Source organism: Colletotrichum chrysophilum (assembly GCF_026319265.1).
Source record: "Colletotrichum chrysophilum strain AFK26 chromosome Unknown scaffold_200, whole genome shotgun sequence".
Taxonomy (NCBI): domain Eukaryota; kingdom Fungi; phylum Ascomycota; class Sordariomycetes; order Glomerellales; family Glomerellaceae; genus Colletotrichum; species Colletotrichum chrysophilum.
This window is the reverse complement of record NW_026517487.1, coordinates 1-67,924: the sequence shown is the minus strand read 5'-3', so window position 1 is coordinate 67,924 and position 67,924 is coordinate 1. Positions and strand designations below refer to the sequence as shown.

The 67,924-nt window shown below is 54.8% G+C and overlaps 15 protein-coding genes and 1 non-coding gene across 16 annotated transcripts; 9 read left to right on the top strand and 7 right to left on the bottom strand.

The window, feature by feature from the left end:
- Positions 1-66: 66 nt before the first annotated feature.
- COL26b_013011 (uncharacterized protein) lies at positions 67-1,186 on the top strand (the record flags this gene model as incomplete). Its single annotated transcript, XM_053185638.1, has 5 exons — positions 67-72; positions 141-298; positions 351-577; positions 910-961; positions 1,006-1,186. The coding sequence occupies 5 exons, from the start codon at positions 67-69 to the stop codon at positions 1,184-1,186; spliced, it is 624 nt and encodes a 207-aa protein (XP_053030431.1).
- Positions 1,187-3,184: 1,998 nt separating this feature from the next.
- Positions 3,185-4,305, top strand: COL26b_013010 (uncharacterized protein; the record flags this gene model as incomplete). Its single annotated transcript, XM_053185637.1, has 3 exons — positions 3,185-3,277; positions 3,360-3,884; positions 3,952-4,305. 3 exons carry the CDS (start codon positions 3,185-3,187, stop codon positions 4,303-4,305), a joined length of 972 nt encoding a protein of 323 aa, XP_053030430.1.
- A 917-nt stretch (positions 4,306-5,222) lies between these two features.
- On the top strand, positions 5,223-5,296 carry COL26b_013009. The gene has a single exon. It is a non-coding gene; the product is annotated as a tRNA-Val (tRNA).
- Positions 5,297-5,968: 672 nt separating this feature from the next.
- Positions 5,969-8,044, bottom strand: TOM70 (TOM (translocase of outer membrane) complex component; the record flags this gene model as incomplete). The annotated part of the gene is made up of 3 exons (XM_053185636.1): positions 5,969-6,204; positions 6,255-7,713; positions 7,853-8,044. The coding sequence occupies 3 exons, from the start codon at positions 8,042-8,044 to the stop codon at positions 5,969-5,971; spliced, it is 1,887 nt and encodes a 628-aa protein (XP_053030429.1).
- A 1,955-nt stretch (positions 8,045-9,999) lies between these two features.
- On the top strand, positions 10,000-10,882 carry COL26b_013007 (uncharacterized protein; the record flags this gene model as incomplete). Its single annotated transcript, XM_053185635.1, has 2 exons — positions 10,000-10,709; positions 10,765-10,882. The coding sequence occupies 2 exons, from the start codon at positions 10,000-10,002 to the stop codon at positions 10,880-10,882; spliced, it is 828 nt and encodes a 275-aa protein (XP_053030428.1).
- A 1,393-nt stretch (positions 10,883-12,275) lies between these two features.
- Positions 12,276-13,779, top strand: COL26b_013006 (uncharacterized protein; the record flags this gene model as incomplete). Its single annotated transcript, XM_053185634.1, has 3 exons — positions 12,276-12,671; positions 12,726-13,595; positions 13,654-13,779. 3 exons carry the CDS (start codon positions 12,276-12,278, stop codon positions 13,777-13,779), a joined length of 1,392 nt encoding a protein of 463 aa, XP_053030427.1.
- A 3,056-nt stretch (positions 13,780-16,835) lies between these two features.
- COL26b_013005 (uncharacterized protein) lies at positions 16,836-19,016 on the top strand (the record flags this gene model as incomplete). Its single annotated transcript, XM_053185633.1, has 2 exons — positions 16,836-17,458; positions 17,522-19,016. 2 exons carry the CDS (start codon positions 16,836-16,838, stop codon positions 19,014-19,016), a joined length of 2,118 nt encoding a protein of 705 aa, XP_053030426.1.
- Positions 19,017-22,722: 3,706 nt separating this feature from the next.
- Positions 22,723-25,238, bottom strand: COL26b_013004 (uncharacterized protein; the record flags this gene model as incomplete). Its single annotated transcript, XM_053185632.1, has 2 exons — positions 22,723-25,134; positions 25,194-25,238. 2 exons carry the CDS (start codon positions 25,236-25,238, stop codon positions 22,723-22,725), a joined length of 2,457 nt encoding a protein of 818 aa, XP_053030425.1.
- A 671-nt stretch (positions 25,239-25,909) lies between these two features.
- On the bottom strand, positions 25,910-27,177 carry COL26b_013003 (uncharacterized protein; the record flags this gene model as incomplete). The annotated part of the gene is made up of 3 exons (XM_053185631.1): positions 25,910-26,373; positions 26,429-27,004; positions 27,093-27,177. 3 exons carry the CDS (start codon positions 27,175-27,177, stop codon positions 25,910-25,912), a joined length of 1,125 nt encoding a protein of 374 aa, XP_053030424.1.
- A 906-nt stretch (positions 27,178-28,083) lies between these two features.
- On the bottom strand, positions 28,084-30,780 carry COL26b_013002 (uncharacterized protein; the record flags this gene model as incomplete). Its single annotated transcript, XM_053185630.1, has 2 exons — positions 28,084-30,483; positions 30,658-30,780. The coding sequence occupies 2 exons, from the start codon at positions 30,778-30,780 to the stop codon at positions 28,084-28,086; spliced, it is 2,523 nt and encodes an 840-aa protein (XP_053030423.1).
- Positions 30,781-36,663: 5,883 nt separating this feature from the next.
- On the bottom strand, positions 36,664-37,922 carry COL26b_013001 (uncharacterized protein; the record flags this gene model as incomplete). The annotated part of the gene is made up of 2 exons (XM_053185629.1): positions 36,664-37,724; positions 37,877-37,922. The coding sequence occupies 2 exons, from the start codon at positions 37,920-37,922 to the stop codon at positions 36,664-36,666; spliced, it is 1,107 nt and encodes a 368-aa protein (XP_053030422.1).
- Positions 37,923-40,139: 2,217 nt separating this feature from the next.
- COL26b_013000 (uncharacterized protein) lies at positions 40,140-42,697 on the top strand (the record flags this gene model as incomplete). Its single annotated transcript, XM_053185628.1, has 6 exons — positions 40,140-40,262; positions 40,320-40,457; positions 40,509-40,619; positions 40,671-40,817; positions 40,874-41,247; positions 41,299-42,697. The coding sequence occupies 6 exons, from the start codon at positions 40,140-40,142 to the stop codon at positions 42,695-42,697; spliced, it is 2,292 nt and encodes a 763-aa protein (XP_053030421.1).
- Positions 42,698-43,023: 326 nt separating this feature from the next.
- COL26b_012999 (uncharacterized protein) lies at positions 43,024-44,186 on the bottom strand (the record flags this gene model as incomplete). Its single annotated transcript, XM_053185627.1, has 4 exons — positions 43,024-43,440; positions 43,497-43,992; positions 44,044-44,065; positions 44,165-44,186. 4 exons carry the CDS (start codon positions 44,184-44,186, stop codon positions 43,024-43,026), a joined length of 957 nt encoding a protein of 318 aa, XP_053030420.1.
- Positions 44,187-50,173: 5,987 nt separating this feature from the next.
- COL26b_012998 (uncharacterized protein) lies at positions 50,174-52,615 on the bottom strand (the record flags this gene model as incomplete). The annotated part of the gene is made up of 3 exons (XM_053185626.1): positions 50,174-52,237; positions 52,291-52,514; positions 52,582-52,615. The coding sequence occupies 3 exons, from the start codon at positions 52,613-52,615 to the stop codon at positions 50,174-50,176; spliced, it is 2,322 nt and encodes a 773-aa protein (XP_053030419.1).
- Positions 52,616-55,524: 2,909 nt separating this feature from the next.
- COL26b_012997 (uncharacterized protein) lies at positions 55,525-56,937 on the top strand (the record flags this gene model as incomplete). The annotated part of the gene is made up of 1 exon (XM_053185625.1): positions 55,525-56,937. The coding sequence occupies one exon, from the start codon at positions 55,525-55,527 to the stop codon at positions 56,935-56,937; it is 1,413 nt and encodes a 470-aa protein (XP_053030418.1).
- Positions 56,938-60,717: 3,780 nt separating this feature from the next.
- On the top strand, positions 60,718-66,304 carry COL26b_012996 (uncharacterized protein; the record flags this gene model as incomplete). The annotated part of the gene is made up of 3 exons (XM_053185624.1): positions 60,718-64,551; positions 64,601-66,209; positions 66,261-66,304. The coding sequence occupies 3 exons, from the start codon at positions 60,718-60,720 to the stop codon at positions 66,302-66,304; spliced, it is 5,487 nt and encodes a 1,828-aa protein (XP_053030417.1).
- Between the last annotated feature and the right edge of the window lie 1,620 nt (positions 66,305-67,924).

Here is a 67,924-nt window from a genome sequence, read left to right as displayed (position 1 = left end):
AACGTCCAGAGGATCAAGTGAAAGCCAAACTCATCATTCTCTACAACATCGAAGGGAACAGCAACAATGATTGTAAGTGTTAAATACAACTAAAACTTGACGCCAGTATAATGATAGAATATACACTAACACAAATACAGCGAAAACAAGCGCGCCAAAGGCGCGACTACCTGTATCGCCGAGCGTTGATGCTGAAGGACGCAGAGACCAACGAGAAGAAGGCCGCTCTGAAGTCTGCTCTTGCTTCAGGCAAGCCATTGGATCCATCCATTGCGAAAGACAAGAGCCTGAGAAAAGAGTGAGATTAGCTTGGAAGTCGAATGAGACGCAGTTGTGTTGACCTCGAGCAGCTACCAGTATGATGAGTCGCGTCCCGATCTCACGGTCAACGAGGAGTTGGACCTCGACGATGAGTACTCTCAACTGAGCGGTATTCAAGATCCTCGAATTCTGGTCACCACCAGTAGAGATCCCTCGAGCCGTCTGGCCGCCTTCAGCAAGGAGATTAGACTTTTACTCCCCACGTCCGTCCGTCTCAACCGTGGAAACCTTATTCTCGACGACCTTGTGCAGTCCTGTAAATCAAATTCCCTAAGCGACGTCGTGTTACTTCACGAGCATCGAGGCGTACCGACTGCCATCACTATTTCTCACCTTCCTCACGGCCCAACGCTCTCTTGTTCCCTGCATTCCGTGGTCCTGAGACATGACATTCCGGGATCTATCAGGGGATCTGTCTCTGAAGCATATCCCCACCTGATTTTTGAAGGTTTTAAGAGGTGTGTGGCGGCGATCCGCTTGTTGTATGCTTTAGCTAACCTCACAACAGCCGCCTCGGACAGCGTATAGTCAAGATCCTCAAGCATCTTTTCCCTCCACGGGAACCGATTACGAATAAAACCAAGATAGGTAACAGAGTCGTGACCTTCGTCAACAATGAAGACACCATAGAAGTGCGACAGTAAGTTGATCTTTGACTGGTTACGGTTGACCGCTGCTCACCAGACTTGATAGCCATGTTTTTGTCCGTACTTCCTACGACTCAGTTGAGCTTGCCGAGGTTGGACCGCGCATGACCATGCGGCCATTCGAGATTCGCGCCGGGACTCTCGAAAACAAGGAGGGAGACGTGGAATGGCACCTCTCGCAGTACACTCGCACCGGAAGGAAGAAGGAGTACTTGTAAGACAGTGTCGTCGACTGAGAAGCAAGGACAGAGCTGGATTAGTAGCAGGCTGTAAAGTCAACAGCACTTCACTTCTTGAGGCTTCCAGACGAAGCGCGGGATTGTGAAATCATTGGGCTAATTTTGAGATTTGGGCGTTGAAGGCATCAAAAAGGCTGCATGGGGTAGACATCACATTATCACGGCTAGAGCCACAAACAATGATACTGAGAACCAAGCAACTATATCTCTTGTTCAGAGGCCAATTACAAGTTAGCTTGGTATAAAACTGATTGCTGACAAAATATATCCATCGTCAATCCAGATGTGTGAGGAAACACCTTTGATGACGCCAAAGTCAGACTGGTTGGATCGTGATAAACCCATCGAGGCGACAGAAACGGGTCCAGCCAGCGACGTCCTTGCAACAGCCATCACGAGCCAATCAGGGGCAACTTGAGCCGTCATCCGGTGGTCTCGCTGCCGAGCTCTCCATCGGAAAGGTTTAAGCATGGGACAAACGAACTGGCCCTTGTCGGGCTGGGTTGATTGCGAATCAATTTCTCAGGGGCCCCCGCCACTACATACGCGCAACACGGATACGGAGCCTAAAGCGGGCTTTTTGAAATCGCCGTTGCCTGTCAGTCAGGCTGCGCACACCGCAAACACGCGGCTGATGGCGGGTAAAAAAGGACGAACCGCGGGAAGGGAGGGTGGCTTAGAACTCTTGGGATGGGCAAAAACGGCGGCTCGCACAGCCACTAGCTCAATGGTGGTGACGCCTCCAGCAACCTGCGGTCGAGCCGGGACGCTCAGCAGCGAAAGTACCGAAGGCTGCGGATCTTAACAGTCTCTGCAACGGCTGCAGGTGAAGATAGTCGGCGATTTGGTTCGTCGATTGACACGAGCTGCAATTGACCGGCAGCATTATTCGACCTTTCACGTCAGACCAGTCAGCTATTTTTGGGAACGACTAGATGGTGTCGCCGCCGCTCAGCCCATTTCGATTGCAGTTGCCGTTCCCACCCAATCGTCACCTCATTCATTCATGGGCTGGACATTAGACAAGCTGGGTGGCAGGTCGGTCCCATGTGTGCTAGAAGAGCCAAGACTGCGGGAAGACACAGGGAGGGGCAACAACAGCAGCCCAGCCTCCTGTTCTGCCTGCCGTTGACGGGCCCTTTCTGCACACCACCGCCGGACGGTCTGGGTGCGTGTGAGACACTGAAGGACGTACGACCCAGGCACAAGTACCGTCCAGAGAGTCCTGCTCAGTCCTTAGGTACCTACGGTACCTACATTCCCTGGGCTGTAGGACGGGCAGCGAAACCCGTGGACGTCTTCGCAGAAAACATGCCCGCGTCCCGTGTACAATAATAAGCTTCGCCCCGCCCGCTGGCCGCAACATGCTCTGATGTCACTGACCTTGGGCTGCTCCAGCTTGTCTTTCCGGACCCGACGAATCCTCTTTTTGCTTAGGTTGTCAGCATCGAGAATCGCTCACGGTTCCCGTTCCAGGCGTGTCGTATAACCTCAAAAGTACCATCCATCCCAAAACCACAAGAGGGGCTGCGACTGTTTATTTGTTTCTAGCGCCCGTCGGGCTCCTCTGCGAAGAAGAAAAAAGACTTGAAAAAAACAGGACCCCGGAAATCTGATCGGCCAATCCTGCCCACTTGCGCCCCATCCCACCCAACCACAGACACTGCCCGGGGTATCCGCTCTGACAGGTCCCGGCTCCTGATTGGGTCCGCACACACTGTCATTTCAGTGCCTTTCCAGCACTTCCCAGTTCCTGTCAGCGGCCGGAGGTCCAACCTGGACGTCATTTAACGACTGGACATCAGCCGAAATATCCTCAGCGCTTGGTACTCAGTGCTCACACCTGCTACCACCCGATCCATCTCACGAGAGCAACGCCGGACATTCTCACTCCGCCAATTCTCTCCGGCTTCACGCGATCAACCTCCTCTCCAACGCTCTGTCTGTAATCGCGTCGACAGCAGCATATCCGTCAACATGTCTTACGGACAGTATAACAACAACCCTTACGCTCAGGGCTCCGACCAGGAAGGCGGCTACGGTTACGCCAACAACAACAATAACAACCAGGTCCGTCACCAATCCATTCAATCGCTTCCTCCTACGTCGCGGAATCTCGTCGCATCGCATCGCAGCTAACAATCGCAAGCAGTATGGCCAAGGTCAATATGAGATGCAGCCTTACGGCCAAGAGCCGAACCAGTACGCCAACCAGCCGCCGCCGCCTACCACTTTGACCCAGCAAGAGTTCCTCCAGCGCGTGCAATACCTGCGCTCCGAGATTCAGGGCCTCACATCCGACATTGAAGGCATTGCTGCGCTGCACCAGCGTTCCCTCGCTTCCACCGACTCCAACGCCAGCTATCAGCTTGAGCAGGCCGTCTCCGCGACGCAGCTCCGCAACACCGCGGTCAAGGACGGCATCAAGGCCCTCGAGAAGGACCTCGCAAAGACCCAGGACGGCTCCCGCGCCACCAAGAGCGCCCAGCTCAACTCGCTCCGCAACACGTTCAAGGGCGAGCTCGAAAAGTACCAGCAGATTGAGAGCGACTACCAGAGGCGCTACCGCGACCAGATCGCCCGCCAGTACCGCATCGTCAACCCGGAAGCGACGGAAGACGAGGTCAAGCAGGCGACGGAACTCGATTGGGGTAATGAGGGTGTTTTCCAAACAGCTGTAAGTTTTCAAAGCTTTCTATCGCCAATTTGACCCAAAGCACGGATATTGACGTTGTCGCCTATAGCTTAAGTCAAACCGGACAGGCCAGGCCAACTCGGTGCTGGGCAACGTTAGAGCCCGCCACAACGAACTGCAGCGCATTGAAAAGACACTCGTGGAGCTCGCTACGTTGTACCAGGAGATGGCCACTCTTGTCGAGGCACAAGAACCCGTCGTCGACGCCGCCGAGCAGAACGCCCAGCAGACCGTCGACAACATCGCCAAGGGTAATGAGGAGGTCGCCGTCGCCAACAAGCACGCCCGCAACCGCAGAAAGCTCAAGTGGTGGTGCCTTCTCGTCGTTGTCATCATCATTGCTCTCGCGGTCGGCTTGGGTGTCGGTCTCTACTGCACGAACAACAAGTGCGGCAGCAAGTAAATCACGACTGCAAACTACGAGAGAGCACATTGTACGACACGGAAGTAAGAGAATGCTTTGACGGGGCAGGCATGGCGATGAGCCCACATGACGAAGGCAAAGGACAGCACTTTAAAAAGAGAGGGCACAACGACTGTTTTAGATTTCATGACCATGGCTCGAACGGAGGAAAGGTTTTAATCAGGGCAGGGCACTGGTGTTGTATCCCGCCGCATCCGACCGACTCCCCCTCCAACGAGGCCACGAACTTTTTATTTAAACCGCCGAGCATTTCACACCCACGTCGGGCTCCTGATTCCCCAAACCACCAGGTTTTATACTCATTGTACGCATACCCTTCATACAACCACAAACGGGAGATTGGGGGAGGTCCGGAGTCTTTTTATTTCCTCTTTCTTATTTTTGTATGTATTGAACGTCTCTTGCCTCCTCACCCTCCTGCCACCCATTGGATCATGAGAACGTGGGATAGTGGCAATCGGAGCGCAGGGGGCAACGGCACATTTTTCTCCTTGTACGTATCGCACAAACAATGGCGAGGGTTTAACGACTTGAATGGGCTCCCATGTTCCTCCGGGGACACCACACCAAATACCGCTGTGTTACTGAATGAAATTTTGCTCGTGAAAACGCCCTCCTCTGCCCGGCAACCGACGCAGACCGGCATGCCACGCGGGAACCTGGTCGGGCCAACCACCCCCGGCCCAGCAAATGTCTCGGAGCCCTGGGCCTGGGATGGGTGTTGTTATTGTTAGCTACGTGCCCTCATCTCCCCCGTCCCGCACCTACGCCCGCTGGCCCGCATCCCACGCGCGGGCTCGATATCCCGCCGCAGCCCTACGGCACAGCGGGGGCGGCACGATTCAAGTTGACGGAAATCGCCGACCATTCCAACAACTCCGATAAGGAGTTCCGCCGGTTTCGTGGTGTAGTTGGTTATCACGTCAGTCTAACACACTGAAGGTCTCCGGTTCAAGTCCGGGCGAAATCATTCTTTTGCCATTGTTTTTTGATTGTGTTGGCGATTTCTGCCCAAGGATATTTTTGCTGTCGGCAAATTGGGCAGCTAGATAACACCAGCCAGCCAGTCAAGTAGTCTTCGCTATCAACCCCGTCCAAAGTGATGCTTCTCTCGCCTACAGCAACTGTTCTCAAGACACATCTCGAAAGTCACTCAAAAACTCCGTCGAGACCGCTGTTCAACCGCTCGTAGCTAAACTGGTCCGAGATTGACAAATATGGATACAGATGACAATGGACTAGTTCTACAATGCTCTCACCAAATGTACGCAAAGTGAGGGAAGTCGGATTATGTACAAACGTGTTAAAGGGTTCGACCCATGCCTCCCAAGCCGTGTGCGTTAAGCCCTGGTTTCACCGCCGCCAAAACCCGAAGCTCCCCGCCGCCGGCCAACAAAAAAAGACATGAACATAACAGCAAACGGGCTTTTTTTTTGGTTCTTAACATCGTCCCGTCCTGATATTTTGATTCGTCCCCCATTACTCGCCCCGGAACCCATTTCCCGGGGCTGTTACCTGCTCCCCCATTTTTTCCGTCACAGGAGCTTAAACTACTACTCTTCTTCTTCTTACACGGCGCCAGTTGGTGAGTTGTGTGGGTGTGATTACTTCAATTCAGTCGGAAAAGTGTAAATCCTCTCCTTTACCTGGGCATACCCGGGCTGATACCCTGCAACTTCGCTGCCAGCTTGGGGTACTTCTCTTGCACTTGGAGCTGCGTGCGTGTCGCTTCGGCGTACGACAGAGCGTTGACGATCTCACCTTCCGTGCGGGCGAGCTCGGCAGCGCGCTCGAAGTACTTGAGAGCCTCGGTGACCTTGCCCTGCTGAAGGAGCAGCTGGGCCATGGTTGCAACCGCGATGTCGCACTCGGGGTCGACTGTATGTGATTAGTCTCGCGATTTGAGAATAAAGACGGGGTGTGCATACTGATGAGAGCCTTTTGGCAAAGCTTCTCGGCTTCGCCAAAGTCCTGCTTCCACTGGAAGAGGGTCAGGGCCTTGTTGATAAGGGGAAGAACGTTCATGGCCATCGGCTTCGTCTTCGACTCCATGTCAATCGCGGCGTCGAACTTCTCGATAGCCTCCTGGAAGTTGCCCTGGTCGAGGAGCAGCTCTCCGTAGTAGTTGTAGACGTCGGGGACGTCCTTGAAGTTCTTGATGCAGCGGCGGAAGGTCGACATGGACGAGGCGATGGAGCCCATCTTGTACTGAGTGACACCGAGCTGGATGTGAGAGAAGATGAAGTCACGGTCGAGGTCGATGGACTTCTGGTAGTCCTTGGCGGCGTCGGAGAACTCGCCCTTGATGAAGTGCAGCTGGGCACGGTGGTAGTAGATGTCGGGATCCTCGGCGTTCTGCTCCATGGCCTTGTCGAAGTCGTCGGCAGCCTTCTCGGGGGCACCAAGCTCCAGATTCATGCTAGCACGCTTGATGTAGCTCTGGGTCATGGAGGGGTCGAGCTCAATGCTCTTGGACAGGTCGCTCATGGCGTCGTCATGCTTTCCGAGCAAGCAGCTGAAAGTACCGCGGAGGTTGTATGCGAGAGCCTCGAACTCCTCGAGCTCACCCAGTTCCAGGGCCTTCTCGAAGGCCGCCCTCGCCTCCTCGTAGCCGTCACCAGTCTTCTTCTCCAAAGCCGCAAGGCCGAGCTGCAGCTGACCCTTGCCAGTCTCCTCGTCCAGCGCAATAGAGTCCTCGAGACCGGCCGGGCGGGGCTTGACGCGGAAGCTCTGCAGGTAGTTACCGACGAAAGTGTGGCTGGGCAGCTTGTTGGGGCGATTGGCCATCATCTCCTGGGCCTTCTGCTCGGCAAACTTCTTCAGCAGGCGCTCGACGGCCTGTGCGCTGTTCTCGTTCTTGAAGCTATCGATGATGCAGGAGGCGGTGAAATCGAGGAGAGCCTCGCCGTACATCTTGAGGTGCTCGTAGGCGTTGGCACGGCGGTTCAGGGCCTTCACGTATTCGGGATCGAGGTTGATGGCGGCGGTGGTGTCCTCGACAACCTTGTCCCAGTCGCCAAGGGCATTGTAGCAAGCGGCACGGTTCGAGTAGAAGATGGGGTTGGCCTTGCAGAGGATGGCCTTGGAGTAGAGCTCGATGGCTTGGTTGTAGTCCTTACCGCCATAGGATTTGTTACCGGCGTCCTTCAACTTGGCGGCGTACTTCTCTCGCTCTTCTTGGGTGAAGCTCTGGACGGACGTCTCGTCGATCTCGGGAAGCTCTTCGGGGTTCTCGGCGGCGGCCGTCGGTTGCGCAGCAGCCTCCTTCTGTGCGGGCGCGGCCTTCTCTGCCTCGGCGGCCTTGCGTTCGGCCTCCCTTCTTTTCCTCCGCTCCTTCTTGCTCAGCTTTGGTGTATCATCCTTCTTCTTGAATCGCACTAAGGTCAGCTTTTGATTCCGTGCAGTTGAACCTGGCAGGGCTGGCGGAGATGGCCAAGATCCCAGTCGTAGCGGCCGTGTGGAAAATCGGATCGCATGACGACAGCCAGGTGCCAGGAGCAGGCAAGACACAAGAGTAAAAACGTACGGAGTCGCTGTTGAGGAAGTAGATGACGCCAGCACCGGTAGCGACGACGGCAACACCTGCAGCGGTATAAACGACGGCCTTGTTTTCTGAAGCCCAAGAGGTGATGCGGTCCCAAAGTCCGGAGGAGGAATCAACCGGGATAACGGTCGGAGTCTTTGCCAGAGGAGGCACGGAGGGGAGGGGATTGGACATATTTGTGGTGGCTCGAGGCAATTGATAAAAAGAGGAGCAAAGGTATCAAGGGTGGTACAGGAAGAAAAGTCGTAAAGTCGACAAGGACTTGAAGTGTGTGAATGGACTGACCAGTGCGAGGGCGGTCTGGTTCGATGATGTAGGTAGGTTGCAGGTGCAGGTGCAATTGCAGGAGCTGGCTGCTGTGATGCTGATGCTGCTTGCTGGCCGTCTGGTGGTGGTGGTGGTGGTGGTGGTCTCTGTCTGGTCTGTTTGCTATGCGCTGGACTGGGGCCCAGGAGCTTCCGGCACAGCGCGCAAAAAATTGTTGCGCGACGGGGCAAGCTCGTGAGGAGTTTTTCCGGCCTAGCACCACAGTCTTCTGGGTCGAGCAACTGTCATTGACCAAATCAGCTTGGCCTCAGGCGATTTAAGAGTGGGGTTGGCAAGGGAGGGCCGCCTATGAGCCTGCAAACTACGTAACCAGTGAGGGCCCTGGCGCTCCAGGTCGCAAGGATATGTTGGTCAGCCAGCAGGGTGCCTTTCGCTTTCGTGGTCTGGGCTGACGATTTTTGTTGTTTACTGTCTTCATTAATAAGCTGCTGTTTTTTGCTGAAGCTTGCGAAATTTTGATGTGCACCCGTATTGCGCCCTCAAACCGAATCAATTGAAGACTTGTGGAATCGTTGGGCATTTACACAGTAGGAACGATCTCCCAGACAAATGCGAGAGCTTCAATCGCCAGGGATCTGGCTGGAATACCATGTCGTCATATTCTCCTGTATTCTCATTTTGGGTTTCACTCGCCTGGCGTCCTTCAGAAAAGCATTCGATGGAAGTCTTCATTGCTAGAAAAACTTTGTACACTGCTTCTGTGCTCCTTAAAAACTTATGGTATGTACAAATCTTCTGAAGATGGATTGGCTACGCATCGTGCAAATTACACGAGTAAGAGACTCGCAGCTACATACGGCTAGTTGGATATGACTTCTTTCCTCAGCGACAATCAGCCAGTTCGGCATGACCTATCGTCAAGAGACATGGAGGGGTCGTTTCCAGCTCGAGAGACTTTGAATTTGTCTTACTTGTACTGGCGCAGAATGGTCTTCGGAGTGTTTCATTGAGAAGATGTCTATAGACATTGGTTCTGAAGAGATGCTTGCTTCTTCTGGGTAATGTGTGGTTGTCCAGAATGAAAAAGGCTTGAAATAAGGTACTCATCATGTGGCAGAGCCGTGACATCCAGCGCGTATTCCTTGAAGAGCATCTCCAGAAATACCTCGGCGCGAGCCCTCGCTCCAGTCGTTTATCAGCGCCCTCCGAATTACTGTGCTAATCAAAGCGTTTTTTGAAAAAATTCATGTTGATCATCACATCAAACTAGGAGATTCTCCAGACCATTGGGTTCCGCACATTGTTCATATACAATTGGGACTACAGGCATTCAGTGATAAGGAGGTTAGTAGCTGGGCTGATGAAATTTGAAGTCTCGGGTGGCCAAGATAAGAGTTGACCTTAATAATCTATCTCAAGCTGCTAACGGGAAATATGCATTAAACATATGTCTTGAACGATGAAGTTGTGTTCATCCCCATGAGTATCAACAAATTGATTAGATGGGTAGTTGAAAGTGACCAGTGGAGACAGAAGGCAGTGAGAAAGTGTCGGGTGCTTATGTAACGCACACTGCAACTCACAAAATTGTTAGTGCCGTCTTATGAGCGACTTCCGTGCTGCAAGCGAGAAGACTCAGAGTGCTTCTGGCTGACCTTGACCACCGTCGCCGTCTAAAGTCAAAGCCCGGTCACAGCACTTGTTGCATCGGCAAACTTACCTGGATCAATAAGAGTGGCTCTTTTACTTCTGCGTCTCTCTTTCAAATCTGCCTTCTCGTCAAGATCGCAGATCTGACAATCATCGACCATCCTACATCGCACCGCACACCTTGAGTCAACAGTTTACAGACAGTCGCAAATATGGCCAATCAATTTGAGCTCTTCACGTCGCTCCGTTTCGACCCCGGATTGCTGGGCGTCCCAAAGAGGCGTTTGGCCAATGCGGGGTGGAACGCCAAGATGACCTCCCCGTACTACATGCTCGACCTCCACCGGGATCGGATGCTTAGAGCCGCAACACATTGGAACTGGACTCCTGCCGTTGAGGCTATCGCCGGCGAGACCGGTCTGCAGAATCTCGCAGACGCCGTCGAGACCTTCTTGGCTCAGCATGGCAAGGAAACCCCACTGAGAGTCAAGGTCCTGCTTACCTCGGACGGGAAGCTTAGCTGTGAAGCATCACCAGTGCCCCCGGTGCCGTTGCAAAACCTCTTTCCCGAGAGACTCCCACCACCTGGAAGCTCGAAGGAGACCAGCGATCCTTCTGAGGAACCTCTTATGGAGGTCGTAGTAGATGACACCGAGACATCTCAATCGGAGTACACCCACTTCAAGACTACCAAGAGGGCCATGTACGACACTGCTCGGGATCGTGCGAGCATTGCGCCGACGGACCGAAAGGAAGTCCTGCTGGTCAACTCCAGAGATGGCACGATCATGGAGGGCAGCTTGACTACTCCCTGGTTTTGGAGGAACGGTAGGTGGGTGACACCTCCGGTATCTGCCAAATTCAATCCCGATGGCGGGAGCGGTGGTCAAGATGGAACCACTCGCAGATGGGCTCTTGAAAGGTGAATATCCTGACATATCACGTCATTCGCGCCTGCCTGCTGACTACGTGCTCAGGAACCTGGGTGCTGAAGAAGAGGTCAAGGCCGACAGTCTTGTCCACGGTGAGTCTTGCTGGATCAGCAATGGTGTTCGCGGCTTCACTTTTGGCAAGGTACGGCTCAGTGCCGCATAACAAGCTTGCGTTCTAAGCTCTTGTCGATTTATGAGTCCAGGAGGCGCATGATATCATGATATGATCAGAGCAGCCTACTATGGGCGGTTCATCGAACCAATCATGCGAACTTCGGCCTTGATAGCAACCACTGCCATGTTGAATCGCCATCTTCTGATTCGAGATGAACGCCTATCTTTGGGGCATATGTGTATTGCCGAGATGTTATATCCGGATGGAACATCGAGCATGGATCCAGAAAAAGAACCCTGACGACATCACAATGCCAAGTTCAGGTCCAGCGATTGCAGAACAATCAGGAGGCCTCGTCTCCTTGCATCGTGCTTGGCAGGGTATCCAGGAATCTGGAGTCGATCGGCGCCAAGACGGGACATGGCCCGCTAAGCTAATCCCTGCCCCGGAACCACCGTGCGGCGTCCGTTACATCATTCTGTAGGCGGGGAAGACCTCATCTCCCGGCCGATTTGTTCATCAGACCAAGCTGGTCGTCAAGCAGTAACAGTTTTGGCTCACGAGCCGTCTCTGATTTGCATGTGCCAATCCCCTTCTGAATCACGGCAGCTGGTTTGACCGGCGCGTATTGAGGTAGGCTGCTTGAAAGTTCAGGTGGCCGAAGCTCCCGCGGGGCATCTCCAAAGTAGAGCGACTGTGACAAGTCCAAATCGCTCAGGTGTTTCCATAACGTTTCCCCCTCTTTCTCGTTCATTTTGAACCACTTGTTCATCGACGACTCAGTCCAGTCTCCACCGGGCCATTTTGTACCCTAACCAACTGCCTCATCGGGCTGGACCGAGGGCCAGACTTCTTCCCTTTCCCCCCTATCCCCATGAGAGCTCAGAGCACGAGCGAAAGGTCCGAATGCGCGTTGTCACGAAAGCTCCGTTTCAAGCCTGCGGTTGCACCGCCCCACCTCCCGTGCCTTGCTCTGAACTGTCACACTTCAATGCCGGCATGAGCTCTCTCTCTCATGACAGAATACACCCAACCCGTCACTTCAGCTGAGCAGTCGTCAGCGAAACGTCAGCCCTGCCGTTTTATAAGTCCCTGACAGGCCGCCGCATGATTGCTGCGCCAACACCCCTTGGTGATATTTATCTTCCTTAACTACCGACAGATCACATCTAGAGCAAAGCAGGTTTTCCACCTACGCGCCCGTAACCCCCTCTCACGACTCACTTCAGCCCGACCAGGTTCTGAAGGTGCCGACATTCCGATCAGTGATCGCGGTACTTGCTTCTTACCCAAACGGGCAGGTATTTAAACGCCAGCTCAACCCAAAGAGCGAGCTTGTTTCGCAAACAACCTTCAAACTCAACTCAATTCATCCTACTGTCCACCGATTCAACTAGTGCAACCAGCTCCTTCCTTGACCACAGCTCCATACATAACCACGATGGAGGCATTCCTGCAAACCCAGGCAAAGTTCAAGCTGGACAAGGGTCTCGCCAAGATCCCCGCCGCCTTGAACAAGAACTACCAGCGCCATGGCACAAAGTCGTACGTTCACTTGCTCAACAAATACAAGTTCGAGCCCACCAAAGCCGGCCCCTATGTCCAGACCAAGAGGATGGCGCAAAGGGGTCTTGCTGCCCCGGGCTTCAATGCCCCTCTCGGCGGTCGCGTCTCTATGAAGAACGTTTTGGTGAAGAAGACCGACTCTGGGGAACAGAGCGGAGAGGTCACGGCGGAGGACCAGCAGTACGACTCCATGTACCTCTGCGAGGTGTCCATCGGCACGCCGCCGCAGAAGTTCAAGCTGGACTTCGACACCGGCTCCTCTGACCTTTGGGTATCCTTCCCGAATACATACTGCCGCTGTAGCAATCACTAACACAGCCAATAGGTCTTCTCAACTGAGCTCAGCAGCTCCCTCCAATCCAACCACAACATCTTCGACGCCTCCAAGTCCTCCACGTTCAAGAAACTCGACGACCTCTCGTGGAAGATCTCGTACGGCGACGGCAGCTCCGCCTCGGGCGACTGCGGCACCGACAACCTCGTCCTCGGCGGGCTGACGGTCGAGAACCAGGTCGTCGAGCTCGCGCAGCAGCTCGCGCCGCAGTTCTCCCAGGGCACCGGCGACGGCCTGCTCGGGCTGGCCTTCAGCTCCATCAACACGGTGCAGCGCGACGGCAACATCCGCGACCCGCAGAAGACGCCCGTCGACAACATGATTGCGCAGAAGGATATCCCCTCGGGCGCGGAGCTCTTCACCTCAGCCTTCTACAGCGAGCGCGACGAGGGTAACCCGAAGTCGTTCTACACGTTCGGTTGGATTGATACGGACCTCGTCTCGGCGTCCGGGGAGGAGATCCACTGGACCGAGATTGACAGCTCACAGGGGTTCTGGATGTTCGAGTCCGGCAGCGCGAGCGTGAACGGGAAGGCCGTCGGCAAGAGCGGGAACAAGGCCATTGCTGACACCGGCACGACGCTCGCGCTGGTCGCGGACGACGTGTGCGAGGCGCTGTACGCCGCGATCCCCGGGTCCAAGTACGACGACCAGCAGCAGGGGTACGTCTTCCCGACGAGCACCAAGGCGGACGACCTGCCCGAGTTCAAGGTCGCCGTGGGGGACAAGGAGTTTGTGATTCAGAAGGAGGACTTGGCGTTTGCGCCTGCTGAGGACGGATGGTGGTATGGCGGTGTGCAGTCGAGAGGGTCAAACGATTTTGACATCCTTGGTGACGCATTCTTGAAGTCCATCTATGCTGTGAGTTGCTTCTGCTTACGAACCATGTGATGAGGTGGTGGTGCTGACTTTGCTGCAGATCTGGGACCAGGGAAACACTCGGTTTGGATGTGTTCCGAAGATTGAGAAGACGCAGAACCTGACTCCGCCATCGGGCTCGGCGACCGGGTCCAGCAAGATTGAGACGATCAACAGAAGATGGTAAACAAACACGGCGTTTACGTTGCGATGGATGAAACATATGGCGGAATATGACTTATGAATAAAGCAGCAATAAACGATCCAAATTAACACATCAGCTTTCGACACTATCTTGCTATGTCTTGTCCGTGATCTCTGTCTGCTTACTTACCTGTCAAAGTACACGACCACCCAACAGCTACATAATTGGCCAAGCCCATTCATCATCCACATACAAGAAACCAGGTACGAGGATGAAAGAAGACGATGTACATGAAAGGGGTAACTGACAAATGCCTGAAAGATGTTTCCTTGGGACATAGCTTTGCCCACAAGGTCCTCAAGGCATGAAATGCGAAAAAAAAGGGGGGGTTTGGTGATATTTTACCCTCTCACCGAGGCTCGAACGTATAGCATTTCGAGCTAGGGCTTTCTGGGATCACCAGGCGTAGACCACTCGACCTTAGAGTCTTCGCTATGACGAGTGGCTACGGAAAGAACAGAACTGTTTCTGCCTATAGACCTCGTACGCTTGGTCAGCGTGTGCCGCAGAGGTGGAAGGCTGCCGCTTGAAGCAGATTTGGTCCATCAGGGTTGCGTTGGATAGAGTTGAAGTTATTCAAGTCACGAACACAAGATTGACAGGCACTTTGGGACCGCAAGACGTGATAGGCTGTTTTCTTGTCCAGGAAAGGCACCGTCGACGAGGGAAGAGACGGTAAGTTTCGACAAAGACATGGCAGGAAACCAGAGCTTCCTGGGCGTCATGGGGCTTCGAATGCGTGACCGGTCGTTTCTTTCCACCTCTGGTCTTGGCCAAGTATCATCTGGTCTAACATCAGCCAACTGTGCTCCTTCATAGTACAAATTCGGAGTCTTCGGAGTTGAACATACTGAGAGTGAAATCCAAGTTTGAAGACTCTGAGACCAGGGTCGACCAACTATTGACAGTGGTACTTCAAGAGGGAGCGATCACTCGCCATCAAGATGACGGAGAGAATACGGAGCCGATATGTAAAGACCGGCTCGGACAGCAAGCTTGTCGTCCAACCGGCGTCCGTGGTTGGTTCCTGTATCGCATAGAGGCTGACCGTTCATGAAGATAAGCTGAACTGAACCACTCAGCCAGACTCCCTCGCTCTTGGCGGGGGTCTAAGTTTGCCCTGTTCCGGGCCACCAGTTGTCATCCCATCCTGGGTTTCGAGGGGGCACATGGTTGGCAGGGCCAGTAAGGTTCGATGCGAGCGCAGGCAGATCCGGGGCTGTCCCAGCGTCGAGGGACTTGAAACGGTGAGCCGGCACATCGCCCTGGGCGGGTGCGGAGTGTCAGACGAGTTGTGAAGCACAGTCTGGGTCTATGATTCCATTGACCCAGAGCACTGGGATTTCTGGGCTCTTGCGAAATTCCACCATGACCTTTTTTCACATGTTGCGTGTAGGCGCTGTACACATGTTAACGAAAATGGCCCACGGGTAACGTGATCAGGACGGTGCATGTAAGGATGGAAACATGCCAGTTGAAGAGGTTACGTCCGGACCGGAGACGAGACTCTGGACTCTTCGAAATAAAAAAGCAAAAGCGGGTCCTGTTCAGCTCCGTGACGGTCGTGGATTGGTGGAGAGGTTATTCTTGGAGACGAAGTGGCATGGCTGGTTTGACAAGGCCCCGAGCTTGGGTGATGAGGTGGGATTTCGGTGAGGTGGGCGAAGAAGCTCCAGAAAACCAGCAGCAAGAGAGGGACTCTGGGAGTCACAGCCCAGGCTGGGCCAGGCCCCAAGGTCGGGCCCAAAACAGCGTGGCACTTCCGGCACGCCGGTCCCAAGGGAAGCATCCTACTGGCTGAGGGGCATGACAGCGAATGGGGGTTTGGGGGAACACGAGTGACGAGTGTGCAGTTGCCGGCCAGCCAGCCAAACGGCCAGCCGGCTTACGGAAGCACAGCCAACGCAACATGAGCAGCTGCAGCAGCAGCGTGCCTCCCCTCAGTTCCATTGCTGCTGGTTGCTGAGGGACTGATACGCAAAGGTGTGTTCCAAGAACACCCGGACCAGACAGGCCAGCCGAGGATGGATGACAGCACCTAAATAAAAATAAAGACCAACGTTGAAGGTGCATGTTCCTGTTAGCTGTGTCCGTCCACCATCCACCGTCTAACATAGCGCACCGTTTAGCTGAAGTGAACTGGAGACTGGGGGACGGGAACCTGCCCGGACCACACCCGTACCCGTACCTTAGTCCGTCCACATTTTCCACGGGCACCCATCGCACCGATTCCCTCAGGTGGGTAGGCAGGCAGGTACCTCTGGGCCCCATTACCCTAGCAGAGGTCCAGCTACACTACCGCACCGTACCTTACCTGCCTAGCAGAGTACAGCACAGCCAGTTGAGGCCCCTCAAGTTTGCGTTGCTTTGGCCCTGCTGCTGGCCTCTGCCTGTCTGTCCAGCCCGTCTTGCCTGCTCTGCTTCTTGTCGTCGTCTCTGGCCGAATTTCCTCTCTCCCTTCTATCATCACCACCAACTACACCCCTGCGATTCCTCCTCGCACTCAAACCCTTCTCCTCCTCTCCTCCTTTTAGACTTCCACCCTTCGTCTGCTCTTTCATTAGAAGCAGAGAGGTTCGAGGAGACCATTCGGGTAGAGCTCCGCCCCTGCTGCACTGCATTGCGGTTTTTTTATACACTCTGCCGCAACCCTGCTCTGCTCTGCTTTGCTCTGCTCTTTGGTTGCAGAGAAATCTGTCCGACAAGAAGCTGTGTGTTGCTGTTGCTTCTGCTTCTCCCGAAGCCGACGCCGCCGCACTGCCCAACGCCCGCCCGCTGTTGTATTTTATTTTTAATACGCCCTCTTGGCCGTCTGTTTGCCCATCGCCCGAATTCTTCGCCAACCGCAGGGCGGTACTTGCTTTTCCCCCGTCTTCCATTCATCAACCGTTATCTGGCAAGCATCGCATGATTCCCTCGACATCTTTCCGCCGCTTCCTCCGCTCCTCGAGCCTGTCCTGCTCGTCAACCTGAGCATCAACCTACCGCCGAGTCAACATCCGAAAGGTCCAGATAGCTCTACGAGAGCTACCGAAAACATGGCGGCCCCCCGACGCAGAAAGATTGGTCATCGACGACGCATCGAGGATGAGGAAGATGGAGAAGGTGGTCCTGATCAGCTCGACCTCGATGACGACTCCATGACCGAGGGTTCCATCATTAGTGACGACCACGATCACGGCAACGATAGCGATACTAGCAACATCGACGAGGCCTCCCCCATCACCCCGAACGCAAGGAAGTCTGCTGGAAATGGAGCCGCGAAGCATGCTGCCCGGGACCCCTCGGCGCCCGCCAACAACAAATCTGTATCCGATGCCGATGCCATGCTTCAGGGCCTTTCCGTCAGCGACCGTCCCGAGCCTGTGCAAGAGCTCCAGCTCGACGACCCCGCTGTATCGCCGCCCAAGTCTTCCGCTCCTCTTGTCGTGAGCTCCAACTCGTCCCGCCCCGCGGAGCCCGTCGGCGAGCGTCGTCGTCGGGAGCACGAGGAATACAAGAAGAAAAGGGACGAAGACCCCGCCTTCGTTCCCAACAGGGGGGCCTTCTTCATGCACGATCATCGCCATGCCGGTCCTTCTGCTAATGGCTTCCGGCCTTTTGGCAGAGGTCGTGGACGTGGCCGTGGTGGAGGCATCGGAGGCCCCTACGCTCCCATGAAGTATGCTTCCCAGAAAGAGTCATCTCGTCATCTCTCGGCTAACCCGCTCAGTCAATTGCACAGTCCGACCGATCCTCTGACCAGTGGTCAATGGGCACATGATATGCATGAGACCGTCGCCGACCCGCTGCCCTCGAGACAACCAAGGCATCTGCCCGAGGAAGAGGGACCGGCCAACGGCAACGGCTTCATCCCGACATGCCCGTCCAACCCGACCCCCATCAACAGGACTCTGTCCACCGAGCGACACATCGGCAACGTGCAGGTGAGGGTGTCCCTTCCCGTCACCGGGAAAGGTCCTGCTGCGTTTAGCATGCCAGTCAAACAATACACCAAACTTCCAGACCACCGCCCGCCCCTGCGTCGCGACAAGCCAGTCCGCATCTCCCTGCCAGACAACCCGCCCAAGTACATCTTCCCCGCCGTCGACCGATCCTTCATCTTCATTCCCCGTGCCATGCGGCCGAACCAGCAGCGGACCCGGGGCAAGCCTCGCTCCGGCCTTGGTTCGATGGGAGGGTTTTCTAGACGGACCAGCGTTTTTGGCGGAAGCTACTACGGCAGCGCCTATTCTCCGAGCATTGCTCTCAGCCGTCGCTCCTCGTTGGCACCTGATGGTCGTGAATACCTCTTCTCGCCCACAGGCTCTGTCATGTCGAGAGCTCCTGTGCCAGTCGAAAATTCCAGACCTGTTGTCAGGCTGCCGCCCGCGAGCCACCCTCATCAACCCTTCGTTCCTAATCAGCCGTTTGTTGGGCAGGATGGCATGCCCATGCAGCCAATGCACGCTATGCACCCGAATGAGACGTCCATCAACGATTTGCCGCAGCCACAAACCCACCCGTTGCCTCAGAAGCCTGCATTCCAGGAGAACCGGCCAAGCCAGATTCCTATGCATCAGCCTCGCCCGCAAAAGGCAGTATCGGTCACAAACATTGAATCGCCGACCCTCAACCAAGGCCCGCAAGCTTTCCAGCAGGCTTTCCACCAGCAGGTTCCTGTACAGGTGTCTAACGGCCTACCTCAGGAAGCTCACTCACGACAACCGTCGTACCCCACGCAGCACTCAACTGGCACGCCTTTGTCTCAGATCCCCGAGAGGGCGATCCACGCTGCTCCTTTCCAGCCCAACTACCCGCCTCCGCAACAGAACTTCTACAACCAGCCTTACCCCATGATGCAGCATCAACAACCGTACTTTTATCCCGGACAGTACAATGGTAACAGCATGGGACCGGCAGCTGCGGCGCCGTCTTTTGCACCCCCCGGACAGCCGCCCCAGGGCCCTGGCTTCCCTCAACAAGGCCAGGTCGATCCCGCGGGCGCTCAAGCAAACGGACAGGCCCCGGGAGGACCCAACTTGGTCGCCCAGGAGGTCAACGGTATGGTTTACTATTACGATGCGGCTCAGCTTCCGCCCATGAACACCTATCAGGGCTACCAGCAGCCTCCCCCGCAATTCGGACCCGGTGTTGGTGGCATGGGCGGAATCACGCCAAGCCCGGACGGTTTCTACTACCAGCAACCCGCACCCGGAATGGTGTACTACTCGCAATAGGATTATGGGCAACTATCTACCACTTTGGTTCCTTCGTTCCCCGTAACGCCTTCTCCATAATCCTTGTAATTCTCAATGTCGGCTTTTCTGGTCGCGCTATACCCTCTTCTCGTCGGACGGCTGGACGGGGGCACAGGGGCTGGAGGAATTTCAAAAAGCGATGAGCGCTAATGAACTCGATATGCTTATGGTATTGCTAGGACTCGGGCGCTATTGATCCGCGTTGAGGTGCACTTTGTTTGGGAGGGACTCTGTTACCGAGGTTTTCGCCACAACCCCCCTTTTTCTTGTTCCAACACGCTCGCAAGCATCTGATAGCAGGAGAGGAAAGGACGGTCTGGCGGATCATGAGTTAGGAGGGGGAGACAGCGCAAGGTTCCTTGGTTCTACAACCTCTACACCTTTTTCTCGAATTCAAGAAGTTCCTCCCATTGCCCACGTCGAAGCCCCTGCCACTTCCCCCTCTCTTGGGTTTCCTATCAGCTACCATTACTTCTCCAAGCGTCTGGCGTTTTCACGGGTAATTTCAGTTGTTTCCTTCGTGCTTAACCCCGACAGATGGGGCGTTGGTGAATCGGAGGTCCAATCTCGCACAGTTTTTTTAGGTTCTCTTTCGGTTTTGGTTTTGGATTTTCGGTTGGAGCGTCTATACATTTCATGGGTACTAGTTTTTTCCTTCCAGCTTATGACCCCATTACGTTGATTTCTGGTCCAAGTTTACCTAGACATTCCTTCAGAGGGAAAGGGCGATTGACCCTTCCCCCGATTTTCTGTTTCTTTTTCCTTTCTACCTCATCATGACCACACGATATGCCTAGACTAGTTCTCGCCGTTTGACTTTTCCTTTGCTTTGCTTCTTCTTCAGTATCTCGTGAGAGGGCTTTTCCGGTCTAGGTATGCATGTTTAGGGGGATATTCTTCTGACGACCAAAAAAAAGTTTCTTTGTTTAAGTGGAAGGGGGGGGAGCGGGGGCTTGAAAACTCTTTTCCTGCTTGCTCATGATGATTTCGCGTATTTATTTACCACGCGAGAGGGAAGAGAATGGTGTTGGCAGAAGAGTTGACGGATAGGAGGGCGGAGATGGGGAGAGGTAGATGTATGTGATGCTTAGTGTGTGTACATGGTAGTTCTGAGGTGTTGGAGGCCTTTAGGGTGTTGCGCTGTCGATGTATACAATGGTTGGCTGGATTCTCGTGGACCTCTTTGCTCGGGTGCCTGATGTTGTGATTGCAAGGTACAATCACTTGACAACAAGGTCTGGAACGAAACTACGGCCTGAGACTCTCCTCGGTTTTGACTTCATGTTGCCGTTGTCACTTCTGCTGTCCTTGTTGTCGTCCTTTGGTCGTCCTTCGTCGTCCTCGTCGTATGAGGATCTCGTTTGGTATGTATTAGACTTCGCTTAACCTGAAGCACCGGAGATAATTCGAGCATTCAAATGTGGCAACATCACTGGGGATATTTCCAGGTCTTCATTCTGCTACAATTTGACGGTATCAAAATACGAAGTCGTACGAGTACAGCTGCTTACAGAGGCACCAACCCTCCTCTCTGCTCGTATTCCTCTACTGTGCTCACGAATACTCTCCGGACGACAACGACATGGACTGGCCATCGACGCACCCGTTGCGGGCTTACCGACCCGAAGAGATCACCGCCCAAGAGTTCAAATCTGCCTTGGAGATCAGTCTTCGTAACTATTACGATGCTGAACACACACAGCACTATAATAGAGTGATTGTGCTCACATTCTGCTGGGATATCGACTATATCCGCCGCGCGAGAGTTGGACACTGGACCAGCCAACTTGGCGATACTTTCCAGCACTTATACGGTTACGAAGTCTTGCATACTTCAGTACCGGCGTTCGCGCCCAACCCGCACGGCATCGTCTCGCAAGTCGTGAGGGATACACTATACGGAACGTCAAACCTGGCCCGGCTCGGGAGAGAAACCCTCGTGATCATCTACTACGTTGGGCATGGCAGTGTGATGCAAGCAGCACCCAACGATGAACCGAGCCTCCTTCTACACCCAAGTTGGCCACCCACAGTCTTCGACCAACCACCTCAACCTATCGGTTCCTACCATTCCCAAGATGTCCCTCGAGTATACTTCACGAATATCCGCAGAGAGTTGATCGATAGCGCCGAGCCAGATGTGCTAATGCTCCTTGACTGCCCTTATGCTGACCACGCGGGCGCGATCGGGCCCGGCAAAGAGATCATCGCAGCTTCAGTCCCCGATCACCTCGCCTGCGCCGACGGCTGGCGATCGTTCTCTGCTTGTCTCGTCTACCACCTCAGGCTCGCAGCGACTAACAAGCATATCCTGACGGTGCCGCAGCTCTACTCGAGACTGGCCACCAAATGCTTCACATTCGATGTGCACGGCGAGGCCGAGTTGGCTTCCATGCCCGTCCATATCCAACAACACTGCAACACACCCCGCGTCCCCATCTACCTAGGACCGATCTTGCCGGCATTCTGTTGGTATTCTGGACGAGTCGGCCTGTATATGTCCCAGCCAGCTATAGTCGTGCTAAGCGTGCGCCTGCGAGACGCAGAAAGCATCATCCTATCTGACTTGACGTCGTGGTCGGCACTATCGGGCGTTGACTTTGGTGATAGAGTGCATTTCGAGCGCGCGTACCCCACCGTCTCAGGGACGGAAATCCTCTTCAAGGCTACACTTGATGTTTGGTGCGGATTGAGAGGCTGTCCAGCAGTGAATTTCATCACTATCATGGTTAACGACGAGTTTGCGCGTAATATTGGGCCTAATCCTGTCTCTCATATGTAACGTAGACGACGACAGCGACGACGACGACGGCGACGAAGGGAAACGACGAAGGATAATGACGACAGAGTTGACGAAAGAGGCGACAACAAGGAACGGTAGTATACCGCCTGAACGGAGGAGAGCCACCTCGGACTTTCAATCTCATCCCAGACGCACCAACTCACTCGGCGATCTTGTCCTCCTCGGGATCACCAGAAGCAAGCCTGCGCGAACTGTCGATGCTGGCGTCGCTGCGGCGCTGGCCCCGCAAGACTTGGGGGAGTAGACTGGGGGCAGCGCGGGCTTTCCGGACAGAATCTGGATTCTTCTGTGATAGGCAACAAGGACGACGACAGCAAGGACGACGACAGCAAGGATGACGTCAAGGAGCCGCCCCAAGAGTTTGGTTTGGTCCCAGGCCTGTTTTCGAGTACCTGCCTTAATCACGTCGCCAGGCGGTCAGGTTCATCGTAATGCCCTGGTTGTCTGGTGCGTGTCTGCACCATGTTGTGCTCGCCACCACGACAGTAACTCCTCGTGCGAGTCGCAAACAGATAAGTATCTCGAACAGGCCAAGAAAGAACTATAGGCCCGAGATTTCCCCGGATGCTCGACACCTATCGTAAGATAAGATGGTTGCGATAGGCTCAAGTGTTTGGGCTGTCCCAAGGGCAACGATGAAGGTGCTTCATCACACTTTGGAACTAGTTTCAGCTCATTTCTTCCATTTCATACCTTTCTTGCCTTTTATACGTAGCCAAAAACAAATTACCTGAAACAAAGAGATCTGTCTGCACAGGGATATATACAATCGTCAATTTTTGTCTTCACTTTTCGCCATTGTATCAACATGATGGAAAACCAATAACCCAATAAAACAAGAACAACCGACCCCGTTTTCCCCTGATGAAACACACCGTTCGTCTAAGCCTGGTTGCGCTTAGCGAGCATGCTCAACGCGCTGCCCGCGAGGATGAAGCCGGCCTGGTCCTTGGTGACGGCGTGCAGCGTGGGGACGAGCACCTCGGAGCCGTCCTTCTTCTTGATGAGCAGCTGGACCTTGCCCTTGCCGCCGTTCTGGAGCATCTCGTAGAGGCCGACGGTGCTGACCTCGTCGCAGGCGGCGATCTTGTCGTAGTCGGCCTCGTTCTCAAACGTCAGGGGCACGACGCCCTGCTTCTTGAGGTTGGTCTCGTGGATGCGGGCGAACGACTTGGTGAGGACGACGCGGGCGCCGAGGTAGCGGGGCTGCAGAGCGGCGTGCTCGCGCGCGCTGCCCTCGCCGTAGTTGTGCTCGGCGACGACGAGCCACTCCTGGCCGCGCTCCTTCCAGCGCTGGGCGAGCTCGGGAATGGTGTGCTTGGAGCCGTCGACGTCGTAGGCGGCGTTGACCTCGCCCGTTTCCTTGTTGACGGCGGTGTTGAGGGTGTTTGTGCTGATGTTGGGCAGGTGGCCCTTGTACTTGAGCCAGGGGCCAGCGGCGGAGATCGTGTCCGTGGTGCACTTTCCGGTGACCTTGACGAGGACCTTGAGGCCGGTGATGTCGCCCTCGGGGAAGGGGGGGAAGGGCTCGAGGAAGGCGAGACGCTCAGAGGTCGGGGAGATGGCGACCTTAATCTCTGGGTTGGGCTTCTCGGGTGAGATGGCCTGGAGGGAGGCGACGCCGGACTCGAAGGGGGACTTGGGGTTCTCGAGACCGCGGGGAGGGTTGAATTGGAACTCCTTGCCGTCGGTCGTCTGGAGCTTGTCGGTCATGGGGTTGAAGGTGGTTGATCCGGCGTAGGCCATGGCGGTGACGATCTCAGGGGAGGCGAGGAAGTTCATGGTGCCAGGGTTGCCGTCGTTACGGCCGCGGAAGTTGCGGTTGTAGGACGTCAGGATGGCGTTGAGCTCGCCCTTGGGGATGTCGTCTTGACGCTTCCACTGGCCGATGCAGGGGCCGCAGGCGTTGGAAAGAACGATACCACCAGCGCCCTCCAGAGTCTGGAGGGTGCCGTCACGCTCGAGGGTGGCGCGGATCTGCTCGCTGCCAGGCGTGATGTAGAAAGGGGCCTTGGGCTTCAAGCCGGCGGCTTCGGCCTGCTTGACCATGCTCTCGACCTTGGTCATGTCCTCGTAGGAGCTGTTGGTGCAGCTGCCAATGAGACCGGCAGACAGGACCTCGGGCCATTGCTCTTGCTGAATGGTGCTCTTGAACTGGGACAGGGGGGTGGCCAAATCGGGGGTGAAGGGACCGTTAATGTGGGGCTCCAGCTCCGACAGGTTGATCTCGATGACTTGGTCGTACTCGGCGCCCTCGTCGGCTCTGAAGTTGAAGCTTCCCCAGTTCTTGTAGCCCTCAAGAGCGCGGTGCTGGGCTTCTCTGCGGGTTTGGAGCAGGTAGCGTTCCGAGGCCTTGGTGTAGGGGAAGATGGACGTCGTAGCGCCGACTTCGGCGCCCATGTTGCAAATAGTCGCCATGCCGGTAGCGCTGAGAGTCTCGACACCCTCGCCGAAGTACTCAACAATGAAACCAGTTCCACCACGTACGGTAAGCTTGCCGGCGAGGTTGAGAATGACGTCCTTGGGAGAGACCCAGTCGTTAAGCTTGCCAGTCAGCTTAACACCCAGCACGCGGGGGGCCTTCAGTTCCCAAGGAGCGCCGACCAAAGCCTCAACAGCATCAGCACCGCCGACACCAATGGTGATGGTAGACAGACCGCCAGCGTTAGGGCTGTGAGAGTCCGTACCCAGCATCATGATGCCCGGCAGAGCGTAGACCTCAAGCACCGTCTGGTGGATAATACCCGCACCAGGAGGCCAGAAGTCCATGCCATACTTGCGTCCGGCCGACTCGAGAAAGTCGAAAACCTCCTTGTTTACTTGGATACCGTCGACAAGATCGCTGTCAGCGCCCTTGGAGCCCACAATCAAGTGGTCGCAGTGGATACTGGCAGGAATGGCGGGCTGGGCAAGGTTGCAGGACATGAATTGCAGCAGGGCCATCTGCGCAGAGGCGTCCTGCATGTTGACTCGGTCCGGGTTGAGCTTCAGGTTGGCGCTACCGCGGATGTTGCGTCCATTTTCGGTGTTGGTGAGGAGCGACTCCTCGGCGTTGTCGAGATGGCTGTAGAGGATCTTCTCGGCGAGGGTAAGGCGCTGCTGTCCTCCGAGGACGTGGCGGACCTTGAGGAGGTTGTCGTGGAGCCTTCGGTAGGTGTCGGGCTTGATCGACTTGGGCAGGAGCTTGCGCATCTCGGCGTCAAGCTGGTCAACGTCTTGTGCCGTCGCAAAGGTCCTCCGGACTGGCAGACATGAGGACGCGGAGAGGCATGGTCGCGTGCGCGCCAGGAGCCGCTGTTGCGGTGTTAGTAACCTCATTGTAGGCTGGAAAAAAGTTTTGAGTATGGCTATACCCTCGCGGCGCCTCCAGTTCGACTGGCAAGCTGGATTGGTGCCATTGTCGCTGCGCACCTCGCTCCCAAGACTATGTGTGAGTCGTAATGGCGGGGTGTGGAATTTTTTGGATTGCAAATTGGCGATGTCGGATTGGAAAGTCTGGGGGAGTTTTACACCATTTGTGGGGCAACCCCAAAGAAACCTTGCACTGCCGGCACCGGCGACGACCCTACGCCGAGGCAAATCCCTGCACTGAGTTGGTATCGTTAAGAACTGATCACTTACACCAGAGACAGTGAGACGAGGCAGCTTGTCGATTCTCCTATTGAGTTTCTTTGATATCGCTTACATCATCTTTCCTGCGTATACACCATAATAATCAAGGAAGGCTACAGAGACAAAAAGAGCAGAACCGGACGAAGACGACGACGGACGACGACAACGGCAATAGAGAGGACAACAACGGCAGAGATAACAAAAACCTACATAAAATTGAGTCGCCAAGGCACTGTAAAAAAGTGATCTCTTTTCTTTTTGTCAACTTATCCGACAGTATGCTTGATGCCAAGAAACAGTCTCCCCTGTCCCAATTGCACCAACATCTTCTCAGCTAGCCTTGAGTTGAAGCATGGCTCAGAAGATGGGACTTCTTGTGCACTCTATATACAACCCGTAAACTCCGAAATCCCACAGTAGTCCCCCTTGCGCTATCAAATGCTCCTCTACTAATCGTCTACTGGTCATACTGATTCTTCGTGCCAATAAAACCCTCGTTCCTCTCTCTTCTCTTGCCCCTCACCTCCTTGAACCACTCAGTGAGGGTGTAGCCCCAGTGGCCGGCGACGAGCACGCCACTAACAACGTTGACAATTTTCATCAGGAACTGCAAGAAGCCGTCCCTAGACTCCTCCACGGACAGCAGAATCGGCTCGATGTCGTACTTGAAGAAGATGCCGGGCACGTTGTGGTCGTCGACCTCCTTGCTCTGCTCGGTAACGGCGTACTGGTTCGTGAAGATGGTGTTAGAGGTGGACGCCGACTTGCCGACGGTGTAGACGGTGGGCACAACAGAGAGGTAGTACTGGAACTTGTGGAAGTTGATCCTGGCGGCGTTGACGGTTCGGTCCAGAGGGTTGACAAGCGAGGGGTAGAAGGGGCCGAACGACATCTCGGAGATGATGTGCGAGAAGTTGAAAGCTGCAAGATGATTAGTACGACTCGACCCACGGCGCATGAGTTACAGCCAACTTACCAGCATGGTCAAGGTGCTCCCCAAACTCCATGTATCCGTGACCTCTCGCGGTGATGTGGAAATCGCCCTGCACCCTGTTCACGTCCAAGTTGCCGTAGATGCGGCAGCTGTCGCCCTCGCCCCAAAGCTTCGGTGTCTTGGCCCACTTGGCCCTCTTCTTTCCAATGGCAACAATGTCGTGGACGTGCTCCTCGCCGAAGCCCTCCTCCTCCTGCCACCCCTCGCCCGTCACGATCCTGCCCTTGGTGTCTCTGCCCAGGCGGTGGATACCTTTGTTGTCGACCCACTGCGACCAGTTCGTCTTGTCGCGCTTGAGCTTGCTGGCCGCAAGGATGCGGTCGCCGGCGGCGTCCTGCACGTTGATGTGGAGGTCGTCGCAGTGCATGCGCACCACGATGTCCAAGTTGATCTGCATCTCGTGTCCAACTCCCTTCTCAACGGCGAAGGTGTGCGTTTCAGAACCGCGCCACCAGCGACCGACCTCGGTCCAGAAGAGGAAGAGTGATATCACTGCCATGGTGACAGTCCACTTGCCGCCGCCCGACGTCCGCGTTACATATTGGGGTTTCGCCTTGGCTGCGAGAACCGTGTCAGCTCATTGCTTCACGCCGGTTTGTTGAAGAGCGTTGCGCGAAGGTGCGCGACAGTCTGTCGTGTGACTTACGGAAAGCATCGAAAGCGCTGACAATATTCCCCTTCGCCCCGAAGGCGTCGTCATCCATGCCGTGCTTCTCGTCCCAGCCGTTCATCATGGCTGTCTGAAGTCAATTCGATAACCTCGTTTACCAATGCCGCCAGTGATCAGCGCAATTGAGATGTGGTCGCAAGTCGCTTCGCTGTGTGTGTGTTGATCACTAGGCTGTCGCAATTCGTCGATGTGTCCCTTTTCGGCTTGTTGCAAATGCCTGCCGTCAAAACCTTGTCTCGTTACCGCATGCCTCGTTTTCGGTGCCTGTTCGCAAAAATGAAAGACTTTTGAAGCTGCCAGGGATTGTGTCGTCGAAATTCGCCTCCTGGAAAGCTGGTCAGACTACTCGGCGCAACTCTCGTGAAGTGGGAGGTGTCGTAGAAGACTGTCTTAAGGACACTTTATCCAAAAGTTATCTGCAGTTCGGGCCCCCTGTCCAGGGGTCCAGAAATGGTTGGTGCCGCATGTTAGTGCAGATGTACTAAGTGGGGCATGCGCATTGGAGCTTCCAACAGGGGTGTGTGCGGGAACGTCTCCATCCCACATGCATCGTCGCCACTATACACTTGTTCACAGCTCGACACCTTGATTGTCGCCAAAACAATTCACTTTCACATTTAACTGCATGTGTTTTTCCGAACAGTTTGGATAGCCACGTTTCATTGCTGCCTAAACCTACAAGTACCAATCTGTAATCTGTCATGAGAGCGTCATGAAACGAGCGTCACCTCGGACAACCTGAGAGACGAGTGATCGGTCCTACACTAACATGTGCGCTGAGTGGCCACCGTCGCGTGCCACTACCAACTACCGCTTCACTACTGTCGAGACAGGTCTCAAACGAAAAACAAATACCCTGATAACCCTATGAAATGAGACATGTGAGGAGAGCCAGACACCCTGAACAGACCACCGGTCACTCCGTATCCAGTGGGAAAGAAAATCACGAGAACGGCCTGAGGATGGTCTACTTCCTCAGCCGCCTCTGCTGCTCCTCAAGGAACTCTTCGTCGGAAGCGTCCAGAATGTCGTACTCCTCATCGGTCATGAAGCCGTCATCGGAAGCGTCCCACTCCTCATCCTCACCGCAGTCCTCAAACTCCTCTGCCTCAGAGCTAGTGGCAGGGGCAGCCTCAGACTTGATCTCCTCGTGGATGCTAGAAATCGGTGATTCCTTCTCCAACTTGGGGAAAATCATGTTGCTGCTCTGCATCTCGACAGGGACGCCCTTGGGCTCTTCAACGACGGGCTTGGGAGCCTGAACGCTAACATCGCACCAAAGTCTGTGGCCAAACTTGAGACCGTCCTTGGTGGTCAGACGCCAGTAAGAGATGATCTTACCCTCGCGCGCAGGAGTGCGGAGGAGAACGTTGAAAGCAAATTCCTGACCCGGTGCAAGAGGTGCGTAGCAGACAGTAGACTCAGAGGCAGAAACGAGCTCGGAGATACCGGCAGGGTGGTTAGAGTCGACGTGGCCCATGTAGTCTCCGCCAACAAACTTGACAGAGCATCCGGCAGGCCAGGCAACCTCGCCGTCGTTGCGAAGGACCCAAGTCTGCTCGAAAACATGATTAGGCGGCAGGATGGTGCCATCAGCGACGGTGTCGCGAACGAAGACAGCCGCGAGATCTTGCTCGGTGATAGGCTTCTCAGCAACGGCGGCCACCGGCTTCTCCTCGATGACTTCCTTCTTGACCTCAGGCTCCTTCTTTACTTCTACCACGGGCTCGGGCGTCTTCTCGACGACCTCCTCCTTGACGGTAGGCTCCGTAGGCTTCACATCAACAACAGTCTGGACAGTGTTAATGGATGCGTTGGCAGTAGTCTCGGTGGAGCGGGAGCTGGTGCGGCGGATGTTACGGTCGCCCATCTGATGCATACGCTGACCATCTCCGCGCTCGCCAGTGGTAGTAACAGTGACATGGCGGACAGGCGTCTTAAACTTGACCAGAGGGTGAGTCTTGTTGTGGGTGTTAGCCGGGCTAGCCTCGCAGTTAGCACAGAAGTCGGTGTCGTGGCACACGGTGCACTTGTAGCGAACACCGGTGATATAGGTGGGCGCGTTGTGAGCGCGAGCGCACAGGGGACCGTCACAGCAGATGCCGAAGTGGACAGAGCGGCTGACAGCGCGGCTACGAACCTCCTCAAGAGGCTCGTAGATGGGAACGAAGCGGTGGTTGGGGTGAACGAATTTGGAGTTCACGATGCAGTCAGCGCAATAGTCCCAATCAGGGCAGTCGAGGCACTTGTGACGGACACCAGCAATGTACTTGTCGCAGCCGTCGCAAATAGCGTTGTGGCTCTGGTTGCGGCCAGGAGACAACTTGATCTGGATGTGGCTGGGGACGTGGGCGCCCTCGACAGCAGGCACGAAGGGGTGCTTCGGGTTGTGGCCGTGAGAATCCTTCTCGAAGCAAGCGTGGCACAGGTCGAAGTCCTCGCAAGAGGTGCAGTGGAGGAAGCTGGCCTCAGGAAGCTCGGTCACGCAGCAGTTGCAAGTGCGCATGTTATACATGGCGTTGCTGAAGACGGGGAGAATTCTCTCGGGCAGCAGCTGCTGGACTGAAACCTTGATGGGTTCCTTGACTTCCTTGGTAGCATCCTTGGCCTTGCTCTTTATCTTGGGAGCGATGGTCTCCGTTGTGCTGTTGATAATCTGGCCGTTCTTCACGATACGCTTGATGAGCCAGTGGTCGGCACCGTAGCAGGTGATGCCCTGGTCAACGCAGTCTTGGCAAAGGTCAAAGTCGCCGTCGTCGCATGTTGAGCAGTGGTAGTGAGCATCAGGAACTGTCTGGTCGCAGCTGTTGCAGCAGACTGCGAAGTTGGTGTTGGGGTGCGTGAGAGCAGGGCAGCGTCCCCACGATGATCTAGCGGGCGTGGTCTCGGCGCCAGAAGCGTTTGCAAACCACTGATCGCGGGCGGTGATGCCCTCAGAAACGGGGATATCCGGGGTTGCTGGTGCCTCCTCGTCGTTGATCTTGGCGTGTCTCCTCAACAATGAGGCGAGAATAGAGGCCTCAAAGTCAAGGCCGGTATCGCTAGTGGGCAGCTCCTTCTTGGGCTCAACATCAGACTGCTGCAAGTCGACGAGTGACTGAACTGGGGGCTGCTCCTCAACCTTGGGTGGGACGATCGGGGTGCTGGACTCGGGAACATCCTCAACGGACACTGGCCTAGGGGCCATCTTCTCCTCAACGAGCTTGGTGACACGGAGCTTGAGCTTTTGCTTGGCCTTGGCGGCGCGGTAGAGTTGCTTGTAGACTGAGACGTTTGACTTGTCGAGGGTGATGTACGAACCAGCCGAGTCAGAGTATCTCTCGAGAACTACATTATCGTCCTGGGTGACAGCCAGAAGAGCGCGAACCTATGTGAGGCCGTGTTAGCAAGGTGTTTCCACCACAAAAGCCCCAAAACTCTAATAATGGCGGTGAAGAGTGTAACTCTGCGACGTGGCGAGACGTCGCAAAGAGACTCAGAACGTGGCCATGAGAATACAGGCAGGTTGGCAGGCAGCGGAAGCAGCGGGTGAATGACGTACTCTCTCTTCGAGGGTGCTGGGTCCCATATCTCGCAGAGGCAGCTTGTGGCGGCGGGTCATTCCCTCGAAGTTGATCTTCAGGGTGACCTGAGTGTCTGGCGATGTTGTGTTGTTGGAAGCCATGTTGAAGGGATGGAAAGGGAGTGCTGGGTATCGATGATGTGTGTCGCGGTCGGCCGGCGGGGAGGGGATGACGGCTCTTGCGGGTGTTTCACGAGCTGAGCGGGTAAGCACGGTGCACGAGGCTCGCTCGGTCGGGGTTGGAGGGAAGTTCTCCTTTTCCAGACGACGGGTAGCGTGGTGGTATATGTATTGGGGTGGTCGACAATGGATGTGAAAGAAAAAAGAAGATGAAGAAACGGGACAAAGAGTAGATCAAGTGGTGGAAGACGAAAAGCTGGACAAGCGGGTGAGGGATGGGGTGGGAGAGATAGTGACTTAAAGGATGATGGGGGTCAGTCGTCAGGTGGAGAAAGAAGGTGAGCAGGCGAGGAAGTACAAGCCGGAGAGAGACTGGACAGGTTGGCTCACACTTGGGGTGGTCTTGCACCGACACTGACCAGGGCGTGGTCTGGAGTGGAGGTGGAGGTGCCGGGTGGGGACACTGTGGGAGACTAGGCGGATGATGCGTAGCTGTCTCTGGAAGGTGTCAAGGACGCAGGACTCAAGGTGCCGAACTCGACGGGGACTGGACGAGACCTTCCTGCGTTGAGATGCGGAACGGTGCGGTACTGGGTGAGAGCTCCTGCAGGTGACTTGAAGCTTGTACTTGGGGAAAGGGGACTGGAGGACACTTATGTACGACCAGCGAGTAGGGCGAGGCCGAAACCGTGGTGGCCAGAGGCAGAAGGCATACAGACAGAGCCGGGACACATGGACACACCATACACACTCACACGCGCGCTGCACACACCACGCAATCCAATGGCAATGGGCGATGGCCACTGCCAGGCAGGAGAGCGGCAGCGTCACTCGCACCCGCTGGAGCTGGGATTAGCACGTCGGTGTCGGGTATCTCGCGGTGATGGAGGTGAATGCGCACTGGCACTGTCCCGAACCCGGTGTGGATTTGGGAGGTGGTATTCGTACATGCCTTCCATACCTTACAGCGTAAGGTACCTACCTGCCTGGTAGTGTAATAAGGTCCCTTGGTAGGTAGGTAGGTAGGCAGGCGGGTGCAGTTCCATTGGTGGTGACTCTTGGATTTGGAGACGACCTACGGGCTGGCTTTCCCCAGGCAGGACACTAAGGTACCTAGGAAAAGAGAGGGGCGAGAGATGCGCTAGTGCAATGTGGTTGGCTGGGATGGCACCGAGGGGCTCATGTCTGAAGTGAATGGAAGTGCTGCGGTGACCACCTCACTGTCCATTGACCATCGTACAGAGTGAGTACAGGCGGGCAGTCACTGCCTAGCCAGAATGGAACTGCGAACTGCTCCGGCGCAACCTTGCCTCGGCGGGGACGGCTGGGTTGCAGTACGCTTGCGGAGATAGCCTTCGCCGCGAGCCAGCCGAGACATCACTAACCGCGACCATGTCCAAGTGTCAGGTCTACGTAGCGCATCTCGGGTCGCACGCCGTCTCTGCTTAGCACTTCTTCGCCATCCATGCCCGCCCCCTTCGGGAACCACAAACTGCTCACATGTCACCAATCTAGGGCCCGTACCTGGACTGGACTGGACTGGACTGCGAGACAGACAGGCAGAGAGGCACCCGTAGCGACAACTCAGCTCAGCTCCGCGTTTGACACGAGGATTATTCAATCACCATGGAACGACTTGGAAAGAGGCGGTCAGCCAGATATCTGGCCGAGCGCTCTATCACACGTCCTCTACCTTGCCTTGGTAGCTGCCCATGGAAGCTGCCACAATATTGTTTCGCCTCTTGCCCAGGCACCTTGACTCACCCAGCCAAGGTGTAGCTTACTGTTTGGCTGATGCACGGCAACATTGCCTCGCAAATCGAATCCCCCCGATGTCGCCTCTTGTCGTCGCCCCGTTCAGGCAGGCAGTCAGACGACGACACAAACAGCTGCAACAAGGCCACCCGGAACCTCGAATCCTTCCCTATCTTTGCCTCCTGTTCCCTTTCCCACCCCTCGCCCTTCAGGATTCGCACCTACACGCCCCCCGGTTGGGCTGTCTTCTGCCCATTACCACCTACCCCGGCTGCTCTGAGCAAAGACGCCATACCCAGTTCCCATTGGCACATGACCGGGGGCTGCCCTGCAAACACAAGACTCGGAATGAGGCGAACTGGAGCCTCGCCGCAAATGTTCCTATGTTTACTCACTGCAGCAATGCAAAATCCAGGAAATGGCGTTCGTTCGCCGGATTCTGCGGCTTGGTTGGAAGAGCCTCCTTGGCTCCTTAATCTTCCATCGACTTTTCTCTTTCCTCTCACACAATGGCATCCAGCGTTCAGACGTGCCATGTCACCATGCTGGCTCGTCCGCGACATTCTGCCGGCCCCGTTGATACGGTGCTTTTATGCAACCCATCGCGGCCCCCGAAGAGGCAGCTTGCTGCATAATTGCATGAGCAAGTCGGTCAGTCGGTCACTCGCCTCAGCGATAACACAATACAGCTGCCCCCGACTCTCCGAATTCGCCCATGGATGCCCAGTGCTGTGCCTCCTCAGCAGACGCGCTGTCTCGCGCTGTCTCGCAATCCTCTCCAATGCAACTATGCAGACCATGTCGGGGCTACCTGCACTCGAAAGACCGAGATGAACATTGCACTTGATGCGCTGGATACCACGATGCGCTCCGTAGAACGCCAACCTCATGCAGCTACCGCGGCCGCGACCACATCCGCATCCGATCTTAGCGAGCCCGGCGAGCTGGACGGTCTCGATCGGAGCACGTCGTTGGAGGGGCGGGTCGTCGATACTCCAAGACTCGGTACAGTCTGTTCGCCTATCACCTGAGCAGCCTCATTACTCGACGCTGCATTGAACATCCACCCGTTGATACGATACAGTCACGCAGCACGCAACTTGCTGCAGCAGCATCAGCAGCACGCAATCCTACCGTCTCCATGGGCTTATCGGAGCCAGTGGAGGGTAGGAGAAATGATGTGCAACTAACCAACCTGGAAGGACGGAAAAGAACCGCCGGGCCCAGTGTCTTGACTCGCTCACGTGGCCCTTTCATCCGTCACAGATCGAGAAACCATCTCTGAACTCAATGGCAAGACAGCCAAACAGCTGCCAGCGAGCCAAGCTCCTTCAGCTTCTTCATCTCAGCCAGCCAGCTGTTGCTGCCGTGCTCTTCCCTGCAACCCAGCACTGCCTTCATTGCCCTCTAACCTACCTCCTTACCCAAATTCGAGTAGCATGCAATGCGTCTCCCGGGCCACCAGGCAGTAGAGCGCCAGCCTCGCATTACACTTCCTCTGACAAGCGTCCGTGAGATTTACAAAACAGGGAGGCGCGCATACCGAACGGCCAGCCAACCAAGTCAGCAGTAAAAGCCGACGCGACAACTCATCACCAAGAGGCACGTTTGACGACGGCGACGACCAGCCAACAAGACAGCTCCGTCGGAGGCGGGGAGCTCTCGGTGAGCAAGCAATTAGCGTTCAGCGGTTGGCTGGTTGGCTGAGATCGACAGATGGCGGGGATAAGCAGGACGACATCAAAGACGACTGCAGCACGTCCCCCAAAGGTCCGAGAGCGCGGCCTGCCATGCTTCGACATCGGCCTGCAGAACTGATAATGACTCCCAGGCAGTAAAGGTGCCTCGACTGAGGTCTGTTGTTCAAACGCTCACGCTGCGCGCTATCCGATTAGCCCACGCTGCTAGTCATGCGAACTCAACCCCCGCCTTTTTCCCTTTCCATCAGAGTTCATCCACGACGGCGTCCCGCCAAGAAAGTGTCTCCTGAAATCGCTGCATTTCGAGACACCTCTGGTCCAGCTTGAACATTAAAAGTGTAATCGACTTTGAATTCAACACGTCAAGATGCGCCGCCTCCGGAGTCTCCTCAACAGGCAAGCCGGGCAGGAGACACCCCTCTCCGGACCCGAGGCTCTTGAACCCCAATTCGGACCCCTCTCTCCCTCCCACCTCCCTCTCGCCGTCGCCGCCTACATGTAGGGCCCGGATACTTTCCTCCACCCCTTTACCCCGCCGTCGCAAGCCAGCCTCATCCAATGTTCCTAGGCCGAGATACGTCAGGCAAGGCACGGACAAAGTAAACCTTCCGCTTTGAAATCATCCCATGAATCAAATAGAAAGGCAAGGCAATAGGCAAGCTTACTGCCACGGTACCTCCTTTTCTGTGGCGGGACACACAATCGAATCTTGGCCCGTTGCGGAAAGTAAGCTTCTCGCCCCTCTCTCTCACTCTCTCATTCTCACACACGCCCCCCTCCTTTCTTCCGTCTCAACAAAGGGAAGTGGTGGACAAATAAAAGTCGTTCCAGGCTTTCCCGAACCTACGTCATGCCATTGTCTCGTCCCTCACTCCGCCCCTCCTCGCAAGCCCCCACGGTCAAACCAAAGGAAGTCTCCCATTCTGAACAAGACTTTTTCGTACAAAAAACCAACCCGTCGAAAACGACGGCCTTGTTTCAGAAGTTTCCAAGACTCGGGCGAATAAGAGGGGTCGAATGGGAAGGGGAAGGGTAACGGAGCCGCCGCCGCGATGAGCCGCAAACGTAACAGCTCGAACGCGTGGTTCCTCGTGCCTGGACTGGCATGCTGACACACCCAAGCATCAAGCTTCTAGTAAGGTAAGGTAGTGTACGTAGGCTATTCCAAAGAATATACACAGCCCAGAGAGAGCGAGCACAGCAAGGTAATTGTGGCGTGACTTACCCCCTCCACCTGTAATAGTATTACGCACCCGTCCATCTACCTGAGAACGGGGCCATCCATGGACATTAGAAGACCTCGATAATGCGGTTTTCAACCCGAAAACCCGGAAACCCGGATAGTCCCCCTTTTTTGCTTTGGTGTATGTGTACGTCATGCAATCCCCTGACGAGGTTTCTGTGTTTTTAAAATTGGTCCGAGGGCGCAAAGTGAAGCTGTCGACGGACGGAGATGTGATGGTGTTTGGGTGATTTCTCCCTTGCGACGGCGATCAAACTCCATGAGCTCTCGCCCACATCGAGAAGGCGGGCACGTCAACCACGCAGAGGAGAGTGAGTTACGGATTTCGACTGATATGGCCGTGTGTAGGTTTCTGGGTGGCTGAAATGGCTGCCTTGCTTTCCACCCAGCACACTCCTCCTTTTTTGCCCTGTGTGAGAGATGACTGGCGAGTGAATGAGCAAGAAGGGTTGGGAGACTTCTTGTGCTTCCACCGTTAGACGTGGCACTCAAGCTGTTATGTTTGGATACGTGGATGAGAAGAAACTGATCCAATTGTACTATGGCAATCCACCTCCAGTTGTTGTAAATGCGATTTTGGGTTGACAGGGTTAAGTGGCTAGGAAAACACGGCGTTGGAGGCGCCAATCCCACGAGAAGTCTAGCTCTCATTCTTCATTGCAGACCAACAGCATTTGCTACAATCACGAGCCCTCCAAACGACTCTAGATGGGTTCACGATTCTGGGACATAGAGCACTGGAGGCTTCAACTCCCATTCTCACTGGCGGTACATCTTACAGCACTTTTCATGATGCAGATCGCACTTATGTTGAATATCTCTTGAGCTAGATGTTTGCTACCTAAGTTGGCGTGGATCACCAGGTGTTCCATCACTCAGAGATGGGAATGCTCCCCCGATATTAAGAATAAACAGGTCCTTCGTAATCGAGGCCCAGGTATCATGATGTAAGAAAACCCCTGAACGAAAGCCGAAAACAGCCGCCCGATAACTCCATGCTTCTGTCTTTCTCTGCGTTCTTGCCTCCCTCTTGTATGTGCGTAATGCCTTCGCGGTCTGACCTTCTCATGGCTCGTAATGTTTTTGATGTACAGAATGGATTGACGTGGGCAGGATGATCCTGGCCCAATTCCTCTCTCCTCGTAAGTCGGTATACTGAATGATGGCTCACTGGCCATTTCGGTTCCTCTTGAATAAATGCTCATAAGGCTCGCCGGCAGCCTCAAGCGCTGCGGCTTTCAAAGAAAGATCGCGTGATTTCCGCATCCACTCAGTGGCCTTCAGCCAGTCTCCATTCCTCCGCACGTAGCTGGGAAGCTCCTCCACCGGTACGTCGCCGAAATCCATAGGTCTTCGGTGTGACCATGGCTGCGGCGGGTTGGGTGGTGGCTTCGGCGGGTCCTTACCCCGTCGCGCTGCCAGCGCCCTCGCGATTGCCTGCCCAGCTTCAGACCGCTCCTCGGCAAGTCTCTGCTGTTTCATCCGGTAGGCTGCCTTGCCAAAGTTAGCTTTGCGTCCGCCGCGAGCCTTGATCTCTTCCATCTTCTGCTCAAACCACTCGTCAGAGCGGTCGTGAGACCAGTGGATACGGGGATCGAATCTCATGTAGAACGGCCTGTGTGCTTCCTCTCCGGCTGAAGCGGAATTGGGGCGAGTAGGAGCGGGTGTGATGAAGACTTCCGGGGGAGGCGTATCCGCTTCAGGCTGTGTGTAGATCCAGGTGTCGAATTTGTGTTGGTCAACAGTACGGCAAAGCTCAACCCGCCGCTGCTCGCAGGTCAACTTCCTGGACTTTGGAGGCCTTGTGTGCCATCGCTCAGTGGAAACTGAGAAGACTTGTTGATGCTGGATGGCAAGGTTGGGGCGTCGCGCCATGAGCCCTGTGCTGTGATTCTGCCTGGCGTTGGTTGCCAGACCGTTGATTCCGGCATCTTCGCTTTCCTCACTAGGTTCTCGGATTGTCTCCCCAGGTCTGTTCATGACGAAAGGGTTATCGGAAGCAAACGTAGAAGGCCCACTGGGGTCTGGGACGAAGTTGTGAATGTTCGGAACACTACCATGCGCAACTGCGCCTGTCGAACGCCTCGTTCCATCTCGAGACTGCGGCGAAGGCCCTGTCTCTCTCTTAGTGGTAAAGGCAGCGGTCGTATCTTCGTCGGTGTCTTCTGAGTCCGAGTCTGATGTCGAAGTTGAAGCCGTGTCCGAGATGCTTGCTCTCTTGCGCTTAGCTGATGAAGTTGTAGGTTGCGGGAATGGGGGCGCGGTTTTGATACTCGTCGGAGGAGGCTGCAGCCCTGATCTCACGATTGGCAGGGAGCGGTAATCTATTCTGCCCGGGGATGCAGCAAATGGCGTGAGAGACTTTGTCAACTCTTTAGACTTGCTTCTTTGACGGCTGGCTTCTGGGCGGGGCTTGTTGACGCCATGGTTGGTCGTTGATTGCGACGAGGCTTGTGATGTTTGACGTGAGTTTTGTGAGGCTGCACGAGCGGGCGGGACAACCTTATCAGCTGCGGAGCTGGTTTTCGGAGCTTTGCGTTGATCCTGGCCATTTGTCGTAGTTGACTTGGCAGACTGCCCTCCGTTCTGCACTACCTTGCCCGGCGGGAATTTGTCGGGGCTCCTCGAGGTTGGTGGCATAAATCTAGACCTGGTATGTTCTTGAAAGCGAGGCGCAGACCCCACAGTGGGTGACACAGATGATGGGTGGTTTCTCTGCACAGAAGGCCTGGAAATTGACTTCTTAGCTGTAATGGCGTGCTTATGGAGAAGATCAGGAGGGAAGTTGGTATTCCTGACTGTTTGCTGGGGGTCCGAGAGACTACTAGTCCCACCATGGGACCCAGGAAGTCCGTTGCGAGACTGTCCGCCGTTGAGACGTTCCGTCACGCGTGGATTCCTAGAGATCCCCTGCGTCTCGTTAACCAGGTGAGGCGTCTGGTTTGATTTGACTGATGAGCTGGAGTTTCCGGGGCCGAGCACATTGCGTGTGATGAGAGTGTTGTGCTTTAAGCAGTGTTTGCTACCGTTGGTCAACACAGTAGAACCGCACCCCGCAGTGGCGCATCGGTCAATTGGGCGGGTCGCGTCCATCTCATCACATGAGCGCTCTTTCGGAACGGTGCTCTGAGTACTAAGAAGCCGGGCTCGCAGATTTTGAAGCGTACTCCTGGTAGTCATCAGAGTCGTCGAAATGCAATGTACGAGTCAAGAGCCGCAATCGAGCACGTTATCGGGCCAAGTAGGCGATGCCTGCCTGACTTGAGGTGGCCCGCAACTTCGGATTATGCTGCTGGCTTGCCCAGGCTCTATCGGTGACACGAGAGCTTTTGTTGAGCTTGATGCCTGCCTTTCGGTTCAATGGGACAGAAGTCAAGGGCAGCCTGGAGTTCTTGTCTCATGGTCCGACGGCTGAAGACGAAGCGGGTAGACACGTATACCGTAGGCTCTAGTGAAGGTTAGCCATCGAGAATGAGTTAACCAAGCAAAGTCCGAGAAAGAGTAGATTGACGGAAGGAACAAGAATGGTGTAAACAGAAAAATGATGTGTGTCGCGCTCAGGTCTTTTCAGTTTCTTATTTTGGTCTTCATTTTGGGGAAACAGCGGTTTTGCAGCCCTAGCTTGAACCTCTCATGTCCGCCTCGGCCTTTGGTCCAACTTCGTAGAGGCACCCAGAAGCTGAACTCCAAATGAGGCTGCAATAATGTCGCTACTCGATCCCGACGTGTGAAACTTGGTTCATGAGGTAGCGACCAACGATGCGCGGCTCAACGCCAGGCGAAGGCTTTGCGGGGACGAGGACGTGGTTCAATCCTGAGAGTGAAGCCATAGACCAGGAACAAGATTGAGACAACAACCCCAGAAGTATCCTTTTCTATCGGACCTTTTACCAATAGTCATCATTGCGCGTGAAGGAAATGGAACGGAAAAAATTTAACGGAAAGAGTGAATGAAGAGCCTTGCTTACCTGGTGAAACCTGCCCGCCCGTTCTCTCGGTTTCGCGCCCACGCACCCTCCGCTTCGCGACAGCCGCCGAGTGATACTTTCGCATGGATCCAAAGTAAACGGCGTTAAAACGTGTATAACATGGAACCGCAGACAGTTCTCATAATGAGCTGAGAGTTATGCCGAAAGCAGCGGGTTGCCTCGTGGGAGAAACGCCAGACGTGGGCTCGTGGTCGCGGAAACGTGGTTGAGGCTCTCGCCTCGCGTTACGTTCAGTGGAGGTTGTGTCGAGTGTTGGTTGCTTCAATTGAGGTAGAGGTCAGGTAAGGTAGGTAGACCGCAAGACCTCGGGGTGATCCTTGCCTAGCTTCCACTCTTTAGCGACGGGCAAAACGGGGACCTTGGGTGGCACATTCCGCGGGGCCCATAGAAGGTCGGCCGCGGATCATCTCCCATCCGTACCAAGTACCACCCCTCTATTCAATGCGGGTTAGCGCGGGGCCCTGGACGCTGCTGGCTGAGGTGCTGTCCCCTGGCGTCAGTGGTCCACTGTCTTGTCGCCAAATTGCCCGAAGCTCCCTGCCTGCGCTGGATGCGCGTGTTGCAACGTCTTACATTTACACGATTTCAAGACCAGTCTCATAGATCGAAGCTTCGCCGGACCGAAACGAAGGCATCCGAGACTGAACGATCGATATGAATTTCCTCAAGTCGGCAGTCGCCTCTGCCATAGCTCAAGGGCCACCGTTCCCCTACAGCTTTGGCGACAGAGTTGACATCGACGAGTCCATCTGGACTCTCAACAATGGCACCAAGCGAGTACGTCAAGCTTCCCGAGGAAATCCCCAAAACGCTCAAAATTGACGCCCCTTGCAGGAAGACGGATCTAACTGCAGCATTTTCTCCTTCGATGTCACCGCGAACAAGTCTCGACTTCCCCTTGCTAAGAATGCTTTGCGAAAGCTGAGAACGCTGCGCCACCCAGGCGTGATCAAGGTGTTGGATACGGTGGAGGTATGCGTGCCCTGCGTCAGGATATGGTGCTTTCTGACACGAAAAACATAGACCGATTCGTATATTTACATTGCGACCGAGCGCGTGGTGCCTCTACGATGGCATGTGAAGAGAAAGAGTTTGACACCCGAGACCATAAAATGGGGGTTGAGTAGCATTGCGGTATGTCAAGCAAGGGGACTGGAGCTCTGCAGGAAACTGACCTCCTCCCAGCGCACAGTCAAGTTCATCAACGACGAAGCCTCATCAATACACGGCAATGTCAGGGTCGGATCCGTTTACACGTCTGAGAGCGGAGAGTGGAAAATGAGCGGCTTCGAGGTTCTCAGCAACGTTAAGGAAGATGATGCTGTAATTTACGTGCGCAAGCTCTTTTCCCTATTTTATGCCGACGGCGGCGCTGACTGTTCACACAGACGTACGGAAGTTTGGTCCCAGATTCTGCAAGATATGCTCCACCAGAGCTTGCCCGCGGCGGCTGGGATGCCATCAAGAAGAACCCTCACTCAGCCATTGACTCTTTCGGTTTCGGTTGCTTAATTTTCGAAGTGTTCAACGGCGATTTTATGGGGTCCGACCAGGCCGGCCAGACGAAGAGCATTCCCCCAACAATGCAACAAAGCTTTAAACGCTTGGTGAACCCAAACCCGAAAGCGCGTGTCAGTGTTGGCCACTTTTTGGAGCAAGGCCAGCGTAGCGGGGCTTTCTTCGATAGCCCTCTGATCAAACTGACAGAGGGCATCGAAAATCTCGGCGTCAAGTCCGAGACCGAAAGAGAAGAGTTTCTTGAGTGAGTTGAGCCAACCTACCTATACAGAAACGACTTGACTAACCGCCAAAGTGATCTCGACCAACTGTCAAATGATTTCCCAGAAGACTTCTTTAAGATGAAGGTCCTTCCAGAACTAATAAAGTCGGTGGAATTTGGCGGCGGTGGTCCCAAGGCGTTCAGCGTCGTCATGAAAATCGCCGCCAAGCTGTCTAATGAGGACTTCGACGCCAAGATCACACCCGTGGTTGTTCGTCTCTTCTCTAACCCAGATAGAGCCATCCGCGTTTGCCTTCTTGACAGCTTACCTCTCATGATCGATCGTCTCTCGCAGAAGGTTGTCAACGACAAGATTTTCCCACAGCTCGTGACCGGTTTCACCGATGTTGCGCCAATCGTCCGGGAACAGACCTTGAAATCTGTTCTTGTCATCATCAACAAGCTTTCAGACCGGACAATCAACGGCGACCTGCTCAAGTACCTTGCCAAAACGGCGAACGACGAACAGCCTGGCATCCGTACAAACACGACCATTTGTCTTGGAAAGATCGCTAAGAACCTAGGCAATTCATCCAGAGGCAAGGTTCTGATTGCTGCTTTCACGAGGTCTCTCAGGGACCCGTTCGTGCATGCCCGGAACGCCGCTCTCATGGCTCTCGGCGTTACTGGAGAATACTTTACAGACGAAGACGTCGCCCTTAGGATCATGCCCGTTCTGTGCCCGTTGTTGATCGACAAGGAAAAGCTCATTCGCGACCAAACGAGCAAGACCATGGATGTGTACATCCAGAAAATCAAGAAAGCAGCCGCAGCCATGCCAGATAGTGCCCTGCCTCCCCAAGGTGCCGACGGCGCTGCTGCTCCCCGGATGGGCACACCCCAGCCAAGCGGCGACTCAGCTGCCTCTTCCTGGACCGGTTGGGCCATCTCCTCGTTCACCAACAAATTGTCCTCTGCGGCAGGGGAGATGCAGACTTCTGCTGGCACTGCATCTCCTAAACCGTCTCCATCGCCTGGTCCGGAAGCCAAGAGGCCAACCATGTCTTCGGCATCTGCCCTGCATAGACAGGTAGTGAAGTCGCCCCCTCCCATCTCGCGAACCCCATCAACTATTGTCGCCGACTCTTTCAACCCCGAGCCTGCAGACGATGGTGATGCTTGGGGAGACATGGGTGATGACACCTGGGGTGAGCCGGCGACTGAAAGTGCCAAGCCAGCAGCAAAGACGACCACCAGCGCGACGCCATTTGACGATGGCTCCGAGCCTGACTTTGCTGGATGGCTCGCTGCTCAGTCGCAAAAGAAGGGTGGCTCAAGCAAGCCCTTGCCGAAGGGACTGTCCAAGTCGTCCGCTTCTGCCGCAAAGAAACCGCTGGCTACTAAACCAGCGGCTAAGCCCGTAGTAGCCAAGAAGATAGATCTGAAGCCCAAGGAAGAGGACGACGACGATGGTTGGGGCGACGGATGGTAGACGATTGTAACACGCACATTTTGCAGCATGTACGGCGTTGGGAGCCAGGTCTCACTAGACCCATGTTTTTGGGATACCATAATTCTGCTTGTAATGTTCTTAAAGCAACTACCCTAGTCTGCAAATGAGAATCGTAATGCAGATGGCCGCAGCCTATCTGTGATGCGATACAAACGAGTTTCCAGACGCCCCGCCAACCCAGGCCCCAAGTCCAATATCAGAATGAGAGAACAAAAGACGTAAGCAAGAAGTCCTTTTGGAGACCAAACGTAACCGATCAAAGTTGGAAAAGAAAAGGCCACCCGCGGTAGAAAACCATCGAGTCGTTATCTAGCTGACTCTGAGTAATCGTTGAGGGCGACGCAGACGGCGCCTCTGTGATGGCCGTTGTACTGGCGAATGATCTGCTGGCTGTGCAGCTCCCAGAGTCGGGCGTAGTGGTCGGAGCAGGCCGTGACGAGGTAAGCCGAGTCGGCGCTGAAGGCGCAGTCCCAGACCCACCGCTGGTGACCCGTCAGGGTGGCCTCGAGGGGGAAGGGCTTGGGCTCCTCGTTATGGGCAGGCTCGAGATCCTTCACCTCCCAGATGCGCGCGGTGTGGTCGGCGCTGCAGGTCGCGAGCTTCTTCACGTCTGGCGACAGGAGGATACGAGTAATATACTCCTTGTGCGCGTTGAAGTGCGTCACGGGCAGGAGCTGCGTGCGGTCGTAAGTCTGGAGGAGCTGCCAGACAAAGACGTTTCCCTAGTTTGCTGTCAGCTTCCTGGGACTAGTCATCATCATTACGAAGTGCTGCTTACGCCATTATTGGCCGCGCAGAGGAGAGAACCATCGCTGGCGACGGTGACGCTCGAGACGGAGACGTCCTCCTCCGGGATGAGCTGGTGAGAGCAGTTGTTCTCAGCGAGATCCCAGACGCGGACGCTGCCCATGCGGTCGCAGCTGATGATCTCGCCCTGGTTGGGGTGGATGACGACGTCGTTGGCAGGGCAGCCGTGGTTGTAGCTGCGCTGGACCTGGCCGCTGCGCGTCTCCCAGATCTTGACGGTGCCGTCTTCGGAGGAGGTGACCATCCACTTGCCCTCGCAGTGGAAGGCGACGCCGGTGATGTTGCCCGTGTGGCCCTCAAAGGTCAGCAGCGGGTTCGGGTTGGTGGACTTGATGTCGTAGAGCTTGACGGTGTGGTGGCCGGCGGCCGCGAGGAAGCGCTTGTCGGGGGAGATGCAGAGGCGGTTGACCTGGGAGTCCGGGTGCTGGATCGTGCGGGAGCAGATGCCGGAGAGGGCCTCCCAGAACCTGCAGGAGGTTAGTCAGGATTTTTCGGCGATCGCGACCGTTGTGAGGTACCTGATTGTGTGGTCGTAACCAGCTGCCAATTATTAGCGATCTGTTTCACCGGCCTTTGAGCATCGACAGGGCTGGAAGGTGCTTTGGGGATGCGAAAGGGACCCAAGACTCGGGGGCTTACCTGTGCAGAGAATCACAGACATGGTTGCTGTAGGAAAGCCTTAGGCTTCGGTTATCTCATGATATGTCGTATTGAAGAAAGGAAGGGGGTGAAATCGCAAAGAGCGCGACCGGGAGACTGTTGCGCGCAAGTTCACCACTAGGAAAGTGCCCCTCCACGACACTGATGCGGTCGGCTGGATTGGCATCACAATGGAGCTTCCAGTGTCGGTTCCTAAAACCACGGCCCCACCAGAGGTCCGGGGCACTGCGAGTACCCACCAAGGTGTGTCTTTGCCGGATTAACTTCGGCAGCAGCTGTTCATCGCATATCCATACCTGCCTAGGCAGATAAGGTACGTACCACTTACACGCGACAACCACCTTCCTCCGAACCTGAACTTCAACACCACCTCTCGGCTACAACGTTGCTTCATCACCATCATCTTGTCTTTCCAATGCACCAAACTCGTCTCATGTCGCATATCGAACCGTATGGCTCGATCTCGGAGCCGATCTGTCAAGCACGTTGGCTGAACCATGGCCACATGACACCTTCGACAAGCAACTCGGCAGTGTAACCCGACCTTTAGGAGGTGCTTGCCATGATTCCGATCAAAGTCGGTCTGCACTTATATCGTGCAAAGAAATCCAGAAGTTTCGGGCGAAGTACAGCGTTTGAGTAGGAGATCCCAGGTGCTAATCGACGTGGCTTCCCGATACTCCTGCCAGCGTCATCCGAACCAGGTGTCGTGCAACAGCCAGGGCTTACTCGAGCAGCTCGCGCAGGGCTCGTACGGTACGACTGTCGTAGTAGCGTACGACGCCTCGCAGATCCAGCCGGAGCATCAGTCACTTCTCAGGAAAGAGACCATATGGAGATGGCACTGTCTACCAATCGGGTCCAATGTGAAGGTCATTGAAAACTGCCTGATATATTGACGTTAGGATCCCTCACTGGCGGAGGTTCACTCGGCCGATAGCTTCTGGAAGCCTCAATGCGCGTCAGACTACCTTTGCGGAATGTCTTCGAGCCACTATCTGTGCTTTGCAGCGCACTCTGGACAACCGTGGGCGTATCAATCCAAGCGATACAATTTGGACTCGTGCCAATACGGATTGTTGCCGATTTCTCGACTTTTCTACCATGGGCAGCCCCGAAATTGACACAAGGGCCGAAATGACTGGCTTTCAGAAAATTGTGCATTTCAGCCCGGTTGTCGCATCAGCTTTCATCCAATCGTGTCCCTGCAAACTCAAAGCCACCTGGTTTTCCGACGATTATCAATCCGAGGGAGATACAGACTTCGGAATAGAGAACGCACGATATCGACCTCTTCTCTTTAGCATATCCCTGAGTTAGATCACAAATCATGGCCGATACATGGTTGAGCCTACCAGTCAACACCGGCGGACAAGATACATCATCCGAAGGCTACTGCCTTCAATCTTTAAGGTACTCGGTATATGGTTCAGAGCGAAGCTCTCTGTTGTGCAACTCGGCTCTCGTACTCATGCACATCCTCCGAAGTCTTTAGCGGATTAAAGCCGTACACCTGCAACACTTGTCCGACCCCGGAAGCATCACACCCAGCCCCGGAAGACGCCTGACAACAAAATGCGATTCGGAACCCAACCCAGAATTCGATTCGTGTGTGTCGCGGCCCAACAGCTCGATCCAGTAGGAGCCACCGGACACTGCCCCGGTGATTCACGACCGGCCAATACCACGTTGTCAGCGATTATTACGCACGTGTGTCGCCTCATCAGCTTCATACGCGTGACTCTCGAGATGCATCGACGGTTCCGTTATGCCGAAGAAGCGTGTCAACGTTGCCCCAAAGAACATTTGATCTCTGTCCTGGTTTCTCCATACCGATGATCTGTACCTATGACGGCGCTTAACCGGTGTTATTGTCGAAGTGCTCTCGGAAATACTCAGGCAGCGCCTTAAGAGTAGGGGAGGATGAGCCCGATTGTAAACCTCAAGAATGGCAACCCGCTGAAAAGTGTTCATTGAGAACCTGGAAACTTCTTCTACTCTGCTCTGCTTGCGAAGTCCCTGGTCTAGCGACGCTTTCTTAAACGCCGGCAAATTGCTCTAAAAGAGTTGCATCATCTTGGATTCCGAAAGCCGTGAGACCCTTTCTGACAAGAACCACTAAAAAAAGAAAAAAAAGAAAGGAATAAAGAACGATACAAAACGCCGCCCAGACACACTCTTTTGGCCACTGGGACCTCCCTGCTCTCTTGAAGAGTATCTTCTTGAAGAGTAACGTGGCTGTCAGGGGTGATGACATTTACAGGAGCCTCTCATGGCTCAGAGAATGGAAGCTCTTCTGGCACTCTCAGCTACGTCCGGCGGCAACTCCTCTATCAGGATCGCCGTTGGCAGGGCCTCTAGGGCCCCTAGGTCCGGGTTTGTCAGGACGCGCGCCTCCGGTCCGAGGCTTGGAGCTCAAAGATCGATCTTCAGCTGCGCGCCTGTGAGGGCACGGGACTCTGACTACGCCTTGAGAGCCGCAGAAATCACAAGGGTTTCTTGAAAACCGTCAGTTAACTCTGGCAACTAAAGGCTCAAGTTGTCTTACCGTGCGTGGCCAAAACAGTGGGTGCAAGTTCTGAAGTCCCACTTGCCAGAATACATATCTTCGATACATCCACAGACTTCGTCGGAGGCCATGTTGTCGACGGCTGTGTGATGTATACGGAAATTTGAAAAGTTCAATTGAAAAGCTGATCTTTAATCGAGGAATTGCGCGGTGAGAATACTGGCAGCAAGTCTCTCTGGATCTCTGCAGGAAGCTGAACAAAAGGGACCGGCCCTGCCCGTCTCTTATACTTTTTCGCCACGCCATTCAAAATACGCTCACAATGGTCTCGAGAAATATCCAATTCTAGGAGAGGTTTGACGAGGCGAGTAAGCCTTCGAGCTCGGTCACTCTTCACCGCCTTCTCCGGGCGCTTTTCTGGGCATCATCACCGAGTGTTGACACCCATCGGACATCACAGGAGAGGACTGTTGGTCCGGTCTTGTGACTATGCTGGGTGCTTCCGTCAAGGTTGCCTCGTTTCATCCTGCGGACCAACGAATGGGGTGAAGAGTGTGGGTGATACTTCATATGCCGCCTTCTCCTGCTTGTCTTGATTGGGAAGTTTCTTGACCGGCATGGGGCTCTCGATGGGCACCCTTGGGTATTCATAAAGGGGATTTGACCCTGTTATTGACGTCAGCCGCAGGAAGTACAGATATCGGCCTGCACATGCCGCCCCGTCGGCAAATTCGAAGTAAGTGGCATTTGTGCCTCCCATGCGGTATTCTGTTTGTCTCCAACAGCCCCAGAGAGCCGTCTCAACGCATCTGAAGTTGACAACACTACTGTGCAGAGGGAGTTGCTCCGGGGTCAATTCCCCCCATATTATTGCAGCAAGAACCATTGTTCTCTATTAACAATGTCAGCAACTTTTGCTGCTTTAGTCCTGATCTGCCTCGGACTTCGATCCGGGCATGTCGGATGCTAGCTGTTCCAGCAATCATCCTGCGACCTCGACCGACTGCCGGCTACCTGCATCGAGACCATGCCGATCTGCCCACCCAGACGTACACCGAGCACATTAGGGCCTTGGAATCCTGCGGTTGAAGGAGCCAGGCTAAGGGTCGCTCGGCATGCTGCAAAAGGGAAAAGAAAGGGCGGTGTTGTCAGAACTGCCTTAGCCACGAAGAGCACGCGTCTATTGAAGACAGGCGTGTTGGTATTGCAGACAAAGCTCCCCCTGGCGGTGCTACCGGCGCACGTAGGCTTTTACGGGATCCAATAGGAAAGCTTCATCCAGACAAGGTACTTTCTCTCTCGTGGGTTTCTGAGCACAACAGCCGACTCAGCATTTCGATTCGAGTCTCACTGTCTCGTCAAGCGACAGCCACGGGTCGGCCCATGCCTAGCAAGGCAAACCCAGAGTCTCCAGCTGTTGGGAATGCTACAAGCGACCTGCCGCCCTTTTTTCTCTCGGACTGCAAGCTTCTTTTGAACCTTGAGTAACCCGAGTTTCTCGAAGGATTCACCGGTCGACAATTTCTGGCAGTGCGCCGCTATGCCAGCCTCGTGGCATTAAGCGCCATGCTGTGGTCAACCAACTCCAACATGCGGTCTTTGCGCGGTTCTATTGCCATCACGCACTCACCTCGATCCCACACCGGTGAGGAATCTCGGAAGAATCCGGATGTCAGCTTGCCATGCCCAGACTCAGGCGGACGATGCAACATTCTGGGAGGATTGTGAACTATAGCAATTGCCAGACATTGGAACGTCTGGGGAAGTCGCAGTCACTCAGCTTCACGATTTCGGCGGCCCTGCAACATTCATCGCTTTGCTCAGCCAATTCTCGCGTTGTGCTACCCAATTTTCTCGTCAAAGACCTGCTCGAGGCGATCACGATGGGTCATCCGACAAGTCTGTACTCTCCATGGCGTTCGCAACTCAGGACTGGTTTAACGACACTGTATGTATGCGTGGAATGCAGACGTGGGGTCTTTCCATTACAGTATTCCATTGGGCGTCGGTACAGTGCCGACTGACTAACCAACCAACCAAACCCCCAGCCCCCCGCGGACGACGACATGTTTTCTCTCTCAACTCTCTCTCGTTACATCGCGGGGCTCACCCCCAGCATGATCACCATGCATGTCATTCCGCGCCTTCATGTCGACGGACCTCTCAGAGGCTTTCGAGATATGCCCCGGTCTAGTACACACATAACGAATACGCCCCGTGATATCTCCCGTCTCCTACAAGCTCCTGCTCTCCCTCTCCCTTCTTCTCCTTTGTCCTCCCCCGACAACTCATGCCGACAAGCGCATCTCACCAACGCTCCCCCAGTCTCTCACCCGCGTGGCGTCGCCCACTGCAGGCAAACTTGCGAGTCTCGCTGAATAGTTGCACACGACTAGCAGGCTTGGCACCGGGCACTCCCCAGGAAAGAAGTCGTTGCCCACCGGAGCAGCGTTAACTAATACTACGTCCATGCATGTCTCATAATCAGACGGACAGATAATAAGAAAGGCCCTTTGTCCCGAGGCCAACGTGTCCCACGACAGAGCCAATACTTCTCCCACGGCCGAAGGGGCCCCGACCTACCCACGAACCCCTCCCCCTCCTTATAGAAATCCTTTCTTTCCCAATTTCATCAGCCGCCCCAGCTGTCAAACGTACAGCGTCACTGCCATCTTGCATAATCATATGGTAGTCAGGCTGTCCAATAATCTCCTGCGTACTAATCGGCCTGATGCGTCGTGACCGGGAGGCTTCTAGTCTACCCGAGACTGTTCTCTCTTTTCCTTCGAATTCGACTTGACAGATCTCCCACCTTCTGTATCTTGAACCCCCTCTATACCCGTGTCATCGTGGAAATCCTCTCGGTCGAATGAATATTTCTTAAAGGTTAAGAAAGCCTGGTATTTGAGATTATACCTTTGTATAAGAAACAGACGATCTTTAGGTGTACTTTGACGCCAGTTGCCGTCTTAGATGTCTATAGTTAGCGGAGAGCTCTCGGACGTAATGCCTGGGATTTATCATCACGACACTGCAATTCAGCAGCACGAATAATACGGGCACCTGGGGAGATTCAGTGAGACCGAGGGTCCTTGGCCTTGTTGAAAGACATGGTGGCATCACAGAGTTTACCACGCTTGAATCTCATCGATTATGAAGTGACGAGTTTCCATAACTAAGCTAATTGTGCGATTGACTAGAAGAAAGACTGGGTGAGGAAAGTCATACTAGAGATAGGAGGAAGTCTGGCCCTAGGTATATCGTAACCTGCGACAGAATCGTTGTCAAACCCATTAACCGTGCCTTTCCATAAACGTAAAAGCCCTCCCAATCGTCGGACCTTGCGTAAGCCATTCCATGTTCCTAAATCCCCTGACGCCGTATGAACCATCCAGTTGTGGATCGTCCAAAGTTGGACCCCCAAGTCGTAAATAAGCAACGTAGAAAAAGAAAAGAGCCAGTAAAGTGAGCCTCCCAGACTAAAGAGAAGGAGCCGTCATCGCGAGCATTCCAGCAAGCATGCTGACACCAGCGCCGACACCGACGCTGAAAGTTCCGATCTTGCTCATGCTAGGAAGGAAGCGGAAACGTTTAGCGGGACGTTGCTCAGTGACTTCAGGTCTAGGGAGAACGGGGGGCGCAATCTCGGAAGTATTGCTCTCCTCGCCGGCGACAATCGAGGCCGTATCTTGGGCAGCTTGGTCGATGGTCGACGTCTCCGCAGCTTGTTCTTCTGGAAGAAGAGTAGAAATCTCGTCAGCCTTGCGCTTGGGAGACCGCGGCGGCGTGCTCTCCTGAACAGGCTTGTCCGTGCCGGCGACCACAGCCTCTCGAGTCTTTGGCGGCTGTGTAAGGACTGCCAGTTTGCTCTGCTGGTATTGGAAGGCGCTGGTCATGTCGGGCTCGGGGCTCATCTCTCGTTCAGGAGAAAGACGGTCTTCCTGCGGCGAGTCGAGGAATCTCCTGCCCGGGGCAGCCCAGACAGACTCGGGAACCTTTGTCGACTTTGGAGCCTCAACGTCGACTGGAGTGGGCTTTGAATAGATGTCGTTGTCGGCAGCTTGGTCTGGAGTAGCAGCAGGCTGGGTTGAGACTGGAGCTTGCGAAGGCTTCAAGGATTCCTCGTGTTGACGCAATATCGCCTTGTTTTGCTCACGGGCACGGAAGAATTCAGGCTTGCCACTCTTCTGTCCAAGGACATCGACGGACGGCCCGTCATTTTGGGACAACCATGGGTTCTTCTCCTCCATGCTGGGATATTTCCAATCATCCCCTCTTGGTCCATGGGCTGGCTGCTGTCCATGAGCTGCTAGCCAAGGCCGATGGGAGGCGAGGACATCCAGAGGTTGCGTTGAAAGCAGCGGGGTAAGAGTTCTGCCATCGGACAGAGGGGTCGCCTGGTTAAGCAGAGGCGGAAGCTTGAAATCATTCCCAAATTGGTCTTCGGATGAACCTGGGAAAGGCCATGGCATAGCAGCAGGACACATAATGTGTTGAAGGGGTAACGTTTGGTTGGTTGACGCAGTAGCAGTAGCCGGCTCACAGATGGTCATGGATGTGTCATTGGCCAGGTTGTTGCGAGGAGGCTCATCCCAAACGTACTCATCATCATCTTGTGGGTCGTTCTCTCCGTCGCTACTCTCTGCATCCGATTCACGGACGTCGTGGTCGTAGTCGGTGTAGCATTCGGCGTCATCGTCAAGCTCACTGTCTTGCTCATCGTCCTCTTGATCACCATCGCAATTGGCATGGCAGTTAGTGTCTGCCTCGGCATCTAGCTCGTCGATGACGTCGCCGTTGTCAGAGCCGCTCAGGGAGTCACTGAGGCAGATATCCTCTTCGTCGGAGGTTTCATCGGAAGATTGACCCTCGCTCGAGACACCCTTGTCTGACAAGTCCATCGAGTCTCCCTCTTCGTAAGAATCATCTAAATCAGAATCAGAGTCGTCAAAGGTAGGGATCGGGTCAACGAGCGCAGAATGTTGCGCAGAAGAGGGCTCCTCCTCCTCATCATCGTCATGGGGGGCGTCGAAGTCCACAGTAGCAGGTGGAGCAGGGGAAGCAGGCTGGAAGGAGCGAGGAATGACAGCAGGAGCCTCGAAGACGTGATTCGGAGCATTGTCGTCATCAAGGACGATGGCGGCGGCGGCGGATTGTCCTGCTGTGGAGGCAGGGACAGGGGCGTCATCCGTGAGGTCGATAGCAGTGGCTGCTGCGCCCGGGAGGCGGTGCTGCGCAATCAAGCGAATTTTCTCCATTGTCGCTCTGATATCATCGTCGTCGTCATTGTCGCTGCTGTCAGAGTCATCAGGGACAGAGTATGTGTAGGTAGGCCGGGCGTTCGCGTGTTCAGTGTCAGAGGGAGGATCCCACTGGAAGTGCACCTGAACGGTGCAAGGCGGGAATGACTCGCTTGATCGTTGAATGTCGATGCCAAACTTGAGAGTGTCTCCTGGAAGCAACTCGTACGCCTCACCAGAGTTGATTCTCACGGAGTTTCTGTGGGTTCCGTGGAGGGAAGTCGAGTCCTTGATATAAAGTTTCTATGTTCGGGTTAGACCTTGGTACCACTTTGTACGTTTGGGTTTGGCCCTACCTTGTGGTACCAATCAGGATACAATTCGGCATGCTCGCGGCTCATGACCGGGCTGTCGAACAAGGCGTTGGTGTTCTTGGGTTCGAGGGCGGGTAGACGCTTGCTGGATCTGCCAATCCTGACCTTTTCAGAGGCGGAGTCGACGCTCTTAGATTCCAAAACGATTCTACGCTCGGGATACTGGAAGTCGGGAGGAGGGTACTGGGCCGAGAGTGTGACAAGCACTGGAATATCGGTTAACCACAAGCTGTACGTTGGGAGAAGAGAGGAAAATGCTGTAGGCAGACATACCACTACTCGCCAGCTGTCGATGGCCAGATGCCATTATGAATAGGCTGGACCCAAAGTTGGTCGACTAAAAGTGTGCAGAGCGACAGACGCAAGGACCTTGGTGTTCTCGAGGAAGGGTCAGAATCGACGAGCGTTTGTCGTGTCTCGGGAGACGTTACCTCCGTCCGAAAGTGTCGGAGCTGACAGAGCGTACGTGAAGACGAGACGATCCCGTCTGGAGCACGGAGACGATGGACGGAAGTGAATCCTCGCGGACCAAAGATAGGATGTGAGGTTGAGAAGAAGAAGGAGGACGAGAAGGAGTCGGGTGGGCGTAGAAGAGAGCCTTGGTTTCGCCGATGGCGCAGGCTGAAGGTTCGGAGGGTGGAAGTCAGGCAGAGAGGTAGGAGCGATACAGTGTAAGTAGGGAGCAGTCGAGGCCGGCAGAGGTGAGGTGGGGCAGGAAGCAGTGGGATCTGGAAGTAGCACCGTGCTGGTACTGTATCAGGCAGTCGCAGGCAACGATAACGCCTTATCAGACCTCAGGAAGGTGCGCCTCGAGGGAAGCTTGCAGGGGGGGGTGTTGGCGTCGTGGTAGCGGGGGGATGGTGGGTTAGTGGGGTTATCAGCAGCGGTGACGTTCAGACACTTTAGATAAGTGCTGGGTCGAGTTGGCTGACAAGACGACTGTGGAAGTCGCCGACGACGCGATATGCCTCGGGAAAGATGGAAAGAGGAATATCGGTAGAGAAGAAGAAGAAGAAGAATTAAATAAGCGCTCTGTTTCTGTCACGACAGATAGAGAATAATATCGTACGCTCCTCGCCTGTGAAGCTGGAGCCAAAGAGGTGAAAGTGCACTTCACAGTCACACAGATACCTTGATTGGCCCGTGCTCTCCACCAGGCTGCACAGTGTGTGTCTGGGCGTCAGGCAGGCTCGTTCGGGTTGGTTTGGGATGTGATGACGGGATTAGGAAAGAGGGGCATAGGTAGTTTGCTGCACCTTCAACTCATATGGCACCTGACGGTTGGCAGATTTGCTTTCGCGAGGAGGCGGGCAGGTAGGTAGAAGTACAGTAGATGGAAGAAAGTTTGAGGCAGAAGAAGTTGTTTGCTAAGGCGGCCAGAGAGGAGAGGTTAGTGGCTAAAGAGGCAAGTGCTAGTCCTAGACACAAAGTGCGTGTTCGAGGTGTACGCAGTAGCAGGGCCATTGATGGGTGCCTTAAGATAGAGAGGCGAAAGAGACGGAAAGACAACTTGAGGATAATCGAGAAGGTACGACTGCGACGACGCTGTCGTTCGTATTCAATGAGTTTACGGCCGAATCATAGGTAGAATTTTCTAGACGTCCCCAGCTCTGTGGGCAAGCCTAACGTGAATGCTCTCGGTTGGCTTTTTGATCACAGGCAAGGCGAACCATTATCGCAGTCGCCAGAGCGCCCCAGTCAAGCCAGCATCGCAAAGGCTGGCTGGAAAGGCAACCGACACCTCACAAATCGCATACAGCCTGCCTGACGACCTGCCCGTGTCCACGTCGTCCGCCTTCATTCGCGCAACTGCGCGTACATTTATTTAGCTCGCGGCTGGTTTGGCCTCAAGTCCTAACGGCCCTTGGCTCGAGCCCCTACTTTGGCCCTCCCTTGTTGGTGGTCCGCCTTCACGTCAAGAAAGCACATATCCGCCCTTACCTGCGGGCGAGACCCTTACTGCCTGCCTTACCGTGTGAGGTGCTGTTTCTTTCGATTCTGACTGCATGACACCGCCGATGCCGATGGTCCGTACCTAATAGATATGTCAACTTCTAGTCATGTCTGACGCCTTGCGAAACCAAGACAGACCATCAGCTGGCAATCCCACGAACTGCATCCCACCGACGACCGTGGCAGAGTTGAGTAGTTGCACCTCGAGGTGAGTTGCGGATCTGGTGAATCCGGTGGTGTGTCTGAGAAACAACCAGACCCGTTGTATTACTGGCGCCGGCCGCGACTGTCTGAGCTAGACCCGAAGCTGCCACCATCAGATGATGCAGATTTACCTGTTTCCCATCATCGGCGGGAAGCACGGTGTGATGGGTGGCATCATGTACCTCGGTGCCGGTCACCTCGGAAGGGAAAGGTCCCTGAGGTACCCCTCTCGCGCATGCGGTTAGCAGACTCATCAGTGACACACAGATGTTGGAGGACTCACAGGGCCCAGCGCGCAGCCATGGATGGATGGAATGGAATGACGGCGGGGGGAGGGCGATCTACGAGCAGGGATCACTGCCCACCTCAAGGTGAGCCCTGGGTGGTGTGTGCGAGCGGACGGACCTAACCCCACCCAATACATCACTCTGGAGTCCTGCCTTCGGGACCTGTGGAGCGACAAGCAGCTGCTGGGCAGCATTTTGCAGCAGTTGACGTCCTGTTCCCCTCGCCCCCTACCCCTCCAAGGTCGTGGTGCTTTGTTCCTCACCTCGACCTTGCGCACCTGCGTGTCTCGCCCTACACGCCATTAAAAAAGTCTCGGTCGTCATTCGTCATAAGCCCACCCGCCGCTGGGCCTGGGCGTTGCACCCAGATCCATGATCAAAATCCTCCAAGTGAATGAGTGCCACCCAAACACCCTTTTTCTTAATATTCATCCGCCTACCACCCACCACCACCTCTACTGTACCCTCCACAACTTTTGTTTTCTCCGTTGCCCTAATTTAAATCCCCAAACTCCTACCTCCGATACTTTGCGATTACTGTTATAATAACGACATTCCCACATCCTCTCATGGATTGTGGATAGCAAATCTACGAAAGCTCTCACACACGGCATCGTCTCCCAGCAGTCTCGATTCACGTACAAGAACAAAAGAACCTAGTTCGCAGTCACTCGGCACATATAAAACTCTAGGTCTTCTCTTCGAGAAGTACCGCGCACATTCAACTACCTCTACATCTCAGCTTGCAACCGACCCCCCCGAAGTCGCAAACATGCACGATCTTAGACTCAAGGTTCTCCGCGAGAGCGGCAAGACTGTCTCCAAAAAAGCGCGATCGCGCCCCGAATCTGCCAGGGCGTCCATGAGAAATTCTCCCAACATCTCTCCCTCCCACTCACAAATCAACTCTCCCGCGCACTCACGCGCCGGCAGCCGCTATGCCTCCGAGGACGAAGCGAGCGACGACGAGTACGACGACAACATGACCATGAGCACACTGTCCAACGGAACCGACTCCGGCGACGAGGGCATTGGCGGCGCATCTGACGCCTCATGGGCGACCCTCCTGCAAGATCGCATCGTCGAGTTGCAAGATCGTAAGCGAACAAACACCAAGGGTCGCGAGACCACTCTTATGTCGTACCTTCACCTCGTCAAGCACCACTACGGCGGACGCCAAATCAGCGGCTCAATAAATGAGATCGTTTCGGCTCTCATGAAGAATATCAGGTCCGGAGGCAGCACTGTGGAGCGCATTTACTCTCTGAAGTCACTTCAGGCAACGCTGTTGACGTCACCCTCAGAAGTGCTGTTTGACGACATTTACCCACAACTGGAGAAGACATGCGAAGACGATGAAGACAGCGATGTCAAGGCGGCCGCGATCTGGGCTATGGCTATCGCAACGCTTTACGCCGGCGGAAGCGAAGAGGCCGCGAGCGAGTTCCTCGAATACATTGTCACCATCGTAGAGAGCGATGGTGAATCCATCAGTGCGGCCGACAGCGGCGAAGTAGTCACCGCTGCGTTAGAATCCTGGGTCTTCGTCGCCAGCCAAATCGACGACATCACCGAGAACGTATACACAGCCATCGACGCATTCGTGGAACAACTCGACAGCACAGACGTTGACGTACAAACAAGCGCCGGTTTCAATATCGCCTTCATTTTCGAGGCCGCACGGGACCTGGAAGAAGAGACGGGCGAGCCAATGAATCTACAGTACGATCCCAAGCGATTGATCAGCCGCATGCGCGAAGCATCAAAGCTCTCAGTGAAGCAGACCTCCCGCAAGGACAGACGTCACCTGCGCAAACAGTTCGCCAGCATTGTTACTTCACTAGAGCACGGCAAGGGGCCCGGATTCTCGACCGCCGGTCGCCCCTCATTCAACCCGCACACCGGAGGCACGAGGGCAGAGCCTGGCCGCAGAAATGACGACGACGATGACATGAGCGGTTTCGGGTATCGCGAGAAGTTGCGCCTGGGCTCTACGGTTGTGCTGATCGACTCATGGTCCCTCATGGCGAGAGTGGAAGCGGCGCGCGTCGTCCTCGGTGGTGGATTGCCAACTCACTTCAACGAGAACCCAGCGGTGGCGGAGCTTCTCGGTGGCGCCGAGAAGGAGGAAACGGCTCAGACTTATTCGCTGCATCCCCGAGACGCCAAGAAGATGAGAAGATAGAAAGCAGACAAGGCTAGGAAATGCAGGAGGAACAAGAAGAGTCACACGGCTGGACGTCATGGTTTCCTATGTCATTCCTTTTGTGCCGATAGACGAGGAATCATTAGGGAGAAACGGACAAACGGCATCTGGCATTGGCATCGTAGTAATACACAGATGCAAAGACGAGAAGAGAGGCGGAAGATACCACAGAGCGGGCGGGCCCTCGGATAGCATTATTTTTACACCTACAATACACCTTTACAGGACAAAGTTTCCAAGAATCATTTCCATGATGTGATATCTCTTTTTCACAGTAGTGTTCTTTCTCATGACGGAGGCAATCAAGGGAGTCGCAGACGTGCCTGGCAAGAAAGCCACTGATGCAGCTCTCCGCCGGAGGCGCATCCACGGGGTGACACGGCAGAGCCGATCTATCCCCTCGGTACGACGGGTCGGACAAGGCTGGGGGCACCAATCAAGGTGTGAGGCATAAGGGGGAGAAAGCCGACGGTGGTTGAATTTTGTTCCACGGGAGGTGAGTGGTGCAAACGGGAGCGTCTGGTCACTCTGTTGTGACGAATCCTCATGCTTGAGGGATGCTGTCTATCTATCCACAGGACATTTCTGAAAACCTACCGAGCTCGGGTCCATTTGGAAAGACCACCTGGGGCAGGAGTTCATCCTGCGTCATGCACAGTATTTTCCTGGGTAGAATATTTCGGGGCTTTTGCTGTAGATGCAGCATGTCGGGCATGCCGTGATGTTCGGGTGCAGAGGCGAAGGGGAGCGGGGGCAGGTGCGTGAGTGTGAAAACATGGCAAAAGAGGATGCGGACGTGGACAGGGACGAAGAGCTTCATTTGCTGATATTGGGGCGCCGGGTATGTGCCTCTCTTGAAGAGGGTGATTTGGACGGCGGTGACTGGACGGAGGTAGCGGGGTTGGGTTGAAGGTGCAAACGGCCGGCCGGGGCCTGGGCCGCCGGAGGATGGGCTTGTCCCGATGGACGCGGGGCTGTTGCCACCGTTGGGCGGCGGTTAGTACTGCTTATCTCCCATGTGCAGCTGAACTGAGATTCTCATTGGGGTCGACGGCACTAAGCAGGTGTTTGGCGGATTTATTGAAATCGGGGTCACAAGCCTCGGCCAGAGACGTGCTGAGGATGTCCGGATGTCACTCTGCAGAAGGACTGTGTCCCAGACATGAGTTCGGCGCCACCCACGGGTGGCGGATAGACATGCGGTTTCAGGTGCCAGCGGATGAAATGGCATCTCACTTGGCCCGCTGCACTTGGTCCCCATTGATCAGGTTTGGGACTTCTACATGTCCTTGTTATGTCAGCAGCGGCGGCGGCAGCAAGGAAGCAGGACGCAAGTATCCGTATTCGTAGGCGTGTCAGTCAATTTCCAGCCCGTTGACTTCTTGGTAGGAAAACCAAAAAAGAAGCAACCGGGAGGAAGAACCTTAGCTCCCCATTTTTGTTTCCTTATTCTCTTTTTGCGCCCTGCTAGTGGCTGATCATTCTCCACGAGTCTCCTCCCGTCGTCCAGGCAAAAATGTGACGCCCGAGCTTTCGCCTCCACTCAGGTCGCCAACTGTGGGGGCCCGTCGGGTTTGATTGCTGACAGGGGATCCTTTTTGAGCGCAGGGGAAGAGGGGCGGAGGGGATTTGGAGGGGCTGGGGGAGTGAGAGAGTGAGTGAAAGAGACAGGAAAGTGGGATGATTGCGATCTGTTTGGCGGGGTGGCTGGGGGTGAGAAGCCGAGGGGGTTTCGGGAGGAGAAGACAAACAGGTGAGTTTTGGGACAGAAGAACCAACGGAGGGAGAGAATGCCAAATTGAAGCTGCGAAGATGAAGAATTGGGTCTCGAGGTTTGAACGTTTGAGCTAAGTTGTTGCTTGACTACCTTAAGGTAAGGTAGGGTCGAGGGGTGAGCAGACGGATTGTGAAGTGAGCTGCTGCTGTTGGGTGAGCGAGGTGGAGGAGACGTAACGTGCGGGCAGGGTTGGCTGCTGCGGGAGAAGAGACGGTGAAGGGCAAGGGAAGCCACGCCTTTGCCGTCGATGAGAAGCAGTCGGATCGTTCATCTGCTGGAGCAGCACCCTCATGCAAGGCCCTTTTCACACGCCCCAAGCATGCGGCGGCAATTGGCCCGTCTCCCGGTGCCTTCCCAGCTCTTTTCGGGAAGGGAGCGAGGGACAACTCATCAAGCACCTCCACCCTCGTGGGACAAGAGCCCATCTGTTGGTCCGTCACAGTCGCACCCGTTTTTAGCTTCTTGGATTCTGGAGTGTACCTTCTGATCTCTGACCACGAAAGCAGAGGGCATCTCACCCGTAAGTCTGAGGTTTTGGGAGGACCTAGGGTTCTCTTCTCCGCTCGCCTCAGAGAGTTCCGAGTGTCTGTCTGTCAGTCGACCAGTGTTCCCAGCCAGCCCAAGAGCAGCGCAGCGCAGCGCAGCCCAAAGAACCAGAAACACCCCGCCCAGCCCAGCCCGCTCCCGCGCTCACCTTACCAACTTGAGAAGTTGAGATGACGACGGGTACCTCTAGCGCCCATAGATTGCCGCGACGTTGATCTTGTACCGCAATAACAAAGCCTCATAAGCTTGGACGAGCCGGGGGAGGCCCTGTAGGCCGCAAACCACAGAAACCCAAGAGTCAGACGCGAGACGCCGTCACAGACAGAGGCAGAAGAGCCCGACGAAGCGTCCATCTGTTAGTTGCGTTCCCCCTCCCTCGAGCCTGCTTCCCTGTCACTTTTGTCCCTTCTGCCCTTCAAGCTTGTGCCTGTGTGCTGTGCTGCCTTGCATCATCCCAGACTGTGAACCTGTCCATCGCTGTCACTATCGCCGCCGTCTACCTCGACCCCCGGTGCTGCCCGTCGTTTGTCTGTCACCTTCTCTCTCTTCTTTCTCACCTCGTCGCTTGCGCCTCTATTATCGACCACCGTTTGCTACAACCCGACCTTCTCAAAAACTGTTTCCACACTTTCGTTCTCGACTTGATATTCTCTTCGATTTCTGTTTCAGCGTCTAGCGACAGCCTCGACGTCGGAGGAGCAAAAAGTGTAAAACAAGAAATTAAAAAAATAAAGCGAGTCGCAAAATCAAAGGAGGCACTACCCCTGGAGCTTACCTGCCTCTCTGGTTCAGCTTCAAGATCCGCAACTGGGGCAACCACCAGCCCAGCCACCCCAGTTTGGGAACCGCCAACCTTACCTGACCTCACCTCGCACTGCACCTCGACCACTCGGCCTTTCCCTTGCGCCATCATACACTGCTGCTCTGCTGCACGCATTTTCCCTCACTTTTTTCACCACCTAATATTCCTCTTGGTTGCTTTTTTCATTGCTGTGCGTGTGGCATCAGCGGCCACATACCGCATTTTTTCTTCTACTTTTGCCTCTTGACATTCACCCCCCTCTTTGCGCGCAAACATCGCCGGATCGCAACGGCCCCCAACAAACGGCGTGAGCTCGCCTCGCTTCGCCTGCCTGCCCAGCTTATCGCCCAGCCCGCCCAGTTTTTTTTTTTTTTTTTTTCCCGCAGTAACGAACTGCTCCTGATGTCTTGAACGGCGAACCGGCACCCACAACAAACCCTTGCCCGCCTGCTTCGGCAACCCACTCACACTCACCTCTCCCTCTTCCCTCTTCCTTCTTTCCTTGATCCAAGGGGAAGGACAAGAGAAAGCAAAGAAGAGAGGTGTGTGAGCCGCAGTACGAGAGGCACTCGTCTTCCGCGCCCGCGCAACACCACCCGCTCCGTCGCCGAGGCCTCGAGCTGTTCACCACACAATGGGTGTTGACTCGAACAAGCCTCCTCCACTCCCTGCCCCGACCGAGACCGACTCCATCACCCCCACCGAATTGGCGACCGATGTGTCCAGGCCAAACGACGAATCTTCCCACTACTCTCTCCCCTCAGACGGCACTCCCGTCACCATCAAAACCCGCGGCCACAGAGCCAATCGCTCCCAGACCTCGTTGTTGATCGAGTATTTCGAGGGTGGCAAGCCTGGCGACTCCAGCTCCGTCAGCCGTAAGCCCAGCGTCCGCGTGCGCTTGACACCGTCAAAGAAGCACCGCCACGACCACATCCAGATCACCGAGACCAAGAGCAGCAGCGTCCGCAAGGCCTCGCTGACCCGTCGTGTACAACAACCCTCCATCACAACCCCGTCCCATCTGGACGTCGAAGCCCTCGAGGGCGAGGACGGAGAGAGTATGCGATCCTACGCCTCCGCCACCGAAGAGTCCAATGTGTCCAAAAACCCCATCGACATCGAGATCGACCGCAGCGGACGTCGTCGAAGACCAGCGAGCCCGTTGATCCCAGACGTCGACGCTGCACACGAATCTACTTACCTGCCTCCAAACCTTTCCGAGATCTCGGCCATTCCTAATGACAGCTTCCTAGACGGCTCTCCCGGCTCGACCGTCTTGACAAAATCGTCCGAGACTAGACGCAGCAAGAGTTCGACTCGAGGTGGCGAGATGGCTGCCGGTGTTGCTGGCGCAATGGCTGGTGCTGCTGCTGCCGACCAAGTGAGGAGCAAAAAGAGACACAGCGGTGAGAGGCGAGTCTCTGGTGAGAAGTTGAAGGATAAAGACCGCAAGCACCGCTCAAGTAAAAGCCGAACAAGCAGCATCAGCGAAAAGCAATCCGAGGCTGGAACGCGATCGCCTAGGCGACGCTCTAGCCGCAATCACGTTGACTCGCTCGTGTCTGGGGCAGATTCCAGCGTTTTATCATCCAGCATTTCTCCCAGCCATCGCTCGTATGATCAGAGCTCTGTCCGCTCTGGAGCCTCCAAGTCTTCCATCAACAACCCCAAATTGTTGGAAACCGTCGAGGACGCCATTCGCCGACTGATCCTGCCGGAATTGAGTGCTCTGAAGCGCGAGCAAAGCAAGCGCGAAAGTCGTCGCAGCTCTCTTACCTCCACCGGCACAGGCACATCCCTTTCTCGGGAGGACCTGGGGGTCGACCGACGCAGATCCGACAAGCGCAGCGAATCTGGCCGCGACAGTCGTCACAGAGAGCGCAGAGATCGCGAGGCCCGGCATGAATACACCGAGTCACCTCGCAGCATCGCCGAGTCTGTTGAGGGAGAGTCAGTACTGTCAGTCGATGACACTCCACGACGAAGCAATGGAGCGCTCAAGGCTGCCGCAGGAGGTGCAGCTGTCGCTGGCCTTGCTGCGGCCGCGTTGGATGCAACCTCGCCACCAGCCGACGACAGAAGACAGCGCAGAAGACGGCGTGCGGATGGATCAGCTAGGAGCCGCAGCTTGGGTCGTGAGAAGTACAACGAAGAGTTTGAGGAGGAAGAGGTCCCTGCACCACCAATGCCCTTGATGAGTGAGATCAATCCTTCAGAGATGACTCGCACCTCAATTCTGTCGGTAGATTCCCTCGCCGACCGCCCTCACTCCGCCATGGAAGAGAAGGCTGTTATTCAGGAGGTTGCCAGGGGCAATGCTGCTTCTGCCGCATCAACGCCAACACCTACCCAGACGCCAGCAGCTCAAACACCAACTTCCAATTTGCAAATTCTGGGCACGAAACACGCCAACGTGTCGCATGGTGATTTGAGAGAGCTGTCCCGCACCAGGACCGGAGAACTCACCGAGCAGCGTGAGGTAGACGATTACAGCAGCCCCAACCAGTCGCGGATCGATGATTATGACGACTACGATGACCGAAGCCGTGTGGATGGTGACGGCGACTATGACGATTCCAACGAGTTCGACTACTACAACACCCAGGATGTACCGCCTCCTCTAAAGTATGTCCCGTACCAACCCGAACGCCGCGGCCTGAGCCCCATCTACAGTGTTTCTGGATACACTGAGGCTGGAAGTGAGACCGCTGCTCAGCGTGATTCCCGAATGTCGCATGGCACTGCATCACCGACAAAGTCCCACCCCTCTCAACCGGACATGAGAGCTTTGTCTCCTTCGTCATCGATACCCAGCAACGTAATGGGCAGAGGCTTCGACGAACAATCTGAATTCAGCGTCATAGAACCCGGTCACGGCTTCCCCAACAGCGAGTTGACGCAGAACAGCGAGGCTGGCTACAGACAGAGCGAGCTGACACAGGACAGCGAACCTGGGTACAGGCAGAGCGAGCTTACGCAGGATAGCGAGGCTGGATACAGACAGAGCGAACTCACGCAAGACAGCGAGGCTGGATACAGGAACAGCCAGCTCACGGAGAACAGCGATGCTGGTTACCGCAACAGCCAGTACACCGAAGGCAGTGATGTCTTGGGATCCGGCCAGGCCGTACGCGGTATTATGGCCAACCCCAACATTATCCACGTAGCGAACGGCGTGGAATCGAATGTCGCTTCCTTGATCGACGGGTCCATGCTCGATCAGTCTATCATGACCACTGGATCTGGTTACGAGTACGGAAGGGATTCTCAAGTCTCTTACGGAGACTCCAACGTTTCGTACGATGACCAGCCTAGCAAGCTTAACATTCGATCGCGCGAGGTCAGCCCCGAGAAGGGCTCCGTCGCTAGCCACCGTGAATTCTTCGAGCAGCGTGAGCGTGAGAGCAGCCGGACGCCTACCTCTAGCCGCCAGAGCAGGTCAAGAGAGTTCAATGGAGAGTACGACCTCGATGAGTACGGTAGGAAGGTTGCTCCTTTGAGGTACAAGAACTCCCCATCTACCTCAACAAGACACTCGCCCACGGCTTCCGAGAAGGCGATTGCCGCAGGAGCCGTTGGCGCTGCCGCTGCCGCTCTGAAAGCTGCGAAGGATAGGAAGCAGCCAACTGTTGAAGAAGTCGATGAGGAACAAGACGAGTGGGTTGGTGACGGCATCGGACGAAACAAGTCTTTCAAGCAGCGAACTATGGAGGGACGCGAGCCCAACCACACTCCGGCTCACAGTGTCGACCGCCTCGACTTGGAAGACCAGCCAAAGATGGGTGCTAGTGCCATGCCCGCCTTGCATGATCCCATGCCTGAGGTCGGATACGTCGACGACGACGCCTTGACCAACCCGTCTCTCGTCCGCGAACCCCTTGGCGGTAGCGATAATGACGACCACGGTCACTGGCCTGGAGACGTTACCCCTCGCCAGAGCGATGTCGGCACATTTGAGGAGTACAGTGAAAAGCATGGCCACGGCTTGGGCATGGCCGCCGCCGGTGCTGCCGCAGGGGCTGCTGTCGGTGCAGCTTTGGCTCACCACCGCCAGCCAAGTCAAGAACACGAGGATGAGTGGCGGCGCACATCAGCCGAGCGGAAGCGGGACACTGTCATCACAAACCCGTATGACGGTGCCAGCCCCATTGACAATCCCGACCTCCTCGGCGCCCGTGGCTTCGATGATGCTTACGATGCTCATTACCATGGCAGCCCTGTTCACAAGAACCTGGACGAAGGCTACATCTCCCAGGGCCCCCTTCAATCGCCCAACGGCCAGCCCAAGGGCAAGGCTCTTATGCCTTTTAACGATCCCGGTGCGGAGGATCCCTTCTACATGCCCCAGCACGCGAGGCACCTCAATGGCATGTCTCAGGGCATGGCCTCTCCCATTTACGACGCTTCCACCGGAAACGGGATCGACAGCATCGAGTCCAAGGACATCATCGCTCTTATGCAACATGTAAGTTTGTGAACGATTCCACATTTGAATACGCACTGACATTCTCTAGCTTATGGTCCGCGACGCCCAAAGAAGCGCCCGAGACACTGAAATTCTCGTCACACTCGTCCGTTCCGCAGCTGAGATGCGCAACTCCTTTGAGGACCTCAAGAAGCTCCTTGCCAACACTGAAGACGTCATTATCAAGGAGGTCCAGGAGAACACCGAGGAGACGGTCAAGAACGTTATCGGCGGTCCCCGTCCCTACCCCGGCAGCCTTCCCCCGCGATCCATCAAGGGCCTGAGTGGTGCAGCTTCCCAGCATAGCACCCTTGATGAGACGACCAAGAAGAGTAACTTCTTCCGCAAGGCTCTCAAGGGTCTCAGCAATAAGGGCACAAACGATCTTGGCAGAATTGAGGACATGTTGAACCAGCTTTTGAGCGAGGTCGACACCCTCAAGGCCCAGACTGTGCGACCTGGCGGTGGTCAGTCTTATGAGAATCTTGGCCAAGAGATGCAGTACGAGCAAGACCGCGGTTACGAGCCTGAAGGCCAAGCTGGCACCTCCTCCACAAGCCATGGCTCGGGCATGTCTTCCTTTGCCCAGTCGCGTGGTCCTTCAAAGATGGGATACGAACCCAACCGTATCAGCACGGTCCACGAAGACAATGAGGAGGAATACCACCAGGGTCTGCAGACTCCTAGAAGTGAATTCCAGCGTGCCGACTCCATGCCTCTTAGTACACCTCCCCAACAACCCCACACGCGCAACGCATCAATGAGCAACGAGAACACACCAAAGACGGAGAAGGCGAAGAAGCACAAGTCCCGAGGATCCTCCAGCTGGTTCCCCAAGATTTCCCGGTGGTCTGAGTCGACAGCTACGAGCGTCGGCAAAGCCTTCCGCATGAGCGGTTCCAGCAAGAAAGACCAAGAAGAAGAGTTCCTTCAGCACCCTCCCTCCAGGTCCGGATCCGACTTCTATCAAGATGACTACCAGAGCGACCAGCTGCACTCTGGCTTCTCCCAACAGGACCTCGTTCCTCCCCAGCGGCTTGAGACCGTCCCGCCTGCGCCTGGCACTTACATGACCCCTGAGGATCCCAAATACAAGGCACACCGTAACTCGGTCAACCTCCAGCATCCCCAGCCACGCCAAGGACAGACCGAGAGATTCAAGGCAGCATTGGAGAGCCAAGCCTACGAGTACGACACGCCGATGTCGCCCAACACTGCCGACTGGGCCGGTTCGGCTACCAGTTTGAACCGCTTCCCGGCGAATGCCAACAACCGCTACAGCAATTCCGGCGCTGGCACCGGCGAGTACTGGAACTCGTCCCCTGCAGGTCCTCCTCGGCCCCCTAAGGAGCCCATTGATGACAGGGCCACAACCCCTTCAAGGGCCACAACTCCCTCCAGGGCTACTACGCCTTCCAAGGCCCGCATCTCTAAGCTGGCATCGAAGACCAGTCCTCTCCCCTACAACAGCGTTGAGAGCGGCTATGGCACCGGGCCGGGCACCCAGCCCAGCAACTACACCGACAGCCCCAAGCTGGAGAACCGTAACCTCAACGCCGCTCTTGGCATGCCAACTCGCAGGCCCAGTGGACCCCGGGCCATGACCCCCAAGAGTGCGGAGGAGGAAGCCGCCAGGGAAGAGCGACGTCGCAAGAGAGGTAAGCAGACTGTTACGCATGTTGACCAGAGCTTGTTCTAACATTTCACAGACACTTTTGGCACTGTCGCAAGCAACGAGACCGACACGTTTTAGAAGAAATTTTCCATCGCAACGTCTTTTTATTCGGTACAAGAGAGTGAGCACTGCCACATGAGTTGATGCTACTGGATAGCTTGAACCACATGATCAACCTATAATCATCAGACATATTGAAGCAGATCTGTGCAATCTGCTATAGAAATGGCAGGGAAGGATCTGTCAAGCGGCAACGGACCTAAAAAGGAGAAGAGTCCGGACGGAGGAAGCGGAGGAAACAGAGGGAAAAGGGTTTCGCTACTCGACCTTACGACGACATGACACGCAATTGATGGTCTTGCGTTTGAGCGATGTTTTGAGGGGAGGGAAACAGCGATATGGCCCTTCCCCCCTCAAGTCGAGGCATGAGGATTGGGTTTGAAACGCACATGATGTGAAAGTTGGTTGATACCACATATTTTTCTGGAATCCGGGGGACTGCGTGAGGTATTTCATTGGCAGTCCAAGTTCAGGTAGATACCATAAGGAGGGGACTGTAATTGTAGTCGTGGATAATGGAATTTTCACCCTGCCTTGACAACTTTTGGGCCTTTTGCATGGGAAGTGAATGCGTGATGATGTGGGTTGGCTAATGGGTCTTCTTTCCTGGATTTATCAGCCAGTCTGAATGATGTATGCAGTCGACTGACGGGTATGGCAGGCTGGGCTGGATTAGTCAAGTCCCGCGCGCGCCTGGCGTTATTTGGCGGAAGCCCGCCAGATGCAGACGCGGATGTAAATGCGGACGAAATGCTTTGGTTTTACTAATGCGAGCCGCGCGCATCCTTCGCATACATGCTAGGCGGGGGCATGGAGACGATTGACTACCTGTACCAAGTTATGGTGATTGAATCCTCAGATGCGACGATTGTCTCTCGGTTGTGGATTTCCGAGCACTGCCCTCTGTCTTGGCCGGTCGAGTTGGTGGTATATGGGGGTTTGTCAGCGTGGCTGACTCTCTTTTACCTTGCCCCACGCCCAGATCCGATTTGGTCTTTGGGTGAGGAGAAAGTTAGCAGCACAACGGTGCTGCCTGCGGGCCTCAGCCCCAGGTAACTGCGTTATATAAGCTGCGTGGTTCAAAAAAGAGACTTTTCGAGACTAATTAACAGGGTACTTATAGTAGCTATATTACTATAAATCCCCCTATACTTAATATTACTATATTTTAGCTAATAAAGCTATTTACTATATTAAAGTTCTTAAAATATTTAATTACGCTATATCTAATATTTAATATAAAGTACTATTATTAATAGTAATTAGTATAACTTTAAGATCTTATTAAGTTTAACAGATTACTACTTTATATTATATAATACTAAAAAGAACTATATAAGTATTTAAGAAGTATATTTAAATATTTTAGTAATTATTTAAGTTATTTACTATTAAAATATTAATACTTCTCTTAAAATTAAAATAATATTTAAAAAAGTTTAGCTAGAAACTAATATAATAGTAGAGATCTAAAGTATAATTAAAGTTAACGTGGTTTACCAGTCAGCGGCGAATATCAGTCAGCGGCGAGCTTTTTCCCACCCTTGCTATAATATTAAGCATTTCTCACCTACAACACATTGAATTAACTATTCGTTTTCGCCATTTGAATCATTTGATGATTCCACATCTTTGGAA